Source organism: Neltuma alba, unplaced genomic scaffold (assembly GCF_004799145.2).
Source record: "Neltuma alba isolate B1F8T4 unplaced genomic scaffold, ASM479914v2 tig00002735_pilon, whole genome shotgun sequence".
Lineage (NCBI taxonomy): Eukaryota > Viridiplantae > Streptophyta > Magnoliopsida > Fabales > Fabaceae > Neltuma > Neltuma alba.
Window position 1 is genome coordinate 1 of NW_021632992.1, and position 61,597 is coordinate 61,597.

Here is a 61,597-nt window from a genome sequence, read left to right on the forward strand (position 1 = left end):
TGATTAGCTCACGCAGTGTTATCAAAGCATGGCTAATCAGGATGCCATTCAGTTCTACAACCATACCTTTCATGGGAGGCACCTGGATAGAGAGAGAGATTAAGGTCAAGGTGCAACACGACTAATTACATTATTATATAGGATTACTTTAAAAAATTGATAACGTATGCCAATCGAACCTTAATTACACTATGAATTAAAGACCTGAGAGTTTCCTGTGCTGAACTATAACTTGCAAGTGAATCCCCAGGAATAAAGCTTGCAGTGATCTACAAAGCCCATTCATTACACAACAGTTACAGAAAATATTCATGGTAACGGGGAAAAAAAATGAAAATATGAAACGAGTGGAACCTTTATTGGATGGATTTCAAAATGATCAAAGTAAAATCGCTGACTCTCTGAGTCACTGAGAGATCTTCTCCAAAATGAAGCAAGTTTCATTAATGTCTCCTCATCAAGGTTCAAATCAATTGGCTGCATGAACCAAGGTGTTCATTCATATATGACTCCTACAAATTCTAATATGCATCTTTAGCAGTTAACAGGCTTATCATTTTTAATGGCTTTTTACAAGCTAACGTAGTTTGGTAGAAGAAAGAAAGCAGAAAAAAGAACCAAAAAATTCAAAAGAGAATTAAAAAAATGCCCTCTTCGACTTTACCTGAAGAAAAATAGATGAATATCTAAATTGCTTAATCTTCGAACTGGAGGTAAGTTGGACAAAAACAACCTTCAGTACACTATCATTTGAATCATTGTAATCAGATTGATGCCTGCGAAGCATTGATGCAAAAGGAGCCCCATTCCACTTAAGTTCCAAATTCAAGTACTGGATCAATAACAAAGGATAAAAATCAAGAAACTCAACTGGAACAAATAATTGAGAATCTAGAAGATTTATTCTTAAACATAAAAGAATAATGACCTGTAGAAGTCAGACATGCAACAGAATTAAGCATACTTAATTGAAGTACCTGCATACTGAACAGATTATATTTCTGATGATTATTAGAAACAGTACTCAAGTTGAGATTCCCAAACTTTGCCACCGCATTGGTGAAAAATCTGTGGATCATTGTCATCCACCTCCTTGACAAAATAGTAACATCAAAGAATATTAGTAGCAAGTATGCAAATCCCCCGCCCCCCCCCCCCCAAAAAAAAAAAAAAAACAAGAAGAAGGAGAAGAACAACAATCACACATAAGTATAAAACTAAAAAATGTCATTACCACACCTGCTATGCTTTCAATGTGATGTATTGAGTAATCTAACATGATCAAGTGGACTGGAAGAAGTCCTCTCGCTTTCTAATGGGTCATAAATTTCATAACTATAAATGCATAAATTTCATAACAGCAGCATTTGGAATTCAATCAGTGACGTTTTAACCCATGTGAGATCCTGAATTAGAAATTTATATGAAATGTTTTTCTCAAGTTCTACATTGCATTTTTAGGACAGACACATAAGAACCAGGTACACACTGATACACACTGAGCGATACAAACTATATTCCAAAGACGTAGAAGGAATACACATTTATGTCCCAAGTCCAATTATTTTAAGTAAAATTAACATATGCACATATCTGGAAGCCTCAACCACAATCATAGAAAAGGCTAGAAGAGGCAAGCTCAAAGAAAACTTAGTATCAACTGATGGACTCAAGCACTCAACAAAAATGTAAATACCTGTTTTGCAGGTTCAAGTAGATGGATAGCAAACAGAGAAATTCTCAATTGCATTTTTGCGCACAAATCAAGAACTCTATCTCCCTTGAAACAATCAGAGATCTCGCAAATCCGCAGAACACGGGTGGGTCCCTCTGCATATATTTCATACCCCACTTTTTCTATCTCTATGCCATTAAGCCCATTGAAAGTTGCTCTCTGATCCCTTGATCTTTTGTCTAAAAGCAAATGTGGAGCCAATACTCTTTGTTGCCCAACTTTGTAAAATGGTTTCCATGGCCGCACCTTATCCAACTTAATTTCTCGTAACTGCAGGCGATCTGCAAGAGAAATCATTACCATTATTAGATGTAAGACTAAAAATTTCTTTAGTTCCACCAACGCAGCAAAATACAACGAAAGGGATTTACAAAAACATCAGAATAATGACTAAGTTATGTATCAAAAGGTCAAGCCTGTATCCCAAATCATATGACCACAAGGAAAGCACATGTAATGGAGTAGGGTAATTAAAGGGCTTTAAATTCAACTGTATCATATCCAGTTTATATATTAGTGAATTTGAAAAAGAGATATTGGCTTTTTAACTTAAAAAAAGAAGTAGATATTGGCTTTAAGTAGCATCTCTACTACACTGAGTATGGAAAATAAATAATACCACTCAAGCATTTCTGAGAATAAACTAAAGGAAAAAAGATGAATTGTTCTGAGCAAGTACCATTAATACGGACAACTAGTTTATGAGGAAGAGTTAAATCATCCCACACATAATCAGCACTGGTAGTAGATCCAAGAACCTCGGGCTCTGACGAAGCCTGCAAAGTTCTCAATTGATATAAGGGGAAGAAAAATTCAAAGTTAAAAAAATAAGAAAATATCAGAAAATATGAAACAAATATAAAAATGGTACAACCTTTTGATAGTAAGTTATGGATAAATCGTGCAAACAATTCTCAATTCGATATGGAAGACTCAGATTTGGGGGTTTGTAGAAATGTAAGACAAGAGTAGAGCCTTCTTCCACCACATGAATAGCAGCAAACTGTGTCATGTTACTGTCTGGTACTGTGAAATTGTTAGTTATCTTTCTAAATTTCAGGAAAAAACGTCCTAGGGAAGCTATGCATACAGGCCCCGACCATCCAAATCCTGGATCATTTGTTTTAATCTGAACATACAGCAAAGATTTGTCACTGGAGCTTCTGTGCTTCCTAATAAAATGATCAAATAAACTGAACTCTCTCTCCCTGCCAAATCCTTCCTTTAGCCGCAGTGTTGTTCGCTGTTTACTGTCAATGGAGGTAATGCCTGCCAAGTCATCCTTCACAAAGAGAAAAATTAATCACATGTATCTTAAAGAAAAAATAAACATTCTGTTAGAAGCTAGGTAGAAAAAGATAGAGTAAGTAGAGGAAAGAATAGGATTGTAGGAGGGACGTGAGGGTCCTCAAGAATTAGAATCTAATCCTAGAAGTAGGAAAATCTGGAAAATAGAAGTAGAAATAGGGGAAAGGGGAAGAAAGAGAAGAGAAAGGGGTAAAGAAGGAGAGAAAATCTAGAAACAGAATCTGTAATCCTAGAGAAAAGGAAATGATTCACTTAATAATACTTATTCTTCCTTTTGGCTGAATATATGTATGACATTTATAGCCTGGTAAATAAACTGAAAATAACATCTTATCCATATAAAATGACAATAATGTAACCAACACTGACACTTGTAGCAGCTAACGCAAGAAATATGTTAAAACATAAAAACATATAAACATAATAATTCACTGAACAATAAACTAGTAAAGGCCACCAGTTCCTATCGCATTCAAATTATTATTTATAAAATCAAACCTGCAAGTAACATTGACGGACACTGATCTGTTCTTCTGATTCATTACAAATGACATATCGCGGTACCAAAGTCACCATTTGAAATGGCACAACAATTTCCCCTGAAGAAGGGCCAGTAGACACCCCAAGCTTTATTATAGATCTCATCTCAGATCCTTCCTCTTTATAGAAGCTTATTTCTGTGAGGCCTGATATAGCATCCAAGTCTAACAATGCCTCAGATTGATAGTCCTCCAGCAATCTAAGTTGCAGTTTTTTGGATCTGGAAGCAGAGTAGGATAAGTTACCATAAAAACCATGCAGGTTTAGATAATCTTACAGGAAAGCATTAATCAGGCACATTAAATCCATCGGTGATGGAAGATAAAATCTTACTTCAAGAACCATGATCTGGTAGACTTAGGAGGCAAGCACAAACCATACTCCAAAAGACTGCCGGAATTTAAATTGTCCAATTCAATCCTGCACATAGGTTTACATTCAATGGATCAAGAATGATAAAAAAGGGTTTAATTTTACTATTAACTCAATGAAAGAAAAGGAGTCACCTGGGCACATGCCTCTTTTTAGTTGCAAGAACGTAGATTGGAAAGTCTGTCTCATTCTTCATTGCATATGACGTAAAAACAACAGCCTGCAATGAGCACAACAAATTGACATTATTGTAAACTTATTGAGTCCTCAATAAAGCAATATAAGATATGCTCTCTCCAAAACCGGAAATAAGATTTTGGTCAATTTTAATGTAAACAACTGCTAGCTCAACAACCTCTAGCATGCCCCTGCTTCCACGGTACAATCTTAATGTTGCAAAAAAATTTCCACTTTCAAAGTCCAAGATTATATCCAGATATCGCGCATCACCATTTTGCTTTAGTAACCTCTTCACACAATCGCCACTGTTCACTGGCTTGGAACTCAAATTATAAGCACTTAAAGCAACAGTGAAATATATAACTGCAGGATTGGCATAAAAGTCAACTGAGGACCCGCATGATATCTTTGCCTGCTTTCCAATATTGTCATTCCCATAAAGTTTGGGCTGATCTACATCACAGGAAAAAAAAAAAAAAAAAGAACACGTTAAATCTGCTAATAGAAAGTTAATCTGCAAAAAAAATCATTATCTCACCTGTTTCACTTAGAAGGACTTCTATCTCGCACTGCAATAAATTGGTCATCCGTACAGTGGGAAGGATATGTATTTCTTTCTGCTCTTGCAGTGAAACTGGTGAATTTTTATTTTTAAACTCAACTGAGGACTTTTCAGGTGGTGCAACAGGGACATCTCTGGCAATTGTCTGAATAAGAAAGTGCATATTGCCAACATTTCCTCCCTCTGAGTTGAGGGCACATTGTGCTGTGCTAAAGGAACATTTAACTGGTTTTACTGATAACACCTTACGGACCCTGTAGTTTAATTTATCAAATATGCCAGAGAGATGGACTGCTTTTCCACCCTTAATACAATCAGACCATCCCACAGAAAGAGAAGTTTCAGAATTTGTCATGTCCTTTGTCATTTCAGGTCTTAATGAAAATAAGAAGTTACCTGACATTTAATCATTAGGCCAAATCAGTCACAAGAATCAAGACACAAGATCATGATAAGACTTAATTGATGCCTCAGAAAAGAAGATAATAAAGATATATGACCAAAACATTTTATGTGAGAAAAGAAAAGTAACTAAAGAAGAAAATATTAAACATTCATCTTCATCACTTCTTTTTCACTTGTTACCTGATAGAATAGTGTGGGTGTGACAGGTGGGTTAACTTAGCATTTGATTATTAAAGAGCTGGGTTATACTAGTTGAATCATTGCTGTGATGAGGCCTATGGAATCCCTACTTCCATCACTGTTGTGATTCAAGGTTCTCAACCCCACTAGCACACTAAGCTTTACTCAGACTGTCACCACCTATGCCATCGACTGATGAGGAAGAGAGTGACGAGGCCTAATGCAAAGCCTTATTCCTGTACTTTTTTTAAATTTCTTATAATGGGTATCAGCATAACCTGAATCATTCTTTTCTTTTCCTTGCATTTTATCTTCAAACATTTTAATTCTCTTACCACACCAATCATACAAATTGATTCCATGGAAGGCCAACTTTCTTATTCCCATTCCTGTTGCCGTTGCCATTCCCATTCCATTATTCAAGGGAAATGCTACCAAATCGGACAACATTTTGAAAAATAGTAAATTGAAGACATTAGCACTAGGGTTTTGTTTTGTTGGATTCCCACGTGTGCAACCCAAGCATTAAAGACTTGTTGGGAGAAGTTTGAAAAGTAGATCAAAGACTTTCAGAAATGTGTCAACATACCTGGAAAGAGTGCCTCGAACAATGTTGAAAGAGCCACTCATGGGAAGCAGGTCAAAGAATATTAGAGTTTCTTGTCTACCTAGGACATCATTAGAGGAAGGGTTGGTTGTTGAAGTTCTTCAATTGCAGTTGGGTGACCATAAGAGTCATTGTACCTTATCTAGGGTTTTAATCTGTGTGTGTATATATATATTCCAATTTTGATTGGCTCTTGTTTATAACAACTTGAAGCTTGACTAATTTTCACTTTGAGGGACAATGATAAAATAACAAGTGTGTGACAAAGCTAAAATATGAGTGCTAATTACTAGCGGACTGGACTTGCACTAGTTGTACTGCCCTTGTACTTGATCAAATCAATGATTATAAATACAAATAGAAAAATGGCTAGTTAAGGAAGTATTCTCATTCAAATTCCTCCATCTTTCTTATTCTTTGTGAAAATTATCATTTTTCCCCTAGTGAAGCTCCTGATGTGATTCCAATGTTCTGAACTTGTCTTTTCCCAACCTTTACACCCAACTTTTCTTTTCTTTCTTGCTTTGATGACAGACTTGCATACCGCAGCCAACCCCTTATATCGTTTTAATGAAGGGCTAGAAGCAGGAAGTTAATGCTAGACCTTATCCTGGATTCTTGAAATTGTATCCCAAAACCAAACATAAATGAAAAATGTCTTAAAATCAGGCCCCTGATAAAAGGCTAGAAACTTTGATGGGGTAAAAAAATATATAAAGGGAATTCATGTGTCTTCATCTTTCAGGTAGTAAAACAATGTATTATGGTACTGAAAAAATGATAGTATTTCAGAAGAATGTCAGGATTTCTAGTGTCTGTATGCACATTTTGTGCTACATGCATGAATAGAAGAGAAATATTAGCAAGGATAGAAGCTGTGAGAAAAGCAATCTTAGTTGATAAAAGCAAAAGTTGACAATGCATACCAACAGTTAAAGACATCAAAGCCCTCTTTCTACTCCAGAAAACTTCATAGCATCAAAAGTTGCCATGGAATCATCAATAGAATCCCCTGGTTTTAACGACACAGATGCAAATTCATCTTCCTTTGGTTGGGGCCGCTGGAATCGTAGTTCCATCGGAAGTCCAGTTTCATTACGTATGGTAACCAATGGGAGAAACCGCAACCAACAAACCATCCTTAAAAGATAAGCATAAAATCATTGGCCTTAACAGATAATCTATAGTCTCCATGAATAGTCAAAAAAATGGAATGAAAGTTACAGTATAAAAGGACATGTGAAGATACTCTAATTTTCTTGAAATGTTAACCACAAGAAATGGCCCAGGATATGTTCTTGAACCTATGGCAAAAAGGATAAGTTTTCCCTTGTCAGAAGTTACAAGATCTTAAAGTGTAAAGAGTTAAAATGATGAATGAAAATGAAGACTGAAAGTTTTGAGGTTGTGGTACTTTAAGACCATACAACTCTGTTTATATTGCATGTAAATAATTACACCAAAAATAAGATCACACTTTTATCCCTTTTTCCTTTTTTTCTAAATCAAAAGTTGTCGCGTGAGAAATATTTTACAATACTAGACGGGCTAGAACACAGAGAGGAGGAAAAAAGAAAGCACGATTGTAACTTATTGACAAGAAGCCTTCATAACAGGACAATGTCTAATCAGTACCATTAGCGTGCAAGTTTGGCAGGCCCAATTCCACAGTTCAGCTGATAGAGAATTATTTAATGATGTTTCATTTAAATGTACAAGAAAGTGGTTGAATGAGACCTTCCATTGACATGATACGTGTTCTCCAAGCAAGGGATGATTGTGAAAGTGAAAGATGAATGGAAGTCGTCGCCAAGGATCCAAAATCAGCAAGTTGGATTGAAACAGAGGCTGCACTATCTAAATCTTGAGCCGTGAAATCAGAGAGCCGCCTGTCACATGAAAGTCATGATTTATCAATCAACTAATCAAATTAGAATGCAACTCTAATCATTAAAATTCGAAGATGTCCCATTGATACACAGTGGTTCAAGAAGAATCTGATAACTCTTGTGTAGACAATCAATCTTTCATCATTCAAAACTTCTTTCTAACATTTTTTTTCAATTTTATACAATAAGAGAAAATTGACATTTATTACAATAGGTGACAGATATTAGCTACCTTCCCTAACAAACTCAACTGGCATTAAAAATTCTCTCCAGTCCCAGCACCAAATACAATCCTATTTATAGTTTAACTGTTACTAACCAATCTTTAACATTCATAACATAAATATGAGTAAGAATTAAGTTACACGGCCTGAATGAATGACCAGCGGGGAAAAAAAGAGACACAGAATAAGGAAAGGTGACAATGGTCCTTGGAAACCTTTTCATATCATTAGATAACCATAAACCTACACTCCAGTGTTTATCAAGACCTATCACTCAAACAATATCAGCCATGAAAAAAAATAAAGGCTACGATCAAATAACGAGATCCCAAACCACAGTAGCTGTGAAATATTCACTGAAAAATAATTAATCAGAAGACATGTGCGGGAAAATGACAATCAAATTAATGTCAAAACAGAAATTCTCTTTCAGTAACCTACACTCTCCAATATAAACAGCAAATAAACAGTTTTATGTATCATTGTGTCATACATGAAAACATCAAGGGCAGTTTTCCATGTAGCTACCTTAGTAGAATGGAAGTAGACTGTTTTCTGGCTACAGTAACCCTTTGCTGATTGAAATGCAATAGAAGATTTAAGCCTGACTGATTCTCCACCTGCCAAGGCAGATAAGAGAAAAGCACAGTTACAAAAATTATGAGATTAAGTAGGGACACAGAATTACTGGGAAAAAAAAAATCAGTTGAATCCTTTGGACATGCTGTTAAGAACCATAAATATGCACTGGATGTAAACCTTGCAGTAGTTAGCCAGAATCATGGAGCTTCGCAGTGAATAAGGACCAGACAGATTAGTTTTCCAATCATGAAGAGAAGTACGTCCAATGATAGCTCACAAAGGCATATGTTAAGCTGTAAATATGATGAGAAATGTTAGAAGATGGTAAAATGATGCCCAAATGAAAGTAAAGAAACAAGAAATCAGAGATAGCTTTAACAACCTCTTTAGTTCTGCAATAAAAATTAACGGGAACTGCATGAGATGCATATTCTGATTGCTGGCTTTGAAATTTAGCTCGGTAAAAAAGACATATTTCAACAGGACGGAGAAGTTCTCCCCTGGAATATAAAAAAGTCAAGGAAATATTGTTCATGAAAAGTATTACAATTAAAAGTATTGCACATAAAACAAAAGCTTTACAGTTAGAAAGGACATGTAACTAACCATATATCTCTTTGAGCATCAAAATATGTGCCACAACACTTGATGTGCTTATAATCCGGGATTTTGTCGCAAACCTCTGTTGTATTATAAGTTGGGCATTGTTGATGCACGCGGAGAAGAGGGAAGAAATCTTCTGTGCCTGGAAGTTCATGAACAAAATTCACTGAAATTTTGCCCATTTTAATATCAATTTGAGGAAGTTTCCCATACAGCCATGCTAAACTTTCTTCATTTATGTGCGGACTGCTCAGAGAGGCCATTCTTGGGTAGTTATCTGCTCCTATGCCATGAAGAGCAAGAGAAAGATCATGAAAAACTTTGAACTTGATTGGGTTCCCAGGTTTCTGCACATACTCTGGAACACCATCAAGAAAAGCCACACCAGAATCATTTTTTTTGTTGACAAGGTAAAAGGTTCTGTTCACCAGTTGATTACAACCCTCCCAGTCAGTAACTCCTTCAGAACCATCATCCTGAAAAGGATGAGCTTGCCAAAGCGCACATCCTCCATCATTAGTACAGCAGATGTCAACAAAGCATGATCCTGGATTAATTCAATCTCAGTGGCACACCCATGTCGTTCTTAGCGTACAATGATATCAAGGAAAACCACAAAACTGTAGACTTCCATCTCCTTTCAATGCAATATTTGACCTGCAGAAAATTTAGCCAACAGATATGATCCATAAGAATGATGACATTCCAACTAAGAGCACCGCCGATATGTCCAGCCAGAGAAGAAATGAGGTAATGTGAAACTTTATCTCAGAACCAGGCTCAGAAAGACAAAGGACAATTATATTGTAATCCTCAAGCAAATTTGGTCATTTGCAGACAAAAATTCCAACCAAGCCCAAGAAGAATTGTGATTCCTGGTTCTAAATCATACCATGAACATGTCGCTAATGAAAACATTCTAACAACAGTCTGACAGACTTACAAACCCCAACGCAATGTTATAAACCACAAGTTACCTCATGTTTATCCTTTCCAATTCAGGAATTCTCAGCAAATGCATTTATGGTTTAGGGACAAGAAACAAGACCAGGAGTGAAACAAAAGCATAGAGTGGTTAATGAGTTATTAATGGGCCTGGTGTGCTGGTTAAGCATGTATATAAAAGGTCCAAACCCAAAATGCCTCTTGCCAAGAAAAGAAGAATACCCCAGTGAAGCTACTCAGGTCACACCCAATAGGTGAAGTGACTGTTTCCTAGAGTTGCATGCAGCCTGAGAGAGGGCAAGAAATAGACTGGCTTCTTGGAAGGAAAGCCCCTGACCTCTCAAAAGTCAGAGAACCCATTTCCATTTTCGGTTTCTTTTCCATTTGTCTATGTTCAGATTTTGTCTTATCTTTTCCTATACCATTCATTAAAAGAGAAAAGCTATAACTAATCTTTGCTAGAAATAACAACTAGGAGTACCAAGTTATATCAGTTTAGGATATATTAATTTAATTAACCACCGGTCTAACTAATTTTTCCCAGTCTAGAAATATAGATACTTAGAGTTCCTAAACCAAAGGTATTCCTTTCATTTATAAAACAGATAATAAAAAAATTGAAAATCCTCAAAAATTGTCTAACAAAGGGGAAAAGAATAGCGAAATTTGCACTAGTCCTCAGATAGAACCATTAATGAATGAAAATTTTGCAGTAATATAAACGTATAGAGCTCACAAGCCAGTTACCTAAGGTATGTTAATTCAACATAAATTTCATACCCTGAAAAGAGCCCTTTCCCCTTCGAGAGAATAATGGATTGCACCACCAATACTCAAATTCCTTTCTTCACCTTTAACCGTAAAATACATATGTTGGGCAACATCTTGAATTGCAACAATTGCTCCTACACAAGCTCACAACTAATTACTACTGTAATTTTCCAATAAATAATAAACAAAACTATAAATTTAATTCTGAATACCATCAGGAACTATTGCTTCCAAATTATTGTTAAATTCCTGCCTAGCAGTGCCATTATTTCTGTTAAATTCCCTGGATGTCTTCTGACTAGAGGCACCATAAAACGAAGATGTCATTGACAAAATTGTCTGGCGTAATGAAAACAGAGTTAGACAAAGGGCACTGTATTTTGAAGGGGGAAAACACTTGGACAACTTCCAACAACTTTAAATAGCAGAAGAAATTATCACCTGTACTTCAGATAAAGAAAGTGTAACATCAAAGCCTGGAAGAGAACAACTGCCAAACCAACTGTGAGACAAGTGTAAAGAACCACTCTCTGGACTCTCTAGTTCCATAAATGCTCTCAATCTTTCAAAATAGGCTTCTGATGAATAGAATGAAGGAACTCAGATTTCAAGGGAACAGAGTCTCTTGAGCTGCTTGCAACACTAACAGAGTTAAGTTCATCTAAATTCTGAGATCCTGCAAGAAAATCTCCAGATGCATGGTGAGATGACAATACTTTTGGTGTCACTGAAGCAAAATGAGGGATTTCTATTTCATCATCCTCACTTGTATGAAGAACTTGAGAGAGTATTGACAAATGAGAAAGGTCAAATTTCAATTTCCTCCTAGTAGTTGCTGATTCGAGTTTGAGATGGATGTCAGCCTCAACTAAAATCTCTCGGATTTCACCTGTGTTAACAGATTAAACATTTAATTAAGTTTTCCTACACTATGATGCAGTGTCACATCTAAAGACGAAATTAATTTACCAGATTCATTTTCATGCACAAAGACAAGAGCAAAGTGAGACAAAGATAAAGCAAATGTATTTGGTAATCCACTTTCAGCTTGATAAGACGGGCAAGGAGTCCCTTGAGCATCCTCCGCAGGAAGATTATAGCGTGCTTCACTATGCTCTGTCATTGTGCATCTATTATGTTGTCGAGAAGCAGAGGCAAGACTTAAAATACTATGAAGATATGAAGAATAGCAACCATTGACCACTGCTAAAGATGCCGTTTCAAGAATCATTCCACCCTGCCCCATAAAATTTATAGCTCAGCTGAATGAAATGAAATATTGTAAATATTGAGATGACAGCATTTATAGATAATAGCTTGAAAGTGAAACAAACCAGAAAGCTGCATAGTCATCTTTTTATGAACTTCAATTTGTTAAAAATAAAAAAATAAAAAAAAATTCAGAGTATGATGTTCTCGCTCATTCTCCTCAAGATGGAACAAGTGCAAATACATATATGTAACTGTAGCCAACAGACCCGCCTATCAGATCCCAAAAGAGAAATTAACAATAAAACATAACCAAATATCCTATCCTGGGAAACACGAGTGGAGAAAGGAATAGAACATTAACCAAAGAGACATAAATGAAGACAATGATCACATGAAATTTCAAAACTTCGTCTCAGTAAAAGGCTTCAAGCAAAGATGCAGTTAAAAGCGCGAGAGAGAGAGAGAGAGCATTTCTTCCCTCTAAATCACACACATTACCTGAATTTTCATGGATATCAACTCAAATTCTCCACCAATAGAAACCAAAGACAGAAACTTATTCATTTGATGTGCTGGAACAAGATCATTCTTCATTTGACACCTTCCTATGAAAACATTACCTACTGCAACACTTATAAGTAACCAGCAACTTCCTGAAGCTGGAGTTCGAATATTTGTAGCAGACCCCCTTTCCTTGACAAAGTGGAGAGATTGATTATTGGATCTCTCAGAGCAGATTGCTTGATCAATATCCCGTCCCAAAGATATATTACCACCAGGTTTTTTGCTCTCGTTGTCTAAAGAAGCATTCTGAGGGGCACTCAAGTATAAAGTAAATTTGCAGTCAGAAAGAGATATTTCATGTAAGCAATTAACAGATTGCAAAACCAACTTTTCAAGGAGAACGTGATCATCATTGTTTCCAATAGAGTTCCCGTATTCAAAGACAAGAAGCATAATTCCTGATGAATCAGAGACAATATCTGCCTTTCCTTCTTCACAAGATATTGTAACAGAGGTATTCTGAATAGAAACCAAAATTCCATAATCAGCCAACTTTTTCTCAGCTAAAATGTTGCCAGTTACCAAGCTAAAAGTTCTCATCCAACTATCCACATTGTCTTTTGTCCTGGAATTATGAAGAATTACATCCACTGACTTAAATCTGCAGTTCCCGTTAATTAAAAACAGGCAACTATAATTTGTGAACAGGGTTCCTCCAATAGGTCCCTCTTGCCTCTCAGGTTCTGCAAATAATGCTTCTTCTTTCATGATTTTGGTATGTACAGTATCAACTGCTTCAAGACTGCTAAAAAGACAGGACACCACAACATACAAACTGGAAACTGCCTGTAAAAGAGAAAAGAGATCCTTTATCAACAATAATAAAAATTATGAAGTCAGTTCCTTACAATCTAGCAACAGTATATCAGGTCCCCATAATTTCATTCCACCTTAAGCTCATTCCCTATAATTTTTCTTTGAAATCAGGTCCTTACAATTTAAAATCCTTTGAACTAACTTTCCCCCATCAACCAGTATTATTGACCCCACTAAATTTTGGTCCTTGTAATTTGTAATTAGACCATGCCACCAATATGGGAAAAAAAATGTAAAAAATACTGAAGCCATCAAATGCAGAAATCATTTAGGGAAATAGCCAAGCGCACAAGGATCTCTATCTAGCTAAAGCACAATGGAATTAATGATATTTCATGAAATCATAAGGAAACCATGCATCCTAGTAACCATCTGAAGACCTAAAGACTTGAAACATGTGATTGATATAGGGATGGTAACTGTATTTTTATTAATTAGAAACTCTATTAGAAAAATATAAGCACCTCACCCAGAAGTTCCAGTAGTTTTAGGAGAATCTCCCAAATACAAGAAACAAAGTGATTATTCTAGCCACCCAACAATGTACAGCTATTTATAGCACTAGTAATTAACAATTAAATAAATTACAACAAGAAGCCATATACTAATGTCCTAATAAGTGACGTCAGCGATATGGATGGCATGACATCTTTGAGCTCTATCAACTACCAACTCTTTAGACATATCATTTACCAGAATATCCCATTCAATGTATTCCTTGAGGGTCCTTCTAGGCCTCTCTCTACACCACTTATAGGGATGAAGATCATCTAATTGACCCTTCTCACTAGTGCACCTAATGGCCTTTGTTGCACATGTTCAAACCACTTTGAAGGATTTTCTACCATTTTTTCTCAATTATTGCCACACCAACTTCATGTGCAATCACATATGCAAAGCGGCACATGGTGGTGCATTATGGGTGCCTAAAGTGCTATCATCATTGTCTGTTCTCCAAGTGAAATGGTAATCACCGCATCCCCACTATCCCCACTACTTCTCCCATATCCAGCAACTGCGCAACTCCCCTAATTCACACCCTTATGACTCTCACCTGCCCATCTTCTTGCCTACATATGTTTCTTTAAGTGTAAGTGAGAATGGGTCAGCATCCTTAAAAGAAAGCACTTGAATACTTGATTTGCAACAAAATAAGCTTTATATCACTTGAATACTTGATTTGCAACAAAATAAGCTTTATATCACTTGAATACTTGATTTGCAACAAAATAAGCTTTATATCCTAGAATGCATGCTAACTCAAGGGGCCAATGAAAGAAGGTAAAAGCTAACAACAGATCTATAAGGAAGGCACCTTGTTGCTACGTGACATGCAATAATTTAAATATCTTCAATGGCCAAAATCACAGAATTTTACCCCAACAAATGCACTAACCAATACCTCCAATGATGATTATGATGTAAGTGATCTTCGCCAAGTTCAACTTGATTGGTTGGGCTGAATTTAAGAGTTCAAAAGGTATAACAAGGCTGAAGAGAAAAGAAAACTCTGATGCCAACTCTAACCTCCTAACATTCTGAATTGTGATTAGGTTGAGTGAGGAAAAAGTTGAGTGAATCTTATGATGGTATTAAGCTGCCATTTCTGAGTTTCCAACTTCAGGACAAGGTGAATCTTCTGGGGGGAGTGTTAGGAGGACCCAACGTACTGCTGCCACCAAAACATACAGAAGGAGACATGAGGGAGTAGGAACGAGGGCAGAAAAGGGGAGCCACTGGTTCAGAAGACAGCACCAAGGTAAAGAAGAAAAAAGACACAAAAAGCAGAGGAGCAAATGGTAGAGATAAGAGGGACCAGTTAAAGAGTAGCTGGTAAGATATAAAAAGTGAAAAGCTGAAAAAAAGGGGAACAAGAACTTTGGGTCAGAATTTAGCAGCCATCCTCTCGAAAGTTGGCACCTGTATTCTCATCTTGAAGGGTTTTGTGTTGTATTAGTTGTGTTTCTAGTGGGCATCTGTGTATTAGCTATGTTTCCGAGGGGTGTCAGGTGGGTGTCCATTGAATAAGTTGTGTTTCTAGGTGGCCGTGTGGTATGGTGCATGGAGTTCCTCTTTCTTCATTTTCTGTGCTAGTGTTCTGCATTGCTCCATATATGTACCCTCAACTTCATTTACACATTATATGTTGGTTTAGATTAGCGTCATGTAGCAACTTTGCATCATTCTGTGTTTTGTTTCCGTTCACTTGTATTTTGGGTGCAACAGAGATGTCGGGTTGGATCTTGTCAGATGATTTGGGCCAGAATAGCAAGACCCAAGTTCCCCATTTCGTTTGATCTTCCGTTTATATTATACTAAGTTTTAGTTAGAAAACTTCACTGGTTCCTAACAGGTTCACTAAATGATCGACTTAAAACCTTGACATGATATACTTACAGCATATTTTACAATAGGTCCTAACAGCATTACTTGGTCTTCTTTCATGTTCTCAGTCACTAGAAAGTGGTTCAAAATGCATAAAGGTGCCTAGTACTTAAGGGGCAATAAATTTAATCAGGCATACAATGTAAAACTTATCATTTGACTTAAACAGGATGGGAAAAAAACTACCTGATAGATCATATACAACTCATCCAAAAATGACAGAACAGTTAATCCTCCAGCCATCATGGTGAAAGCAGCTGAAAAAGCAACTGTTGTTGTGCTTAAAGAGTGCATGTACTCCCTGAAATATCAATTTAACACTCATAAATCACAATCACAAGGAGAAATATGCATATGACAACATATTTTTAAATTATGTAATGGAAGGGCTAGTAATCATAAATCTATCACAAATACAAGGGCCTTAAAAAAAAAAAAAGTAACTTATCATCAAATTTCAACATGAGGTCATGGCCATATCACCTGCGGAAACTTCTCTCTCCAGAAAACACTTCAGATAAGCAGCAAAATGATATAATCATAACTTAAGAGCCCAGTAAGAGAGAAGGAGTGTCTGCAAGTTTCGGTGTTTTCCTTTTGCTTTTTTTTTAAAAAAAAAAAAAATTTGTTGGGTGGGGAAGTCGAAGGTCTTAAAACGAATAACAATTTCTGTTAGAAGTTGGCAATTTTTTTTCCGATTCAAGGGTGATTCCAAACTTCATATTCAGAATTATTTGAATATTCTTTGTATCGTCTTGAATCATACTTGTTTGCTTTATCGTGATCTAGTTTTATTGTGATCTAATTCGGAGAACATACTTTCCATCCAATCATACAATTATTTGCATTCTACTTAGTAAAATTTGTGCATCAAAGTTCAATTATTATTTTCGCCTCAATCAACATCAAATCAATCAGAGATTAAATTCACCAAACTTTTTTCATGACTTTGTTCCTATATTCAACATATATCAACCCCAGTACTGACAAAGCAATACATAATAAGCCTACTCAAAATTATCCAAAAAGGAAAGCTGAGCATAGAGAACACCAAGTCTGCACAGGTGCTGAAACTTCATTTTTTTCCCCTCATTGAACTGAAGAATGGGACTAAGATTCCTAGGCACACAGTGTAAAAGCAACATATTAATGCATTCCCAAGTCAACACCAACTGGCACAATCATGCATTTACATAATATTTTTTTATCCATAAAAGAACACGTGGAGAAAAAAATGAAGTCAATGCTTGAATATCATGGGAAAAAAGAAAGAAAACAGCAAGGAAAGAGAAACAAAGGAAAAAAGAATATCAGCTCAAAGAGACGAGAACAATCTCAAATAAGGTCTTGAGATATTTGCATATACCGGTAACTTATTAAGAAAAAACATTGAAGAACCATGAATCATCAAGTCCCAGTGGAGATTTCACTATAAAGGACATAAATTAAAAATTAAAAATATATTTGAGAAAAAAATTCAAGTATATATGATTGGCTCATAGAAACATCAACTGCTTTTCAGACATTGATTAGAATAATAACCAGTCTGAGAAACAATAAACAAAAGAAAAATAATGTCAAGATACAAGACCCATTGAGGACCATCAAGGAACCAACAATGAAATCAAAGTATCATCCTATAAACATATCACCCCCAAACCAAAAAAATAAAAAAATAAAAAACATCATCCTATAAACAACATCCTACCTAATGGATGAAATCTGTAATGTAATTGGCTTCATTGCAAAAAGTTGAAATTGATGGCTCTCAGCTGGTTTCCTCAAATAAGCATTTAAACCATTTAGACGAAGATAACAACCAAATGAAATCTTTTCCCACGATGCATATTTATCATAATTTGGTTTAGGGATATCGATTGCCTGAGGTTCCAACCTAAGACACTCTTCTTTCACATCATCAAATCCCAGCAAATCTACCAATGGCGCCACCCCACACAGGGAAGGTGAACCAATAGCCACTTCTATCTCATGGAAATCAAAAATCAAGTCAAAAGAATTATGACTAACATCAGCCTTCTTGTGTAAAAATCTCACAGAAGGACCATCAACAAATACTCCAAGCTGAATGTTTTTCTCCGGAAGCACTTCAAACAGGGCCATAACCCATGCTTTGGCATAATACTCAAATTTGTTAACCCAACAAACTTCTGGTTTAGCCATAGAATTCGAAACAAGTGATGTTTTCCCCTTGTCCTCCTTCCAAATAAAATGCTGCATCTGACCAAGAAGTAGAGACACTGACGATACTGAATAATGAGTCAAAACTAGATTTAACTTTCCTAGAATCAAACCACATTCAGGGAAACCAAAATCCGAATTCTTAAGGCCCGGGTATGTGAATGATCTTTCAAACTTACAGAGAAGAGATGGATTTTCAGAATACTCCATTCTGTTTTCAATAAAACTATCACAAATTCCTTTCCAGCTCGAGCAAATTTTCCCCAAAAGGCTTTCCACACGAAGAGCACATGAACCTTCATCCTGGACCTCATCAGCATCTGAAAGAAAAAATAACTTTGCTGGCTCAACCCATAAAATTGATTCCATATCATCGATTCCTTCCTTCCTATTCTCTTTCTCTGAATCAATAAGAATATTCATTTTACTTGACTTTGATGATGCTCCAAGAGATGCAGGCATAACCCTCATTAGCCCACATGATAAATAAACTCTCTGCTCAAAAATGTCTTCAACAGATACAAATAACAAAGCATCAATACAAAAGCTTATTGAATGGAAATCTGTGTATTCAAACCCATAATGTGACTTTAGCTCAGCATATACAGATGGTTGAATTCTACTGGCTGGGGAAACCGTTATAATCACTTTCCCAATGTCCAGAATGAAACAACGCTTTTGACAAGGAGATTTGTTGGTGCAATCCAAAGTGCCATCAGCATATCGATCTTTCACAACTTCTTCTCTCAAAAATAAGAGATTTACTAAAGATTTGATTATTTTTGAGGTCAATTTCCATATAAACATCAATATCGGGAAAAGAGGGCGAAAGAAATTGAAAGGACTTGTGATAAAATGTTTCTCGCCATCAGATTGAACTTTCAATGTGGCTCTATGACGAGCTACTCGCCTTGCCAAGGCTATGCCTGCAATGGGCAACCTTTCCTCAGTGTCAGATATTACCTTCCAGTGGTGTCTAGCAGAACTCAACTTGGAGTTGTTCCAAGAAATCTTAGAAATGGATCTATTCAACAAGAGGCCAGAAGAATATCCAATCAACAACAAGAGATTCTCATAAGCGTTGACATAATGTATCCATTGACTAACAGTACAAACTAATCTATGCAAGGACAATCTGGGAGCATAGCCCATTCTGCTGGCAGCTAATCTCCATAATTCTCTAGCACTTCTAGCATGATTGTGCTTATAAGATAGCACTTTATCAAGAGCTAGATATATAAAAATGTCATCTGGAGAGAATGAAAAAGTCAGTTCTGGAAAATAGATAGTGCAATCGGCCAGCTGAAGATCATGCAATTTGATGTGTGTACACAGATCACATGAAAATACAAGACGGTCTATGCAATCTTTCTCATTAAATCCAATCTTCAACCCCATGCCATTTAATATGTAAGAGCTCTCGTTCACTGGAAGAAAAATTGCACCAAGAAGACCTCTGGTAAGACATTTACCATCCAGAAACTTAGACCTTGCATTAAACTCCTCTAATTCCGCAAAACACATCAACACATTGTTTAAGATAGGGAATTGAACCTCCACACGGATGTGATGTGCCTCTAGATGACAGTGTTTGAGAATAAGATTCACAAGTGATGCTGAAAAATTCTTTCTTGAAGGTGCAGTAAACAAGATTCTCTCCAAGAGGTGATGCAAAGCACAACCCTGAAATCCATACAAAATGTCACTGTGATGGCCATAATGATACTCCCTCTGTCCCTTTTTATAAGCAACATTGGAACTCATCACGTAGAACAAAATATTAGTTAAAATAAGTTAAAGATAATAAATGTGTAGAAATTAGAAGTTCTTTTTCTAAAATGCCCTTATTTATGGGGGAGAGAGAGTATAAGAGAAAGAATAAGAAAATTATTATAATAAAGAGAATTATGGAAGAGAGAGAATGTGTGATGGAAAGATGATAGTTTGGAAAATGAAATAATAAATATATTAAATATTAAAATAAGTAATTAATAATGGCAAAATAGGAATTTTGCTACAAAAATTTAAGACAACTTGCAAATGTTGCTTATATTTAGGGACAAGAGGAAGATGGTAGTTGTTGCTTATAAAATGGGACAGAGAGAGTATCATCTTAATAAAAAATTTTCCTTGGAGATGCTTGATATAAAAAATTATAAGCCCAATTGTATCAAACTCTTTGGATCAATAGACTAGATAACAATGCATAGAGTTCATCCCAAATGATCTTTCGCCATTTTTAGTGCATCTACAACATAGACAGCCAATGGACGTTCATTTTCAAGTTGAATTCCCATCCTTTAACGATTTTGCAAGAAATTAGAAAGTGAAAAGAAGCAGCCAACCAAATCAGTATTTCCATTTGTTTTCAAGTACCTCGTTCAGTGACAGTTCAAGGCAGAGAATCTTTTAACAGAACAAAATGATGAAATGAACACGATTTGAAGCATAGCAATCGAACAAACATGGACAGCAACATAAGAACGAAGAAAATTTTATGCGATGAATTCGATTTTTGCTACGCATTTTACATTGGGAAAATCTGTCAAGAGAATAATAATGTAGACGACGGTTCAGTGTTGGCTGAAAGCAGCTTTGATAGAGAACTTCGCCGGGTAGCAAAAGTTAAGTAATAGGAAAAGAAACAGCAGTTGCAACAAATAGGACGGCGACTTATATAAAATTTCTCAGAGCATTACCTCTGGATCAAGTGCCGAAAGCTTCTTCCTCACATTTTCCAAGTCATTATGCTTTGATGTCCGCAAGCGCCCCAAGCATCCCTCCTGCTCTGGCTTCCTTATATATCATACACAAAATGACAGCTTTAGGAGATATTGACTAAGGTACAAATTACAAAGGCAGCGAGAACAGGACATAGAAGGACACACAAAACAACACAAAAGCCCATAAGTAGGGACTTACTCAAATGATAGTACAACGTGGACTCCATGAACTTCGATTGAGAAGGCTGGTGCGGACCAGTTCGATAATCGAACGCTTAGATGTTCAACTGTGATGTCCTTGAAAAACAACAGAGCAGGCGCGTCCAAGAGCTCGTTAAGAACGGAAACATCAATGCGAAGATTATCCGCAACCGCAAAAGACTGGATGAACCCTAATTTAAGATGGAACTCAGGTTCCCCCAGCAGCCATGGCTGAAGCAGAGACAGTAGTCTCCGCCGGATGATGCGTTTAAAGGGCATGGTGGCATTAATTAGGATTTGGATTGGATAACACTGAATTTTTATCGAAGTTCTACTGGTAAAGCTGAATTCGAAGTGGCTCCGAAAGCAAAAGTAGCTTCAGCATGAAATCGATGTGCATCCGCCTCTGCCAGTGAATCGGCGGGAACTTAACGAACCATACCAGTATCCGATTGAAGTCCTTTTGTCACGTCAGCCGAAAAAAGAAGTCCTTTTGTCCTGCCAAACAACATTTTTTTTTACCAAAAAAAAAACGTCGTTCTGTCACAGTAAAGTGTAAAAACCATGTGACAAAAAATCATGAAGCCCAGTTTACTAGTTCTCTTTTTGGGTCAGGAAGCCCAGTTTACTAGTTCAGAAACAATAAAAGTATGAATTTTTTATATTTCTATAAGAATGATTTTATTTTTTAATGTGTATAGAATTTTCAATTTTGATTTTAATACTAAAAAATAAATATTTTTATGTCATTTTTTCATGTGATATCCTATAGCCATTAATTTTCTTAAATAAATACTAACTTCAATTCTTAATATAAGAACTAGATAACTAATTTGTAAATATTAAAAAAAATTAATTAAATTAGTTATTTATAATAAATAAATATTTTCTTCTCTGAAATATTCTCATAAATCATGTGCATTAAAATAAAAATCCTTTAACATGTATAATCATCATAGAAACTATTTTGAAAAGACAAATTAATAAATATAGGAAACAAAGCAAAGTGAATTGAGTATTATATTTAGGACCAAATAGAATCCCTAGTTAGTTTTTATACTTTTCTAATCCTAAATATAAAATATATTTTATCAAAGGTATTGTACTACCTCCGGTCCTTATTATAAGACCCCATTTGACTTTTTGTTTGGTCCTAATTATAAGACCCCAATCCATTTTGTCTCTCATATTTATGTATTTTTTTCCAAGATAATCCTTCTAATAATGATAGTTCTAGCCAATATACTTAATTAGTAAGGATATTTTAGGAATGACAACACTTATTTATTACAAATAACTAACTTAACTTACTTCCTTAATCTCTTCAAATAAGTCAACTGGGTCTTATAATTAGGACCAAAGGTAGTATCAAATATATGAAACGATTTGGAAGGCCGAAGGTTTGAAGCAGCAAGCTGACATCTTCATAGGACATATATAAGAATACATGGAGAATACCGTTTACTCTTAATTTTAGTCAATTGACCAAATCAAACCTCATTACGAAGAATGCCGTTTGTTTGATTAAAAAAAAAAAAAGTCGGATTTGTCTGTTTCTAAGGAAAAAGGACATCTCTTTTTTTTTTTTTTTAACCATGATATGATATGACTAAGCTAGACATCTAATCAATTAATTAAAATATGCCAAACGAATCCATGGCATGCTATTTGTAGGCTAAAAATGGACGCCCTTCAATACAATCACACCAACAGTTTTTGCGGTTTTCTAACGGATTATTATCATATCGTCCTTTCCTCTAAAACAGTGATTCACCTTCCTCTCTGTTGAATGAACAAAACAAAAAGAAAAGGCCTTTTCCCTGCCTTTGCCCGTGACTTCATTGTCAGTTTTGTTTCTGTTTAATCTAATCATATTCATTCTACGAAAAATTTTCTGTCGCTTTTTGTTCATGCATGCAAAGGAGGGATATAATGATGACAGGCTCAACAAGAAAAGGTCGTGTGCTCTCCGAAGAGAGTAATACATATGGCCGCCAAAAGTTTGACAACTTAGGAAGAAGCGATAATAATAAGGACGAGTATAACAATGATCATAACTGCAATCATTGTCCAAGAGAAAGCAATGTTGTAGATCTTCTTGGTCCATATCATGCAATGGCGGCTGATCTATACGAGCAATCTTCGTCTCCTCTCTCCAAATCTCCATGGTCATCTCACGTAGACGCCCCTCCTTCTTCTGCACCCGCCATGGAAGATAGCTCATCGTCCAGTATTTTGTTGGGGTCGTTAATCCGTGAAGAAGGCCATATATACTCGCTTGCGGCATGCAAAGATTTGTTGTATACAGGATCCGACAGCAAGAACATTCGAGTATGGAAGGACCACAAGGAATTTTCCGGGTTCAAATCGAATAGTGGTCTGGTTAAAGCAATTGTGATTGCAGGAGAAAGAATCCTGACGGGTCATCAAGATGGAAAGATCCGGGTCTGGAAAGTCTCCGCCAAGGATGAAACTCTGTACAAGCGAATGACCACCATGCCAACTCTAAGAAACTACATCAAATGCGCAACGAAACCCAGCAATTACGTGGAAAGTCAGGACAAACGACATCGCAGCAAGCTCTGGATCAAGCACTACGACGCCATCTCCTGCCTCGGCCTTACAGAAGATTGCTCCCTCATTTACTCTGCCTCTTGGGATAAAACGTTCAAAGTGTGGCGAGCAGCAAACTACAAATGCCTAGAATCCGTAACCGCTCACGACGACGCCGTCAACGCTTTGGTTCTGGGATTCGACGGATTGGTGTTCACAGGTTCCGCCGACGGCACCGTGAAGGCATGGCGGAGGGAGGTACAAGGAAAAGGAACAAAGCATTCTTTTTCAAGTGTATTGATGAAGCAAGAGTGTGCGATAACAGCATTGGCAATAAACCCAGAAGGGACCGTTCTGTATTGTGGTTCGTCCGATGGGTTGGTGAATTTCTGGGAGTGGGACAGGAGTCTATCTCACGGTGGAGTTTTGAGGGGCCATAAATTGGCGGTTCTGTGCTTAGCGACGGCACAGAATCTCTTGTTCAGTGGGTCTGCTGATATGTCGGTTTGTGTGTGGAAAAGGTCGTTGAACGGAGAGCATCACTGTATGTCGATTCTGAATAGCCACACCGGTCCGGTGAAGTGTCTGGCGGTGGAGAAAGATCACGAGGCTATGTGCAACGAGCGAAGGTGGATTCTGTACAGTGGGAGTTTGGACAAGTCAGTGAAGATGTGGCGAGTTTCGGAGCAACCATATGGTCAACAGCATCAATCGCATCGTAATAGCACTGAAGTTTTCCCCAGATCTTCGTCTCTGCGAAAATTGGGATCAAGAAGATATTGACAGCAGAATTGTGCGAACGTGGCATTGTGCAAATGTAAATATTTATGTGGTTTTGCATCTTTTGAATTGCGATTGGTAATTCCATTCACTTTTTTGCCAGTGGAAGGTGAGATCAGAATGGACGGTTAAGGCTTCATCCAAGTGTGAAATTGATGGGAAAAGAAGAGTTGTGATCAAAACGAGAGGATGAAAAAAAAAAAAAAAAGGATATTAGGTCCGGGCCATGCTAAGATATGACCTTGTATATATATAGAATGAATGATAATTTTTAAAAACTATCAGCTCATTATTCTGCCCTGTTCTTAACTTTTAATCCTCGAATTGCCTATATTCTACATATTAGCAAGTGATTTAGTGGATTAAAATCATGTTTGGTACCAAGTATGGACACTGCTAAAAAAAAATATTTAACGACAGTTAAAATGAGTTTTTCATAGCGGTTTTAAGAGCCATGTATATGCTATCAACGTAAAATATAAAGAATTTCATGGCGGTTAAAGAACCGCCGTGGTATGTGACTTTTCACAGAAATAATCACTGTAAAATTTTTTTTTTTAAGCTCACTTTCATCCCATTGATTAGGATGAAACGAAAGAATAAGGCTCTAAAGAAAGGGGTTTGAGAATCAATTAACCAATAACTTCTTACTAGTTAAAAGCATTCTGATGAAACAAACGTAGATTCTTTTCCGCCATAATAATGCCATTTTGCTTCGCCTTCTACCACTAGATCAAAACTATTAAGATTTAATAAAAGTAAAATCAAAAACTCAGATCTGATAAAATTTACGAATTTCAGGCTGTCAAACCACAAAAACTATAAAACCCATGAAAAGAATGGAGAAAAAAGAGTGAAAAACTCACAAATAAGAATGAAAATGATAATGCAACGGGAACAGCGACAGCAATGACAATAACAACAGCAACGATGATAGAAGAATATGGCAAAGATGGTAGAAGTAAAGGATAAAGGCCAGCAACAGTAGAAGAAGGGAGAAAATCGAGTGAGGAGGTAATAGGAGACTATGAGCTCTGACTCTGAAAAGTGAAAATTATCATGGGATGGATAGGGTTTTAAAATTCTAATAGACTTTTTAAAGCGGATATTTAAAAAACCATCTTGAAAAGTAAAATTTACTTCCCTATATTTATAAAAATACCACCGTTATTTTTTTTACAATGTTTTTTCTAATGACCATCGTAAATTAGTGTCGTGAAAGCTTTTTTTTTTGTAGTAGCGTGAGAACAAGGATTAAAGATTAGAATTAGGATTTGAGAAAAACCATTAAAGAGTGTTTAGTATGAATAATTTCTTATTATATAGGATTAGGCAGTCCCATATAAATAGAATAGGGGGATACCACCTCATCTCATGGTATTCCCCAATCCACATAATATAGATTTGTTAAGTCATAAGTAACAACCAATCACTCATACTAAATATTCTTTTAACATATTTTTTTTTTTCAATTTTTATCCCTCATTTTCAATGTGTGGTATCAAATGGGATCTAAGTGTTCTTTTCTTTTTGGTGGAAGAGGAGTGAATATATACAATTAGTATTCTATATTTGCAAAAGCAGAACCATCGATTGATAAGAATATCCATTTCTCTGCGCGTGATAAAATTTAGTTTTACCCTGATGTTCACCGGGAAAGAAGAAAATTAGTGTGGCCCTCAGTTGAAGTCTGACATGGATTTGGGCAGGTTGATGTCAAAACTAGGTTGTCCTGTCTTCCAAATGGCAGTGGCAAGCAAATGTGCATATTTGTTTCTTTCTTTTTTTTTTTGGGTTAAAGTATTTAAGAAAAATATCCCAATTCAAGATTTGATTAAAAAATTAATGTTAAATAAAAAAGAAGTTGAAAAAAATATAAAATTCGGGTAGTAAAACCTGGAAGATTAAATAGGAATCAGGTTATTGTTTGACATTAATCATCTAGTCAAGTCTTCATTTGTTATTCTCCCTTCACCAGTAGGAAAAGTTTACATAACTCGCATCAATAAACGTCGGAAAATGATAGTACAAAATCAAACATCTCTGAGCCACTAGTCGCATGTTTATCATGCAGATACTGATGCATGCACGACAACCCAACAAGAACAATCATGCCTAAAACGGTACAAACAAAAGGAAAAAAAAAGCTAGGCTTCACGTAGCTCCACTCACTTAAAAAAAGTTACAGTAGCGAAATACATCCATGGAGTTAAAATTTAAGGCGAGGAAGAAGAAGAACCTCAAGTGGGGTTGCCTTTACATTTGTCAAACCAGTGCTCATAGTCATGTCCACGGGTTCCTTAGAGGGAGTAGACATTTCAAAACTCTGCAAAAGTGTAGCCAATGTAAGATGCATCATCTGTAGTGCTAATGACATGCCAGGGCATGATCTCCTTCCTGAGCCAAATGGAAGAATCTCATAGTTTTGGCCCCTCACATCAATATCCTTATGACTAGATAAGAATCTTTCGGGTTTGAAGCTATGAGGATCTGGCCAAACATGCTCGTCACGGTGTATTTTCCATATGTTCACCATCAACTGTGTGCCTGCAGGAACGTGATGACCAGAGGACAGCGTGCAATCCTCTATTGCCTCAAGAAAATTAATGAGTGTACTGGCAGGATAGAGACGTAAGCATTCTTTTACAGTGGCTTGTAGATAGGGTAAATTCTTAATGTCAGATTCTTTCACTAGGATTTCTCTCCCTATTTGGATGTCTAGTTCATCTTGAGCCTTCTTCATCACTCTTGGATTGTTAAGTATCAGACATAAAGCCCATGTTATTGCCACCATTATGGAGTCAGCTCCTGCTATCATATTCTGCAGCAGAAGAACTAGTCATAAATTAACTCGTTTTTATAACATGAAAGAGAAACAACTCTCTTATTTTTCTCTCCGGCAATAGGCATTGTTCACACAAGAACTTATAGGCCCTCCAAGAACATAGATTCCTTGTGCAGCGCATTAAATCAATAATAAAAGTTATCTGCGGCCCACTAAATCAATAATCAGAAGAACAAAAACACACAAAATAGGGGGAAATCAATTCAAGAAACTCACCAAGCTAGTAGCCTTGATAATAGTATCAGAGTCAAAAAAAGGAATTGGGTTTTCCTGTAGGATCCTCAGCATCACATCCATGAAGTCTTGTTCTTCCCGTGCCTGCTCGCCTAATAGTCTTCTCTGTTTGTGTTCCTCCAACCACCCGCCAATGAGTTGGTCCAATGCCTTAGCCGTCTTCTTCATTTTCTTTTTAACACCATTCATATCCCACCACTTGAGCAATGGGACTGCATCAGATACCACAGGATCCCCAAATAGATGTATTAAATCCCTAATCACTTTCTGGCAGTACTGTGCCTCACCATCCTCAGAGTTTGCTCCAAAGTATCTCTTACCTGCCACCATTCTTAGAAGAACATTTAAACACAAATTTCCAAACCATTGCTTCATATCCACGAAAACCCCATTTTCAGGGCATCCTTTGCTTGACCATAAGTTGTACAACTCTTTTACTGCAATCTCCACCTCAGTAGTTCTCATATGTTTTAATTTCTCAAGCCTATGGTTTGATAGAAGCTCAATTGTTGCTATCTTTCTCAACTCACGCCAGTAAGGGCCGTAAGGTGCAAATCCAAACATCGCACAGTCATAGCCTAGAAGCTTTGAAGCAGTAACGATAGGTCTGCCGGAAAATACTCTGTCATGTACAGTGAAACACTCTTTGGCCATTTCCCAACTGCTCAATATGAGGACCTTGCATGAACCCATCTTTATGGTAAAAGCAGGTCCATACTTGTCAGCCATGGCAGCTAGTGTTTCATGAAACAGTTGATCCCTGCCAAAAAGATGAAGATGGCCAACAATAGGCAATGCCCCGCTTGCTTGAGGAGCACTAGAGGCCCTAGAGTCATCTGTAAGCCATCTCCTGAAGTAGTAAATAAAGATGCAGACTAGAGCGACAAGCAAGCTGATGATCAATGTTAGTGAGAATGGGAGGGAATCCTCCATTACATATGATAGACTGAAGATAGAGAAGTACAAGGAACAATTGATGAGATCCTTTTCTGTGTTTTATTATGTAATGGATCCCCATCCTGCTTTCCCATTTCTTTATTTTGTAATTTCGAAAATTATACTGTCTTTTTCTCTACTGTGGTGGGCAGGCTTTGACTTTCTGCAATGCAATATCTGACTGCCATTGGCGGCTTCCACTATGAAAGTAACTAAATGATATAATACAGATTCGGATAATGTCGTGTGTGGTAAAAAAATTCTGAGTTATCAGCAATTATTTGACTTGGTGAGAAGTGTGAAGATTTTGGTTTGGTCCAGACAGCTCATAGAAAAAAATTATACTCAGTATTAAAGGATTAATATAACTCATAAGCGCTTGCATAGATTCATTTCGAACAAGAGCAGGGAGAAGAGAGGTTTTTCTTTTCTTATGGGAAAAAATGTGAGTGAGTTTAGCTTTAGGAGTCAAGACAGATAGATCTCATGATATAAAAAGTACTCATAAACATTACTTACAATGCACTCATCAACGTACAGCTTTTCATTTTGACAAAGGCATTCTTGCCCACACTCTTCTAATATGTAAGCAAGAGAAAAAGAATCTCATAACAAATACTACCTCCAGTCCTATTTATAAGAGCTAGTTGACTAATTTGAGGAGATTAAGAAAAAAAGTTAAGTTAGTAGTTTATAATAAATATGTATTGTCTTTCCTAAAATATCCTTAATAATCAAGTGTATTGGCTAGAACTATTATTGTTAAAAGGACTATCTTGAAAAAAAATATATAAATATGACAGACAAAGTGGATTGAGGTTTTTTATTTAAAACCAAAATAAAAGTCAAACAAAGTCTTATATTAAAGATCAAAAGCAGTACTACATACAGTCCTTAATATAAGATGTACTAGATCTTATATCAAATATTCGAAATAGTATGAAGGAAAAAGAGGATGTTTTAACAAATTTGTAGTTCTCTTTTTGGGCAAGTACAAATTTCTGATTGAGAAACTCTGTGATTCCAAAAAGTGAGATGAATTATTTCTAGGAACATAAAATGATGAACGGGTCTTTTGTAAACGTTGACTTTGATGCGAAGCAAATGCTAAAGTATCATGTTGGTGATTGTGCATGTACCTTGTTTAGTTCTATTTCTTCATCATGTCTCAATCTCAACGAATTTATTTTATATCAAAATATTAAAAAAAAATGAATTTGCTTTAGAGCAAGAGGTGGGCATGACATGTTAGCCTCAACTAAAAAATATGATAAGGGTAAGGAAAAGTAAATTATAATAAAATGTTATTATTCAATTATTGATTAATAATATAAAACATGGTTGATTATAATATCAACGGGATAAGGTGGAGTGAAAGAATGGAACTTTAATATTCATATGAGATAACAGTGAATTTAAAAAAATTAAAAATAAAATTCTTTTTAAATGATCGAATGTGACCCTTGTTTCTTTAAATTTTTGTTGATGTTATCAAAAAATTTTGCTACTCAGAACTAGTCAACGGACTTGTTGGGCGTCTAATGGCAGCTCATGAGCATTATATGAAAGGGTGAATAGGACCATCGAGAGTTGGACTGGGAGACTGGGTATTTTTTATTGGTCAAAAGCAGAAATTCGTTCACTTATCAGCAAGAAAGTTCTTTACAGGCTTTTTTACTCAGATATGATGAACAGTAAAAAATTTACTCAGATATGATAAGATCAAAACTATTTACTAAGATACTACACCTGAAATCGTTCAGACCGTGAATAACTTTAAATTTGTACAGAACTCGTTCTTGGTCTGAACAACTTCTGTGGGGCCTACATTATAAAATAAAAGTTGTTCTTGGCCCGACCAATTTCAATGGGACCCACAATCCATATTTGTCTTATGCTCCATGTGAAATTGCTTCCTTCCATGCCTTTTCAATTTTCATTTGACTAGACCATACTTTTGTTTTTTCCTGCCACACGCAAAGTCATTCAAGAAGTAGTCTTTCATTGTTTGAAGCTCAACTCACACGTAAGAATTCATTCCCTACATATTCCCATCAGTATAGGACTCAGAGAATGGTCATTCATTGTCTTCAGCTTTGTTTTGGCATGTGAGTGCATAGTGTAAAATTTTGGTCTATATAATGGTATTCGACATCCCCACTCTATCTACCTTCTCATCACTTCTCAAATTGTTCTTAAACTTGGCCGATTCCTTCCATTCTTCTTTCTCCTTCCACACTTTTCGTGTGAAGTAGGTGGTGTGTACGGTCTTGCAATTGTATACATTTTATCTCAACTTGAAGCTTAATTTTTCTTCTGAATAAGGTACATTCTTTTGATTGAATGTTTTAAAAAAAATTTTGGTATGTATTTTGCTAAATGATGGGTAAAAATTTTATATTTAGTCATTTTTACATGTTGAGTTTGTTTTGATTAAAAAATATAGACATATAATTAATTGTCATGTAAAATAAATTGTAGTTTACTTTTTTATAATCTGATTAAATATATAACTATTTCTTTAGTAGATAGTGTTTGAGTAAATATGTAGTCAGATTAAATATGTATCTGGTTAGATAATATTTGGTTGTGAGCTTAGTCTGGTCTTATATTTGGTGAAAACTAGCACTAAATAGTATCCAAATTTTCCTGATAAAAAGAGTACTGATGGTGGGATTAATAATAATGAAAGAGAGGAGTTTTTTCATTTAATATTTGGGGAAAATTAGAGAGGAGGACTTAGGAAAAACAATATTTATTAAAGATAATCATAAAAATTATAATTATTTAGGGAGACCAAATAATAAAATATAAATCTAAAAAAATTACTCAACAGTAATGGCTAATTGTTTTGTCATATTAAGTAATTACAGTTTTTAAATAACTAGTGTGAAATAGTTATTAACATTTATTTTTGTTTTCAATCATAAGGATGCTTTTTTAAGTCACTTAAATGGTACCTAATGTAAAATTACACAAGTGCATTTATTATAAGCTTATCATTATTCAACGTAGATGTACCTTTATGTGCTAGTCAAAGAATAATTATATTCCTTTTAGCCTTTAATTTCTAAAATGTATACAATTGCAAAACTGCACACACCACCTACTTCACACAAAAGTATGGAAAGAGAAAGAAAAATGGAGGGAATCGGCCAAGTTTAAGAACAATTTGAGAAGTGATGAGAAAGCAGATAGAGTGGGAATGTTGTATGCCATTATATAGACCAAAATTATACTATGCACTCACATGCCAAAACAAAGCTGAAGACAATGAATGACCACTCTTTGAGTCCTATACTGATGGGAATATGTAGGAAAGGAATCCTTACGCGTGAGTTGAGCTTCAAACAATGAAAGACTACTCCCTGAATGACTTCGCATGTGGCAAGGAAAAACAAAAGTATGGTCTGGTCAAATGAAAATTGAAAAGGCATGGAAGGAAGCCATTTCACATGGAACATAAAACAAATATGGATTGTGGATCCTACTGAAATTTTTCAGACCAAGAACGACTTTTATTTTCTGATGTGGGCCCCACAGAGGTTGGTTAGACCAAGAACGAGTTCTGTACAAATTTAAAGTTGTTCACGGTCTGAACGATTTCAGGTATAGTATCTTAGTGAATAGTTTTGATCTTATTGTATCTGAGTAAATTTTTTTACTGTTCATCGTATCTGAGTAAAAAAGCCGGTCTTTACATCAGTTAACCAACACCTGATCTATCCTATGAACTACCAAGAGCATCAGACTGCAAAATCTTAAAAAGAGGGGTTGGGGGGAAAAAGGACCATCCACCACTAAACAACCCCTTTAAAGCTTCCCTGGCAAGCCAATTTGCTGCCATATTACCAGAACGAGGGATGTAGACCAAAGAGAGCTCCTGACATCTCTCAAAAACAGCTGCAAGTTCTTCAACCAAAATTCCAGCACACCAGTAGGTTGGGAGAATGAGTTAGTCCCTTACAACATGTGTTAAAAACCAAAGTTTGAATTCTCATCGAGAAATATGTCTGCATTTAATGCCCAACAATAGTAGCCAAAAAAAGGTCAATAGGAAGGGAAAAATTTAGATAGTTTTTTTTTTCCTCACTTTGATATGCACGTATTAGTCGAAGTATTCGTTAGTTTTTTTTTTCCTCACTTTGATATGCACGTATTAGTCGAAGTATTCGTTATATTACAATGTCATATTATCCTTTTTTGAAAATATAATAATAAGCACCCAAAACACTATACCCTTCATAATTGGGGATAAAGTTTGTTTAGTAAGACTTGGAATATAATTATATTAAAAGATTAATTTTGTGCCACAGGATCCTCCTATCAGAGATAATTTTGTTTGAGACATTGTCAAACACTAAATATCAACATATCTCCTAGTAGAAATTCAAACTTTAATTTATTATGTTGTGAGTGATTAGCCCATTTTGTTATATCCAATCCATTGTTAATTTTGTGCCATATTTAAAAGGGAAAATTTCATTCAAGGACCGCTGAAGGCAATTAACTTCTAAAAGCCCCCAAAACAATCTGAAAAGCCACTACAGGACCGTGGGGGCAAATTGAAATTAATTTCAAAACCAAAAAGACAGTGTTGCCCCTCAAACTATTACTCTGAAATTTGAAGTCTTTTCTCTCTCTCTCAACTCCCGATATCTGAAGCCCCTCTCCCTCACTCTAAAAATTTCAGTTTATGCGGCGAAGGAGATCGCTCCCCTCACCTCGCTACTGTTAAATATTTATTTGTGCAGTATTTGTGATCCATGCTACTAGTATTCCGTCAGCCAAAACAAACAATGTGATCCTGTGAACAGTCAGTAATATATGTGTTTTATCTTTTTCCCTGTTTGTTTGTTATGCTGCTGCTTGTTGTCACGCACTTGAAGCACTTTGTACTCATGGAGCTTGGAACAATACGGATTTTCTTAGTTAAATAAAATCATTATTTTGAGTTTTCATTGACGCACCGGTGTCAATCTATTGACGGTACTTATTGCTGTATCACAGGAATAATACACTTCACTAAAGTTTGAGTTGTGGTGGCTCATTACTCATAAAAGAAATACGCAATCAGCTGCTATTACAAACTATTTTAATAGATAAAGACAACAAAAAACAAAGCAATGACATAGCAATTATTATATTTTTATTTCAAATGTAATTTAAGCTATTTTAGAATGTGTTAAAATTTATGTATGGAGAATTTGCACAATTTCTGTTTTAGAGAATATACAATGAGTAGGTTACATGTCAATTAATTACAATTTGCTGTCTTTCCCCACTAACTTGCAAGTATGTGATGTACTATTGACAACTCGAATTAGAAAATTTGCAATAAGGATACGTTGATTAACACTTTGATGTCATGGGTATTTGGTTGTCATATTGGCAATTAGAATTAGAAAATTTACAATAAAGATACATTGATTCACAAGAGAAACTCGTCCATTTACAAATAGGCTAATATAACTAAAAAAGTCATATATGATTATTCACAAGTCTGGGAGGAATCATTTACAACTGAAATTAGAAAATTTGCAAATAGGATATGTATATTAATAAGAATAACACATCCATTTGTAAGTGAGCTAGTTCAATTAAAAAAGTTTATCACAAGTCTGAGAGCGAGGGTTCACAAGTGAAATTAGAAAATTTGCAACACGGATATACTCGTTAATAATAGAAATATGTCATTTTGCAAGTAGATTGATTTCATTCAAAAAATTAAACACATCAATTCACAGGTCTGGAAGTGATTGTTCACAAGTGGAATTAGGAACTTTGCAATAAGGATACATACATTAACAATAAAAATACGTTCATTTGCAAGTCGATTAATTTGTTCATACATTTATATAGTCGCTGGCTAGTTTAAGTTCAGTACTTAGGGCAGTTTACCTCCAAGTACCATCATGAAATTCTCCATCTATTCATAGCACTATACAAAATAAATTGCTTATAATCCAGAGCATCGGCTTATTGTGCACAGATTCAACACGCATTTCCATCAGAAATTTTTCTTTGAATAAGTTTAGATCTTTTGGATTAACAACTGATTATAAATTATTTTAAAAATATTATTTTTATTTAACTAAGAAAACCCGTATTGTTCCAAGCTCCATGAGTACAAAGTGCTTCAAGTGCATGACAACAAGCAGCAGCATAACAAACAAACAGGGAAAAAGATAAAACACATATATTACTGACTGTGCACACGATCGCATTGTTTATTTTGGCCGACGGAATACTAGTAGCAATGGATCACAAATACTGCACAAATAAATATTTAACAGTAGCGAGGTGAGGGGAGCGATCTCCTTCGCCGCATAAACTGAAATTTTTAGAGTGAGGGAGAGGGGCTTCAGATATCAGGAGTTGAGAGAGAGAGAGAAAAGACTTTAAATTTCAGAGTAATAGTTTGAAGGGCAACACTGTCTTTTTGGTTTTGAAGTTAATTTCAATTTGCTCCCACGGTCCTGCAGTGGCTTTTCATATTGTTTTGGGGGCTCTTGGAAGTTAATTGCCTTCAGCAGTCCTTGAATGAAATTTTCCCTATTTAAAAAGCCTCTGTTTTCTCTTATTTTTACGGGTCTCAGCATCTGATTCTATTCCCACTGCATACTTCTTTCTTTTTTTGGTACAAAGTTCTTTTTTGTTTGTTTCTCTTGGGAGTGTTCCTTAGGAAAATGTAGTGCATGTGTCAGCCGACCCAATACAACTTCCTAGGCTCCAAACCGACCCACACAGAACCTAAAATCCAACCCACTTACTCCTTTGAAATGAATAGCTTGTTTGTTGAGTTTAGATGGACTGTGATTTTCAGACGAAATACCATTATATGCATCCGATGACCGATATAGATAACATAAATAGCAAGTTGGCGTTGCTTTTAATTTATACTCTCAGTCTATCACCAAACAATGCACCTAATAAGTCCGCTTTTACATTCTTCCTCAATGGCAGCTCAGCCCTCAAGTGCAGGACAAGGCATAGCTCATTGTTAACATCGGCAAAGTCTATGTAACAGCTAGTTGAGAAATCTGCAGATATTGATGAACCACTCTGGAAATTTTGCGAAACCAAACTGGTCACTCACTTGTTTAAGTAGACAAAAATGGTCAAACCAAATAAGCTTGTTAATTAATAAAAGCAAGCTCCTTATAAGCTTCATCATTGGCTTTTGGCTCTTGCAACGGTTGCTTCAGAAGTGGAAGGCCATGGCTATGCAGTATTACAACACTTTGGCCCTGCTATTTTCTCTTCTATATCATTGTGTGGCTGCTGAGCAAGATGGGTTGGGAGCGTCTTTTATATTTGGAGATTCTTTGGTAGATGCAGGGAACAATAATTATCTTTCAACTCTGTCAAAGGCAAACATTCCACCTAATGGTATAGATTTTAAGGCCACTGGAGGAAATCCCACTGGTCGATACACTAATGGAAGAACCATTGGTGATATTGTTGGTAATTTTTCTTCCCCATTTAATCTTTTGAACAAAATGATTAACCCATTTTACTACTTTATATCTGATCTCACTTTTGTTTTTATAAAAAGGAGAGGAGCTCGGACAACCAAATTATGCAGTGCCATTTTTGGCTCCAAACGCAACTGGCAAAGCTTTACTGTATGGGGTAAACTACGCTTCAGGGGGAGGAGGGATTCTAAACGCAACTGGAAGAATATTTGTCAGTACTTTTAAGTTTTAATAACTTGATGGGTCAATATATATGCATATTAGAAACAGAAAAATTAAATCTGATTATGTGACGTGTTTGTTGAATATACATGAATTCATCAGGTTAATAGGATTGGAATGGATGTTCAGATAGATTACTTCAGCATAACAAGAAAGGAGATTGATAAATTGCTAGGCAAAGCAAAAGCGAGGGAGCATATTATGAAGAAATCCATATTCTCAATCACAGTAGGAGCAAATGATTTCCTCAACAACTATCTTCTCCCGGTACTCTCCGTCGGAGCTAGAATCTCTCAAAGCCCAGACGCCTTCATCGACGATATGATCACTCACTTCAGATCCCAGCTTACTGTACGTACATTAAACATGAACATCTGTATCAATCATTTCATACATAATCTTAAAAACTGAGTTATATATCTTCACATATATGTTGGAAATGAACGGCAGAGACTGTACCAACTGGATGCTCGGAAATTTGTGATCGGTAACGTTGGTCCTATAGGATGCATTCCCTACCAGAAAACAATAAACCAGTTGAACGAAGACGAGTGTGTGGATTTGGCTAACAAGCTCGCACGACAATATAACGCACGACTGAAGGATTTGCTTGCTGAGCTGACAGACAACCTTCCTGGAGCCACCTTCGTGCACGCAAATGTCTATGACTCGGTGGCAGAACTCATCAAAAACTACAAAAACCATGGTACTAATTCAGACAAATTAAACAACAGCACAATACACATGTGGGATTTAATTTGCTAATAATAATCTCTAATTAATCCTTGTGGTGTGTACGAACGTGATCGAATATGCAGGGTTTGTAACAGCAAGCAAAGCGTGCTGTGGAAATGGGGGGCAGTTTGCAGGAATAATTCCGTGTGGACCAACATCAAGCATGTGTTCAGATAGGGACAAGCATGTGTTCTGGGATCCTTATCACCCAAGTGAAGCAGCAAACCTAATACTCGCCAAACAGCTTCTGGACGGAGACAAGAGATACATATCTCCTATGAATCTTAGGCAACTTCGAGACCTTTGATTAATGTTTTTTCCCATTCCGTACCTCTCTGTCTCTCTGTGTAATGCATCCTGCCTCTAATGAATTCAACTATAAATAAAATAAATAAATATTATGTGTTTCTGAGTATTTTACATCCAGTTGGCTACTTCGTTCATCCCTTGGGGGGTAGTTTCCACTTTCAAGTAGATATGGGTGTGATTTTTGATTTGTCGCTTAGTGTGGTTTTGATGGTGACTCTTTTCCAACTCCGTGATGGACCTGGAGAAGGAGGAAGTATGTTGTTGTTGAACGACTTGCCCGCCTTGGCGCTTTCAAAAATCCAACTACCTTCTATGACTTTACATCAATCTGCTCTTCTTTTTTCCTCCCCCTTCTTCGCAACATTCATTCGTGAGAGAGATCAGAGATGAAATGATATGACGAGTCACTTTTAATTGGACCGTAATTTCCCAATTTGGTGGTTTCACCAGATTTTTCTCTCTCCGAGGAATTAAGGATTTTTATGATGTCCATTCAATCACTTTTTTTTTTTGTCAAAAAATATCAATTGTCCTTGGACCAAAAAGAAAAAAACAAATAGAGCACACCAAATATGCAGTTGACAACCCACGGCTTTTTGGAGAAAAACCCAAAAAAAGATTTTTTAAAAATATTTTCACACAAATAAAAAAATACTTTTTATATATTTATTTTATATATCCTAAAATTATTTTTAAAATTATGGTTTTGGTTTCTCTAAACTAGTGTGTGTATATAAATTCGGTTCTTCAATTGAATTATTTTTTGGGCAGAAAATATAATATAGTCTGCAACTTGTGCGCGTGCACACACAATGATGAAAGAACATAAGCCAAAAATGAAAATAAGAAAGGGAAGGCAATGATAAGAGATCATCCCATACTCTTTCACTCGGGTGGTAATTATTCTGGGTGAATATTCAAGCCCGTGAGTATCGGGTAAAATTGTCTATTATTTCCACATGACACCATCCACTTTCTTATTGACGAATTTGACGCCTGATTGATAGCACTACATGTCACAGCCTTGATTGTTTTTTTTAAAAAAAAATTCAAAAGAAAATCCTAAGTTGAACATTATTTTTTTTTTATAAAAAAAAGTCACAAATTAATCTGGGGGAAACCTGTCATGCATGGAAAGCTATGCTTATGAATAGCATTTCAACTTGACATATTTGATTTGCATTGCGCATAATGGAATGAAAAGGGTACAAAAATTATGACTATATCTTATACATAAAAAGAAGTTAAAATAGAAATGATAGGAAGAAGAACAGAAAAACTGAAGACATGATGATGCGTGGGAGGAGAGTCCGGGAGTGGAGGGCGAGGGAAAAGTGGAGGGGTGAAGAATGATGAGTAATAATAGGAAGAGGGAATGGTAATTCCATGAGATAATGATGGAATTAGGAGGGTGGGGGAATCACAGAGATGCAGAAAAGGCCAAAAAGAGAGAGAGAGAGAGAGAGGGATATGACTCTGAAAGGACTCTGGGAAGGTCAGTGATTATGGGCGACCCATTTGCACACTTGGAGACTCCTCATCCTCGTTCATCCTCCCTTCGCCCCCACACACACACTCGTACCCCTTTTATTCTAAATTTTTAACTCACTCTAATATCCTGTTCATAATTTTAATCAGATTATAATTCAATTTTTGAATTTTAAAACTCCCGAGTTGTCAATTTTATGAGGCATAAATATAAAATATTCTCCTATTTTCTATTTTCATTGTTGTTCTTAGGATTCAAGAAAATAGAAGATTATTGTGTTGGATTATTATTATTATTATTTTTTTTGGATTGGGCTGGGACAGCGACGCATGATTGTTTGGGTGGGACAGGCCGGGGGCGAGCGTGCCACTCTTCACCGACAACACTCTCTTGCCATCTCTGGGTCTGACACCTGTCGCGGCATCAGGCCCTTCATTTGCCATCGACCCGCCCAGGCCTATGCTGTTTGTCGGCTACTGGGTACATGGAAGCGGGAAATCCGGTCCGGGAGAAGGGTACGGAGGCGGAGTAGGAGGAGGGGGGAGGAGGAATCTGATGCGGACACGACGCGTCCGAAATCAGAGGGGAGACCCAATTATTGCTCCCCACGCTAACCCGACACTCATGATTCTGTCGCCAACTCCCCCTGCCCCACCTACTCAGTTACTTCCACTATTCAGCCCGCCCAGCCACCTTCGAATCTCCCCCCACACCCCCCTTCCGTTTCTTTCCCTTATTCCTCCCATTGGGCCCCACCCCTTCCTCTCTATTCAAATCTAGGTACTAGTAGCTCTCTCTCTCTGTCTCCTCGCCGTGGAAAGTTTACAACACAATAATATCATTATGTTTAAGGTTTTTATTCTTTTCTGGCCATAAGTTGTTTATCGAATGCTAAAATATTCATTTCAAACTTTTAAAATAATCTTTATTCGGGAATACATTTATTAAATTACTCAGACCAGAACATATATTTCATTTGATGATTTAATAAAAGGAATCACGTGTTTAACATATCTAACAAGTTCCTCATTAACTGAATGAATGGTTTCATAAACTATCTTTTTTATATTGATATACAGATATTTGAAAGTGTTGGCAAAAAAAAGAAAGATATTTGAAAATATACAAGAAACATATTTCTTCCGAACTCATCAAGATTTTTTCCCTAAAACAAAATTTTTTTTTTCATTATATGCCTTTTTGTCCATATGTTTATTTGAAACATGGTTAAATTGTCTATCCCCTTTATTGTTAGCTGGGCAAAATATTTATTGATTTGGATGATCACAGCAACTTTCTTAACGAGAAAACTGCAAAAACCAAGTATAGGAGTAGCACCAAGGCACAAGGAAAAAAAAAAACATTCATTCCATTGTAGTACTTGCCGTATGGTTTACTCTCAAGGAAACAGTCCTAGGAGTATTAGAATCAAGGTTTGATTATAATAATGATGATGATTAACGACTTATTAAATATTATTAAGTCTCCCTCCATGACATGATAGGGAGAAAATAATGAGGGAGACCAAGTCGAGAATCCAATTGACTAGTTATCGGAATGGCGGATCCCGGGCACAATTCTTGAAATGTGTTGCCTTGTCAGAAGAAAATAATGTGAGCTACGGCCTATAAGGACTACTTACAATATGGTAGAACCCTTCCTCATAGCATAGGCATACTGTTATGGTATTGACTAGGGAAGGAAGATCAGATTTCGATGCTGAGCCTGAGACCATATATAATAATAATAGAAAAGAAGGCCCGTAGGTGAGTGGGGATTGGATAAAGCCAAGACCAGAGACTTCATTTGTGCATATAAAATTAGCAACGTGCTTGACTTATTTGAATGGCCTCCTCCCCTGATTATCATTCCTGGTCTCTCTAAGTGGGAGCTAACACAATCTCATCTTATTATTTAAAATATGTATGGATTGATTTGGATTTCACTGGATACTAGATTTCATTATTTGCACTTATATTGGTCATCACCCAAATGCATGCATCTGACTCACAACTACCTACCATACACCACTAGAATTCTAAGTGCCTCCCACACTATATATGACCTTTCTGCACCCTCGTCTTATTCTAGGATCCAAATGCAACAAAACCCATAAAAAATATAAATGATTAAATTTATTGAATTTGTATCAGGATTAAGGATTGAGCCTGCTTAGCCGGCCCAAGCAGAGGTTCTTCTGGAGCCGACTGAAATGCCGTGCTTAACAGAACACTGTACTAAAGCTGATCCACTCTGTCTCATATAAGCCTCAGAACTTGTCTCTGTTTGAACCACAGATATTCTCTCCACATCTTCTCTCTCTCCTAATCCCCATAAAAGCCCTCTCCCTCCTCCCACCAACAACCAAACCTTTCGCCTCATTTTCTTCCTCAAGCAAAAAGACAACTTCTTCCTCCTCCATCCTCATTGAGTGAACTTTGCTTATCCCACGTAAAGCTAATATTTTTCCTGCTTGATTCGTGTCCCAATGCCGTCAAACTCCGGCGACAATCCCCGACCATCCAAGTCTCAGGCTCCGCCACCGGAACAAGAGCATCTCCCATGTCCTCGCTGTGACTCCACCAACACCAAGTTCTGCTACTACAACAACTATAACTTCTCCCAGCCGCGCCATTTCTGCAAGGCTTGCCGACGCTACTGGACTCACGGTGGCACCCTCCGTGACATCCCCGTCGGTGGTGGCAGTCGTAAAAACGCGAAACGCTCTCGCACCGCCTCTACGGCTTCTTCCTCCGTCACGGCGACTTCTTCAGTTTCTACTCAGGACCACCCGCTTCCTACAACCCCTGTTTTTGTACCCATGTCGGCTGGCCAAGGGGGGTCCATGCCGTTTGGGGGCAACGGTGGAGTTGAGAGTGATTTGAAATCTAGTATGGGAATGTGTGGAAGCTTCACTTCTTTGCTTAACAACACCACCCAAGGGCCTGGATTTCTGGCTCTAGGCGGGTTCGGGCTCGGACTTGGCCACGGGTTTGAAGATATGGGTTTTGGAAATGGAAGAGGGGGTTGGGCTTTTCCTGGAGTGGTGGATGGCGCCAGCATTAACGGTGGAGTTGGGGCTTCTGGCGTCGGGAATTCATGGCAGCTAGAAGGCGGCGAAGGTGGTTTTGTTGGTGGTGCAGACTGCTTCTCTTGGCCAGGACTTGCAATTTCAACACCTGGAAATGGTCTGAAATGAACTTGTTCATCTTTTTTCTTTTTTTGACTTTTATTTTGACTCCCTTCGTGCAAGGGAAGGTTCTCTGATGGTTTAGAATCTGGGTTTAGAGTTTAGCTTACTGCGTGTTTGGGGGTATATTTATTAGAGACATTAGAAAAAACACTAAGACCTTTTTCTTGTTTCCTTTGTTCCATCAACTATCTCGTTCTGTGTACGCTACTGGTGTCTACTTGTCCAGTGTTAAGCTGTGTGAAATTTCTGCAATATCTGTATCTGATATAATTTCAAACTTCAAAATCGTCTGCCTAACCAACCTCAAATTCTGATTCAGCCATTGCCTTGCAGTGGTAGTTAAAAACAGGGATTTAAAAAAAAAACTAGCAATTACTGACTCCAGGAATGTGCATTTGTTGTGGAGTTCGCATATTGGACAAGAAATTAGAGATAAATAAAGTATTATTGTTGATCAATAGTGGGGTTAGGAAGCTGGTGAGTGTTGTCGCCTGGTTATTAAAAAAATCGAAAAATTGTCGTGGTCGAGTTGTTTATTACTCTCTTTCTCATCAATCCACATGCCAGTGATGATGTCTGTGTTCGTATCATAATGAGGCATACATGTTCCCAGTGAATCACGTTTTCCTTGGAGGATATGCCCTTCGTCTTCATTTGTTTTGTTCTTTTGTTACTTGCGGATACACTTTTGTTGTTTTCGAAGTTATAGCAAGTTTGTTTTAGAATTATTAGCAACCGTTCAGTTTTGTTGGACAGTTAGGTAATTTACTGTACAGGGAGCGGGTGGTTGGTATTGGCATTAACTGATTGCCTTTCAAACTCATCAAATTGCCATAATCTGCGCTACACAAACCTGGAAATTAGTTGTATTCATGATGTTTCTAATAGATATCCCTCTGGGGAGTTATCCATTAAGGCCAATCCAAGTGAATTTCATGTTCTGGAAGATATTCTCCTCGTCGTCGTCGTCGTCTTCTGTCTGTTCTTTTGTTAATACGCATGCGCCATTATTGTTCTCTATTTGAGCACGTGTGTTTCGGCATTACGAGTAACCTTTCACTTTGGCTTCACTGGTTAGCAAATGCGAAGGGGATGACAGGTTGGGAGAGAAGTGGCAAAAACAAACTTGCCTTTTTGAGTTTTGACACATTAATTATATACTACTATTTTTTTGAAAAAATGAAACTTTTGATTGAATTTGCGCCAACGTTCGAATTCTCATTTTTAGCGATGTAATCTTGTTTCGTTTTAGTCAGATTTAAGCAGTTTTTCTTGGACCAAAGAGAAAGAAGAAAGACTTGAGCAGGTTTTCGTAGTTGAATTTGGTTCAAGAGGTGTTCAAATTGGATTAGAATGGGGGATGTAGTAGGAGGATGGGTCCCAACCGTTTGCTATCTCTTCTCTCTCCTGTCCTTCTATTGAAAATGGAGAGAATTACAGTCAAATCCCTTATAAGAGAAATAATTATTAAAAATTTTTAATAACAATCTTAACAGTCCATAATAATAAGTTTTGGAATGAGAATGATAATTTTTGAGATTTGTTTTTTAATCGTTTTTCTTACTTTGGATCTCATTATAATTCTTCTTTGAAAATATACCCGATAATCATATAATTAACTTCTCTTGAGCGGCTTTGGAGGTATTTGGTACCATAAAAAGTACTCTTAAAAAAAATTTAATTGAGATAAACTTCTTTGTATATTTATTTTGTATATTATAAAATTACTTTTAAGATTTTGATTCCATCCAAATGTTTTTTAAAAAACTAATCATGTTCTGGCAAAAACAAAAAAATCTTGCTAAATTTTATAGAGAAATGCGTAAACCTTACTTTTACTGAGATTACTTGGATCAAAATATATCGAACTTCCATAAAATTCGGGTTGAGTATAAATTTTAAGGATACAATGAATGGCATTCTATTTTTTATAAATTAAACTTTTTTGTATTTATAGCTCTCACTTTTAATACAAAAGTATATTTATTTATATCTAAAACTTGGTTTTAAGCCTGCAGCACCATTATTGTTCTAGCCTAAAACGAAAAAAATGAAATGCTATAGAAGAAAATTATATAAAGCTACTATTAAATGTAAAATAATATATATAGGTAAAACTTAATGATAAAATCAGATACTCCTTTATATAATAATTGTCGACTAATAATTATAATGTAATATATATACTCGTACCATACATTTCGGTTTCTGTGTAATAATGCAGGTTTGGTATATGCCTTGAAGAAATTAGCAATCATGTGAACCACTTTTATGATAAACACCGCGTGGATAATTCAGGAAAAAAAACAAATTGACTATCCATTCTACAAAGATGGGCCCCGCTCTTTCAAGAGTGAAGTGCTAGGACTGAATTGTACTTATTCTACGCAGTTGGGCTCTTTTTCTACCAACATCCACCCATTTTTTTTGAACATCAATCAATTAAATTTTAAATACTACCAATCCTAATTATAAAAATTAATTGACTAATTTAAAAAAATTAAATTAATTATTTGTAATAAATAAGTATTATTTTTTCTAAAATATTTTTTTTAATCAAATGTGTATTGGCTAAAATTATCATTATTAGAAGAACTACTTTAAAAAATGCATAAATATAAGAAATAAAGTTAATTGAGATTTTATATTCAGAACCAAAATAAAAGTCAAATAAAATTTTATATTAAGAACCGGAAGTGGTATAACAAAAAATATGTATATCAAGTGATTCTCACAAGAATGCCCATGACAGGCACTTATACAAAAAACGCGAGCTCTGATTTAAAAGGATTAATTAGTTGGCTCCATAATAACTCATTTTAAAAAAATAATTCTGGTTTCATTCTGTCGACGTTGAATTATGATTCATTTCTAGAAGGGGCAATTGTCAATCCCATCATATTCATATAATCATATGTACGGCCTTAACTAATATGGCTACGATTTTCAATCAGGTGAATGATTTATATATATATATATAAACATATTCGTTACCATTTAATCATTTTAACGGTTTATTTTTTAGAATAATTAAACATCTAAAAAATAATTTATGTTTTTGAAATAATTTTTTTATTTATTTTCATTCCAAAGTGGTCCTCAACGCAAAACCAAAGAGTTATCGAGAGCATCCGCTCATCATAACGTTCTCATTTCAAGCACTTAACTTGGGAGGATAAAGGCGGGTGTTTTGGCCCCGATTTTTGCTCTTTAGTGTTTAAAGAGGGGTTCTTTTGGATTCTCTTGTCAAGTCCTAAAGAAGGATCATAGTTTGTCACCAGAAGAATTTCTGATAGAAAATAAAAAAAATGTTATTTTCGGTCTTTTCGACCCCACAGCTGCAGCCATTGTTTCTACTACGACAACAGCAGCAGCAACAGCAGCTTCTTCTGTTCACAAAGGATGCAACTCCCGCTACTTACGATACCAAGTGGGAGGATCTCCATCCTCATTCTCAGCAGATTCTTCTTCAGATTGAGTACGCTTCTTTGTGCTTCTTTCTTTTAATTTCTGTATCGCAAGTTTCTGCAAAAATGTGGATAAAAAAGAGAGGAACAATTCATGGTTTGTGCCCGTCTCCTATCTTGTTGTTCAGAAATCACACAACATGACTTCTGATGAATGATTAACTGATTTTTTTTGCCCTTGTCTTTTTGTTGAAGAATTTTCGGTTATACGATCTTTTCATAATTTCTTGTCCGTCTGCACTATCAAATCGTATCTTCATAGCTGCTTGTAATTGGTACTAGAATGGAAGTCATTTGAAACTTAAAACATGCATTCAGTTTGAAACCGGTATTTGGTGTCGGTTTATTGTATTGATTATTATTGTTAGACTCTAATACACCTTGTAGGCTTTCACACAGACTAGTGACAAAAATATATTAAAAGTTGGCGACCAACCTTACAAACTGCACAAGAAGGTTGCATGTCGATATATAGGGCCACTTGTTGTGCCTGCCTCAACTGCCATGTGGCATATTTTATAAAATTCGTGTTTGTTCTTTGTATTTTTAATTGTTCTCTGTTAGACATTAGAGTATAGGGATGAGAGCCAGAGATTAGATCAAAGCAGTCGTCTCTATAAATATTTAGTTCCAAATGATGACTTTAAGTCTGATGCCAGCCATATTGTTCAGGTTCTCCATTTGCCCTCATGTTTCTTTGATAGTCTTTCTAAAACCACATGATGTATTCGTCCCCATGGTGGTCAATTATCTGTTTCATTATTGTTATAACATAGACAAATGCTTTTTATGCTTTAAGTTGGTTATGATTCTGTCGGTTATTAAAGTTGTGGAGGGTTTTATAATAGGTAACCTCTGCCTATACAATGGGACATCAAAATTCGGAAGTATCTTCTCGGCTAAAACATGTCTATCTGGAGCCTCAATGCTAATTTATTTGCATTTGAATTTGTTTTAATCTATGAGATGCTAAAGAGTTCTGCTGACAGTTTATATGATCTTTAGATGTGACGGGGGTTTAGCATGTAACGAACCAAGGGTCACATCATCGCTTGGGATTAATTAACCCGACAGCACCTTATGTTGGCTGTTTTCGTTATTGCTGGTCAACTGAAAATATGGCCATTTTTAGCTGAAGTCAAAATATAATTTCAATTTTCCGTGTGGTTGTTTTTGCTTATTTGAAACTTGAAAGAATTGTAGTTGAAAATTTAGTTGACAATAAAAGACTTAATTTTTATCACAAAAAAATAGAAGACTTGATTTTATGTGGTGAGACAGATCTCTGTTAATCTGTAAAAGGAAGTTCGTAGTCCATTTATGTTTTATTTCTCCTCTTGATGTGACAACTTTTTCTTTCATTTCTTCATTTCTGTTCTATTTTCGTGACTTGCTATGCTATTTGTTTGTATGTTTATTAGAAAAAATAAGAAAAGTTAATAATTAATTTTGACTGGATTAGTTCCTCTGTCTCTTGTGATTTTGTTCTTCATCTGGTGAACTTCAATAGTTATGTATAGATTGTACAATAGCTATCTTCTTCTGTTTGATAGGTACTCGGTAGCATCAGTGCTGCCATGGAATGACCAAGAAACTTGCAGCAGGAACTGACGTCTGCTGTAAAAAATATATTACGCAACACAGAGATGACGGTTCGTTCTTCAAGGTTCCTTCATCCCAATAAGGTGAATGCCTTGAGCACCACTGCTCCGTCACAGACTGCTGTAGTGACTATTACGCCTACATTGAGTAGTCGACCACCAGCTACATTAATGCCTGTGCCTGATTTTTACCATGGGCTTCCGAACAAACCATCATCCTTCTTATGTCAAACATTTTCAAGATTTGAGAAATATTTTGGTGAATGCTACCATCGGCTTGAAGAGTTGGAGCTGCTTCTTGACAACTTCCGAGAAAAACACTTCCAATAATGGATCCTTCTCATTGCAGTCTATTCCTAAAGCCATGGCAAATGTGCATGACATTTTTATTCATGTGGCTGCGAAGGCACATATGAGCATTTTGCAGTTTCAGTTGACGTTCCCGGTAAAGCTTTGAGCATATTGCGTCATTACGAAGTTATATATATGTCTATATAATATATCTTTTCTTAAGAAATGTTCAAAGTATATGGACATTTTTCATGCTGCTACTCTCAATACTCTTAGCTCTGTAAATTGTATTTATTCCACCCCTCTATTTTTGGTTTTCTTTTATCCTTTTGTACTCATCATGTTTGCTGGGGTTGCAAACTATGAGCTCAGTTTGTTTAAGAGAATCTGTTACTTGTTCATATCCATACTTCTGAACATTTCTCCTTTATATTTTAACTTATATTAATAATTTAAATAGTCACAGATTGAAGTACGTAATTTGCGTACTGCTAATATGAACTGGGAGTACTTGCCATATTAGTCATGTACTATATCACACTTGTTTTGATGAACCAGGCACAAAACTTGGTGCATTAGAGATGATACTTCTGATGTTCATCCTTTGCACAAAATAAGTTAATATCTGCTCATAAAGGGAATGCGTGCTTTCTCTTTTCTCCTTTTACAGTGATAACAGTTTGGAAAATGCTTACCTAGGTGGAGAGCAGCATTCATCCGTACATGAATTACATGAAATCAATATACCTAGTTAAGCGTCGCCACTGGCAAGAGGAGAGTGATCCATCTCAAGCGGCTGACCAGTGTGAAACAGCAAGAAAAGAAGTTTCCTCAAAAAGAGTTCGTCTAACATTGCATTTACCTGAAGATTCACAACCATCAACAAAAATTGCCGGGTTATTATCAATTTATGGAACAGTAGGGGCATCAACTGCCCCACAAACATCTCCAGTAACTTCAAATTCTTCAGGAAGGGGGCTCTCAGTTTTCAGCATGCCTTCTTCAATTCCATCTTTGTCCATGACCCCAGCAACTTCTGCTCCACTATCTCCTTTTTTCTGGATCGTCAAGTGCTACACCCCAAACCTCACTTTCAAATTGTTCAGGAAGTGGGCTCTGAGTTTTTAGCACGCCTTCTTTAGGTCCATCTTCATCTGTGCCATCTTTGTCTATGACCCCAACAACTTATGCTCCAGGATCTCCTTTGTCTGAATCGTCAAATGCTACGCCCCAAACCTCACTTTCAAATTCTTCGTCAAGTTCCTTGTTTGGTTCCGCTCCTTCTTAGTTTGGTAGTACTGCTCCATGGTGCGTTACAACTTCTGGAGGATCAACCTCTTCAACTTCATTTTCCATAGGTATTTTAACGAGTACAGTTTTGCTGAGTGTCCTGGTTTAAGTTCCAGTGAACCACATATTGTTTTGCACATAAAGTTGACTCAGAAAACAAATTATGTCCTTTAGTGCATTGCTAATGTCTTTATCGCGGGCTTCACTAATCACACATGACTCAACCACATTTTCTGGTCTTCGGCTAATATTTGCCTGTCCTACAAAACACAAGCTGCAAATCTTTGATAAGCAATTTTGCGCATTCGCAAGTTTGACACAAGATGATCACCACAATTCTGGGCCCTGGTCATCGGTAAAGAAACTAGATGGGAATACACGTGGCCATCCATAAGGAGTTTAATAGCCCAGTATAATTTACCTTCTCTACTGTTCCTGATTATTCATGAGATGCTATTGGTTAGTCCCTTTTAGATGTTGTCACAGGTTTAAGGCAACCATTATAACATCACAACACATCCTCTATATATTTAGTCGGGGCAACACAGGTGTCGGCAAGCATATTTTCGTTTGCAATTTGCTACCGGAACTCGAATCCATAGAAGTTAATAGGCTTGACTGCCATACAATTTGGAAATATGAAAAATACGAGGGGGTCGCCTGGAGGATGGATTTGATTATTACTGTTGTTGTTGGTATGTTTAAATCCTGACTTCATAGTACATCAGCAATCATCATTTCTGCTTTCCCCTTCTTCCTCAGTTTCTGCAACAGGATCAGGGGCAAGATCTAAATCAGCGAGTATCCCTTTTAGCTTCTGACTTTATTTTCAGGGAATTCAGCTAATAGTAACAATTGATTAATATTACCTAGTGTATAGTATAACCTTGCATGCTTTGATGGAGATCAGCATTTTAGTCCTCTGCATTACTTCACCAGATCGATCCGTAAGTGCACAGAGTCGTTCATAGTGTAATAAAAGAGCCCAAAGGGTTTTAGGGGTCGAACTCGCAGGAAGGCTACGTGTGCTATATCAAACATATGACAATAATGGAGATGGATAAAACTAAAATTGCAAATAGAGAGAAGCAACGTAATACTACATTTGCCCTTGTGCTAAAGAGTTTGTTTGACTTTTATTTTAATCTTAAATATAAAATTTTAATACTCATCCGGTTCTTATTATAAGACCTCATTTGACTTTTTATTTGGTCCTAATTATAAGACCCCAATCCATTTTGTCTCTTATATTTATGCATTTTTTTCCAAGATAATCCTTCTAATAATGATAGTTTTAGCCAATATACTTAATTAGCAAGGATATTTTAGGAATGACAACACTTATTTATTATAAATAACCAACTTAACTTACTTCCTTAATCTCCTCAAATAAGTCAATTGGGTCTTATAATTAGGACCGGAGGAGTATATTTTATCTCTTATATTTATTTATTTTTTTTAAAATTAGTTTTTATAATAATAGTAGTTCTAGGCTTCTAACCAATATACTTAATTAGCTAGGATATTTTAGAAAAGATCATATCTATTTATTGTAAATAATTAACTTAACTAGTTTTTTTAATCTATTTACATTAATCAACTAACTGTTGTACTAAGTGTCGGTAATTTCTTCCCATCACATTGGTGGGAGGATGGTCTTCGCGTTTTGCGGGTCGGCCAACGGCCTCCGACAGGAAGCACGGCTTCTCCAAGAGCTTCTTATCCGTGGCCGGAGCCCGGAAGTGATCCTCATAGATATATCCCTATAATCCGCCCTTGGATGTGCTGTTGGGCTCCATTTTTTAAAAAGTTTTTTGGGCTTGTGTGGGGGCTAGAGTCGTACAGATCTTATACCTGGGCCGGGATTTTCCCTTTCACCTCTCGTGCTTGGTAAAGTCATAATACATTCATCTTGTGAAAGTATGCTAATTCCAAGGCAAATTAGGCTATAATTACTAGGAATTGGGCAAGAAAATAGTCATATAATTAAGTAAATATTGGGCTTATCAGCTTGTAAGAATGCAGCAATTTAACCTCTGTTTCTTTTATATTCTTGCGGAAATCAAACCGGCCAAAATCTAGAACTCCTCGAATCTGACAGAAGTCACCTGAGATTACAAGGCTGGTGGTAGCTTCTCTGCCGCCAAAGCAAAATGGACGTTCCTCGTAAAATATTGATCCGTCCTTCTGATTTGTTCTTGCTTCTTAGACTCTCTTTTTTTCCCCTGATGAATCTTCAGAGGTAGAAACGAAATCGTGGTTAATATTGGATGCCAATTATTATATGTCCTGCAAAATCTATTAATGTCTAACGTGTTGATTGATCTAGGTCATGGTTTTGGGTAATAAAATTTGACGGAGAGGTTTTTTTTTTTTTTTGGGAGGAAAAATTGTATTCGTATCATTCAATACAAGCACCAAGAAATTACAACCCAACAAAAGAAGGCAGTACCGAAGCCAACAAAACTATCAACGACAAAACACCAAACAAAGTAAATGAAAGCTAAAAGAAAAATTTGACGGAGAGTTATAACATAGTTTGTTGGCAGAATTTGTCAGGGGAAAGGTTTACTTCTCCACTCCTGTATCTTTATATTTTTACTATTAGATGAAACTTGGATACTTGATATTTAATATTTCACAAATTTTTTCTTACTTCTTTTACTATAAATTCTAAACTGTTTAATAATAGTTCTATGAAATACCAAATCCATGGTTTGATGTTGAGCTCACGTAAGAGATGGGAACATTTCAGTTCTTTAAAAACAGAGCTATTCCTGCAGCTTATCTCTCTTCATCATGTAAAATTGTCCTTTAGCCAATGAAGGTCACCGACGGCAAGGAGGAAATTCAACGCACTAACAATCAGTCGCATAAGACATAGGTACATGACAGGGTTCATATGTAAATTTATTCTTTAAACGATAAAGACCACCGAAAGAAACTATTATTCAAGGCATTTAAACAACTCTGATATAACATCATATGTTTTTCTGAGCTATCTGGATGAGAGACTGGCAAACTTCTTGAGGTCTAGAAAGCATAGCCATATGATCCGAGTCCTTGATTTCCAGGACATGGTCAATTCCAGCATTTTCAATCATCCAACTTTGATATTCCAATGGAATTATTGCGTCCTCCCCACAGACAATATAAGCCTTTGGAACCGAACCGTACCCTTCTTCTGAGAAATTCTTTGCCTTCTGTAATTCTTCAACGAATAGATATCCTGGCCTTATCAACATCTTGGCTAACTCAAGATCCTGCATCGACAACCCAGTTAGCATCCCTCTTCCAATCTAAAACCTCTTGGTTTCTTCGTTTAAAAATTATAGTATAGAACTAAAAATCTATGCATTCAAGGCAATTGAACACGGTAGGTATAGCCATGATCAGTACCTCAATGGGACAGAGTTGATAAAGTTTGGTGGACAAACACTTGGACCCAAAAATCATTGATGCAGATCCAGATGATGAAATCTCCATGTTGTACACTTCATTCAGTTCTGCTCTATCCTTAGGCTTGTAATGTATATAAATTTAAAAGTTAAGAACTTTTAACGCACACGCACGCCAAGCTCATATTTTACAAATAAGATTTGCATTTATTTGATAAACGAGAAATAGGTGTGGTTCAGAAACCAAAAGCATGTATACCTGTTGTTCTATGACATAAGAGGGTGGGTGTTTCGTATCAGGAACAAAAGCTGTTAAGAAGACAGCAAGTTCTATCTTATGAGGGAACCTGTCCATGGCAAGAGCTAAACTCAACCCTCCAAAGCTGTGTCCAACAAGAACAACCTTTTCACTTGGAGGAAGAGATTCTAGCAACTCCAAGAGGGGCCCAGAATACTCAGAAAAACTACGAATATCTTCGATTCTCTTGGGGTTGATGCCTGAGGCTGCAAGATCCAGTACTGTGACCTTGTTGCCGGAAGACTGAAGCCGAGGCTTGAGCTTGTACCAGCACCAAGCTCCATGGCAAACTCCGTGCACCAAAACATAATGCTTTCCTTCCATTGTTTTCACTCCTTACTTCAGAAGTTACAAATGTTTGGGGATTATTATATAGATGGCGCTTATCTCTATTGAAGCTTAATGCTACAAGTAAATGTTATTTAAAACAGGCATTCAATGTTTTGGGTCAATGTGGTCACAAGCATTAAGTTGGCTTTATGACAAAATGTGTTTTGGTAGTCCTTAAATGATTATTATAATGTGGCACTGCCATTAAGATTATGCTTTAAAATAATGCCCCAACCACACCAATTGAGGGTCCGTTTGGAATAGTGATTGGAAAAGTAGCTTATTGTGAGTTTGGCTTATGGAAAAGTGAAGTTGGGTAAAAGCTGAATTGGATAAGTTGAATTGTGTTTAGATTATAATTTAGAAAAGTTAGTTTGTAAAAGTGAGATTGATAAAAGGTTGTTTGGATTATGGTTAGGTAAAAGTAAGTTTGGTTGTAAGATGACTAAAATGAGTATGAGTTTTAATAAATAATAAAACATGATTAAAAAATAATTTTACATAATACAATAAATTTAAATTAATTTATAATATGAATAGGAGGGGGTAATACATATGTTCACATATGTGTGTGTATATTACATTTACATATGGTAAAATATTAAAAAAAACCGTTAATAAAAAAGGTTATTTATCATATGATAACTTTTTAGAAAATTGTGTTATATTAAAAAATTTGAAAATGCACAAAATCAACGTATGAGGGAGAAGAGCCAGAAGACAGATTTGGTATAAATTTGCAATAAATGTTTCCAGGACCTTTTACTAAAGCAAACGCACGATTCCATAAGTTATAAGCTTCTCTTCCCAGCTTATGCTTTTCACCAGCTTTTGACTTATAAGCTAAATAAACTAAAAGCTTATCCAAACAGGAACAAATTACAGATCGAGCTTATGACGCCAATAAGTTCCTTTTAAGCTCTACAAATGCCCTGCCAAACAGGTATTGATTGTGAGTTAATTAGTGATCGGTTTTGTTTGACTACTTGCCCAAGAAAAAAAATCTCATTAATGATATTTTTTAATTTTACCTCAATTTAATTTCTCTTGGAAAGAGACAAAGAAGAGAAAGAATTGATAATTGATAATGATTTGTAAATGTAGGAAGAAAAAAATTTTAATAGAAACAAATTTAAAAACTTTTATCAATTTAAGATATATTCAATAATTTAATTATTATTCTTTGATGCATGAGAATAAGTTACAACTTATAAGTCACTTATAATAGGCACGGAGTTTTTTTTTTTTTTTACCAATAAGATAATTCCCAGCACTATAAAGAGTGGGTTGAATTCAGGTGCTAAGACCACAATTTCTTCGGTAGATTATCTAGAAACAATTTTATTAATACTCTTTAATCTGTGAATACTAGCTTGCCTTCATGAGTTCTCATAATCCAAATTATTTAAAATTTCGTGTGTATAAAGCATACGTTTCCAAATCTTAATTTTTTAGGACAAATTTTTGTTTATTTTTTCTGTATATTTATTACAATAACTAACAAAAATATAATATTTATTACCATTATTATTATTTAATCTAATAACAAGTGTTATTTTTTATTCCAGTTTAACCAAAATAAATTTGTTTGAGTCTTAATTTCAACTCTGCGGTAACCAATTCATTTCTTGAGTTGAATGATGAGTTGTACATGTTGCCTCTAAAAGTCTAATTAAACAGAAATTTGCCCAAATCCGCCCATCTCTTAACAACACAATAGTACACCATTAAATTAATCCAACGAGTTTGCATCCCTCAATACACACCATTAAGAGTGCCTAATGAAATGCTAATGAGTTGTTCGTCAAGAGACTAGAGTTTGAAAAATACAAATCATGATATTGTCCTCTTTATTTAGGAATTATAGCATCGATCATGAGGACACAGATATATGATTGCATCACTTCTGCTAGGAGCTATTGATGCAGCACGACATTTGGATTGGAATACTACTTAACATAATCAATACATATGGGTAAGCTAGAGGAAGCCATAATGTTCATTAATCATCAGGTAAAGTTATTGGCAATGTGGAGGAGAGCCAAGCAAAGTTGATGTGGCTTGGAAAGCATGGCCATATGATCAGCTTCCTTGATTTCAGTGACCTCATGAACACAAGCATTTTGGATCATCCATTTCTGAAACTCCATTGGAATCGCCAAGTCCTCATCGCACACAATATAACCTACTGGAACCGACCCATATCCCTCTTTGCTGAAGTTCTTGGCCTCCCTCAGTTCTTCAAGAAAAAGCGAACCTGGCCTTACCAAAGTCTTGGCCATTTCAAGATCCTGCAAAGCCAATAAAAGGTCAATTCCATATGTTGAATTGGCTTGAAAGCAGGAAGCCATACGTACGTACCTCAGAGGAGCCCAGTTGATAGAGCTTCTCGCATAAGAAATTGGGTCCGAATGTGATGCTTCCGCGGGGCGATAACTCAGTGTCTAACCATCCACTCCCATTAGGATGGTTTCTTTCTACGTACTAGTCATGTTTCAAGTTTATTTCATATAAAAGGGTCTGTTAGTATAATATATACTCTATATAATCATTAAGGGTACCCTATATAATCATTAACTTACTTTAAGTTAAAAATTGCAATTACATATGTTACACTTTGATGATCCAAGTTTGACTTGGCTTTCGATGTAATTTTATGAATTAACATTTTGTAACTAAATAGTCCGTATAGTTTCGCATGTCTAATTTTTTTAAATCTTTCACTTTTATATGTTAAAATAACCGACTTCAACCAGTTCGCATAGATTGTATTAAATGAATTATCAAAAAATCATATGACTGGTGGAGTCATATGTAACCTTTAAATCTTTGGGTTACATAAATATCTTTGATTATTCATTTATCTCGTATATGCATGTATATATTCAGGTTTAATGTTATGTCATAAAACTTGAAGAAGTTATTTATGCATAATTGAAAGTTTAAGGGGATTATGTATAAAAACTACAAATTTAGGAGTTCGATTTGGCATTAACTAGCTGCATCATCATATCAATAACAAAAACGAATTATTAGTACAAGTTGGATTTAACAGAATGAGCTAGTTTCTTATGTTGTGATGAATTAAGATTCAAATCTCCTATAAAAGTTAAACAGAATTGCCTTTAATAAAGAGATACTTGTACCTAACAAACAAAAAAAAAAAGGAATTGTAGGCTCATCACTATGGCGAACCATACCTGGTCCAAGACATATGAAGGCGGGTGTTGGGTATCAGGAACAAAAGCTGCTAAGAAAATGGCAAGTTCTATCTTATGAGGGAACTTGTCCATGGCAAGGGCTAAACTCAACCCTCCAAAGCTGTGTCCGACAAGAACCACCTTTTCACTTGGAGGCAGTGATTCTAACAGCTCTAAGAGAGGCTCACAATACTCAGCAAAACTATGAACATGTTCCATTCTCTTAGGGTTGATGCCTGAGGCTGCAAGGTCCAGTACCGTGACCTTGTTGCCCGCAGACTGAAGCTGTGGCTTGAGCTTAAACCAGCACCAAGCTCCATGGCAAGCTCCATGCACCAGGACATAATGCCTTTGTTCTTATTTTCTGTAGTCATTTTAGATCGGATTTGAGAGATTCCCCACTTCATGAAAGCCAGTAACTAACTTGGCAAGTAAGTGTGTGTGTGTGTGTGTGTGTGTGTAGAGAGAGAGAGAATCAATCATGCGAATTAGTGACTACCCCATCAGGGGATTTGAGAGACCTTTGAGTAACTGGGTATTTATGAAGAGATGGGGCCGGGAGGCGGGAATATATCTCTACCGAGCAATCCCTTGGACTCATATTATAGAGGCATCAACTCATGGTTCTCTTTACAAGTAGGGTTGAAAACAGGCTAGGCCTGTAGTGAAGCTTGTTAGCTTGAGTTTGGCTGACGGCTTATGAAAAGCTTTTTGTTTAGCCTGAGCCTAACCTGTAATTAAGTCTGGCCTGACCTGTGGCCTGTTAAGAAACTTATTTTTTTTAATAAATTTTAAACACACATAAACCAATTCAAAATTATAATAACTCACCCAAATTATCTAAATATAAACAAAATTATCAAATTATCAAATTAACACAATTTGTTCTTGCTAGTTACTACAATTACAATAAATCATCAAACCACAAAGCATTAAATCTTCAACACAATTTTTTCTTCTTTTCAAAACACCTAAGAAGAAAAAATCAAATATGTATTAGATCATAACAAAATTTAATAACTAATAAACATAAGAAATGGTATTATTTTTAGAATTCAAAATTTGTACTTTTGATTTAAGGCAAGTTCTTACGGTGTTCATTAAATTTAAGGTAAGTTCCAAGTATCCAAATTCTCAAGAGCTTCAAATCTGGTGTGTTTATAAAGAGAAACTAGTGATTCGGTGCGAAAAATAAAGCTAAGTATTTTATTTTTTGAGCCCCTGTCAGTTTATATATTTAACCTCAAAAAAAAATAACAGCCCCAAACCATCTGACAAGCCTAATAGGCTTATTATCAAGCCTAAATCTGATCTAATAAGGTAAACAGGCGTTTTTACAAGTCTGAGCCTGTTCTTATATTTAAATAGACTAGGTCAGGCCAGACCACAGGCTTCTGACAGGCCCTCTAGCCTATTTCTACCCCTATCTACAGCTACAGAAAACAAATTAGGCAAGACCACATGATTCACAATTAATTATTTTGTAAGTGTGACAGTGGGAAATATTCGCAAATCTAGTTGTATGTCCTTGCCTGACGTTATACAAAGCGAATGGAAATCCGTACTCAAAAAGATAGGTAGAGTCTGTAAGCAAGTTAGAACAATAAGGTGCTTGTGGGACTCATCTTCCTCATATGAGGAAAGGTGTTTGTTGGCGCTTGCGTTGGTGATATGGATTACCCGTTTTGGACAAATTTATATGTGGAAATGGAAAAGCCGGGTGAATAAAACGAGTCTGTATTTCAACATGCACACGATATCAATAGCTTCATATGTAGAGAAACCGACAGAAACCCGATGTTGCTGAAGTTAGCTGGAGTTACCATTAAAGTTAATAACGTAATTGATTGAGGGACTCGGCTTCGAGAGTTGTTGCCAACACGAATGCTCATTACTCTCTGATTATGATGACTGTCTACCCCTCACCCACAAATTTGAATTCGGAATGTTCACAAAGCCACGACTCCACCCAATTCACTTCAAGGCATGTTTCGTAGTTAAGCGAAATATTGTTGTTGTTATTGTTATTATTATTGTCACCTCAAAAATAAAAATATATCTAACACCTTAATTTTAGTAGGTACATTTTGCATCCTGACTTTTTTTTACTGTGAATTCAGTATTATGATTTTATTTTTGGGTGTATTTAGTATTTTAAAAATTAGAGCGTTCAATGTAATTAAAAAATAATTTGACATAACTAATGTTCCAAAAAATAGGATCAAGATGCTGAATGCAACTTCAACCTGGTTTAATAACATTTCTTTTATTTTAATGTCATATTTAAAAGCAAAAACATTGAGAAGTTCTTTTTATCAATTATTTAATCTTATTTTGAATGACTACTTATATATGGAATAAGTGGGGTTTGGTTGTTGAGTTTATATTCACGTATTTTAGTTTAATAACATCTATCATCTTTTTTTTTCCCAATTTTGTAAAGATAAAAACATTGAGAAGCTTTTTAATTTCAATTTTTATATTTTATTTTTTATGCTTATTGAAGCGCCCGAGTCTGCACGGATCTTGATAAATTTGAAAGAAGCAAGCATGATTAAATTTATTCCAGACACATACACACAGACACACGCACAAAAATGTGCCCGCCCGCGGTGTTTTTTGTATTTTTAATTTCCATTTGAGACTGGATAGGAGCCATCCCAGCCCAGCCCATATGCTGGCCTGATCAAGCATATTAAGCTTTTTAAAAAACCAAAAAACTACCCGTGTTCGGCACGGCCCGACTTGGCCAGACAACAACAGGACAATCAGGCTCCCTAACTGGATGAACATCCCAGCTTAAATCACCCTTTTTCTCAATTAAGGAGAAACTATTTTGGAAGCACTTATACCTTTTTTTTTTAATTTTCAATTTGACACTTATGCATTTTTTTTTCTTATTTAAATCTTTAATTTTGCTCTATTAACATTGTCAACCCTTGTATAGAGACTAAAAATGCTAATAAAACAAAGTTACAAGAACTAACGTTGCTAAAAAAGTAAAATTAAATGATTTAATTAAGAGAAAAAACATATAAGTACCAAATTAAAAATTGAAAAAAAAAAATATAGGCACCTCTGATATGATTTTTCCTTTAATTAATAACTATAAATCTAATGAGGCCGGAGCCACTTCTTCAAATTCCCTGACCAAAGCGGAGATCAAGCAATTTTCACAAGCATGATAAATAAGGCGGCTGATATGCAAGAAGACTCGCCAAGTCACGAACATTTGAAAATATATACAAGACCATAAATAGTAAACGCAGAACAAACATACTTCCAAGAGAGAAATAGAAAAGAAGGAGAAAAAGAAAGGCTACTCAAAAGCAAATATTTACAAGGGCAAGTAAACTAAACCTTGCTTCATTTAGCTTTATTCAGCTCTCTATATCCAGCACATGATTATGCACAATAAGAATCCACGGAACCACATGCGCCCTGTCAGAACTGACAATCAACTTAGCATGGTTGGATGCCCAGACTGGAGCATCCTCTTTATCATGTCCATCCCGAAAGCAGAATCTGATGAACTGGTCAATGGCACCTTAATATTAACTCAGCAGTCTAATTTATGAGCTCCACATCAATTAAGAGGAGCAGAAAGAACTGCAACTCATGAAAAGAAACAAGAGCAAGACCACTAGAGAGCAGTGGAAATCTGGGATTTTGACGGTTACCAACATAGTACCAAGATGATGAAAATCAGCTGGAAGTGAAAAAGAGCAGTCCACTAAAGACAAAAAGGACTCTAAATTCAAACAAAGAAATTGCCAGACCATCATGGACATATCAGCTACAGACTCACAAGGGTCACCCAACGGGCTAGATATTATGAAGAGTTAATCTAGAAAGACCCATCAACACCTAGCTTCTTGATATGACGAAAAGTAATGCAATAGTTATATAAACTCAAGCAGAATTGCCCTTGCAATTCTCATAATCCCCACTAGTGTTGAGAAAAGAAATGACCGCCAATTGCCACCTTGCATCAGCCCAAACAGACATCTCACATCCTGATACGCCAGCAACTTCAGTGTAACAAATAGCAGCAAGAGACTACTTATAGCAGAACTAGTCAAAAAATCAAGGAAAACATTGCAAGCGTAACTGTTTCAATATGTGCTCTTTAAACTATAAACTGCTTTGGTTTCTTAAAACTTGATTGTGCACAAAATCATTTCCCAGGAAAGCTTTAGTGACACGCAATTAGCGTTCTCAACAAGGTCTCTCCCTCTCTTCTAAGAAACTTCATAAGACACCGCTCATCAATCCACAACAGAATTAAAAAAATGTCGTGGCCCTTCACAAATACTCCCAGAATAAAACACTTTCAGATATATAAAGAACGGACTTACACACAAGTGCCGGAAAATTAAGCTAAAAATACATTACTTTAGAAACAACTACACAACACTGGTAGAAGAACATCACACAAAACAAAAGAGAAAAAAATACAACCCACCCACAAATCACTGAAACACTAGACAAGAACACACTGGGTTGCCAATCTTTCAAGAGGATTGGCTCCGTCCACTCCAATGCCTAACCCTGATTCAAATTCTTCTCTCCTCCCTTGCTCAGCCAAAAGGGAATATTTATAGACCCAAAAATGACTTTCACAGCCCCCAATTCATAGACTTTGACTATAGCAGTCCTATAGCTACTCTGCTCTCTACTTCTTTCTTCAAAATAGCAAATCAAACTTCTGCCCATCGAGAAGTTTTTTTTTTTTTCCTTCCTTCCTTCCCTTTCATGTATCTTCCTAGGTCTCTAAAAGTGGTCCTAGAAAAAACCCATCCAAATTTGGATCGAAATAACCTCATCACAAAGAAGTATCCTGAAGCATCATAAAATTCTAGTAAAGAAAACTAATGAGAAATATTATAGCAATATTGAAAGCCATAGTTAGAATCTGGGTAGCCAGAGCAAAGATAACTGACCTGGGTATAGTAATTTCAAAGGGGAATGAAATGACACCCTCAAGATTTGGTATGGGAGGAACATGGTCCTTCTTTTCGTTAACAAATTTAATAATTTGAAACAAAACTTCTCGAAGTGATGATTCAAGTGCTGCGCTTCTTGCATTTCTATCTTCAAGTGCTCCCTCTAAACATAAGCAGAATGGGAAACAGGTAAGGAAGGGAAAAAGACATTAGATGGAGTGAAGCAGTTCTCTACGTAGTGGTAAGGCAAGGAGGATAAATTTAATCACCTCCTGGATCAGCAACTTTAGAATGATGAGATTTGCTAGAGTGAACCTTTGGATGCTGGGCTACATTCAGATTAATATACCATTGCTCCCAATACAAGCGCTCACTCTTACTGAACCAAGATGCATGTTTGTTTTTTTCTTCATAGAAAGATAAGCATACCTGCATCATCAGAATTCAGAAGCCTGTTATAAAGAATAAGCATAAATATTAATTAAATAAAAAAAATCAATGCCCAGAGAATAGAGATAGCACTTATAGCAATAAACTTTGATTGTGATATATAATATAAGTCACTTGTAACAGTCTCACATGCCAAGAAAAGCATTAAATTGTCAAAATTTACCAATTTTAACCCTATTAAAAGTTTCCTCTCTCTACATTTAAAAATCATTCTCATATCTCTCCCTTGTTTCTCTTTCCAATGAGAATTAGATAAGGGTAAAATTGGAAAACAAGCATTAAATATACTACAAGGGACTTAAATTTTGGACCAAAACTTCTCCCTACAACTACAAGTGACCTACATTTGGAACGAGAGTGGTCGAGCAAAGAGAATATATATGATACATTAAGACTGTGCTACGCATTTTGCATAATTTGCATTCAGTTAATATCTTTAAATCCCAAAAAAATAGAACCACTAACAGAAATCTACTCGTTTCGTTAAGAAAGTTGTTGAATTACAAAATATAATTGCTCGTAGAATATCCAGTGTTGTCTCCTTTCTAC

General features: G+C 36.0%; 9 protein-coding genes, 2 long non-coding RNA genes and 1 pseudogene across 11 annotated transcripts; 4 read left to right on the forward strand and 8 right to left on the reverse strand.

Annotated features, from left to right (window-relative positions):
* Positions 1–204: 204 nt before the first annotated feature.
* On the reverse strand, positions 205–8,812 carry LOC114736421 (uncharacterized; the record flags this gene model as incomplete). The annotated part of the gene is made up of 18 exons (XM_028924238.1): positions 8,762–8,812; positions 8,531–8,622; positions 7,627–7,778; positions 7,114–7,193; positions 6,999–7,029; positions 6,816–6,857; positions 4,674–5,093; positions 4,311–4,588; positions 4,090–4,175; positions 3,917–4,003; positions 3,542–3,803; positions 2,610–3,017; positions 2,415–2,511; positions 1,697–2,016; positions 1,045–1,092; positions 665–832; positions 355–477; positions 205–269 (listed from the first exon to the last, which is right to left on the reverse strand). Coding segments are annotated over exons 1-18 (2,783 nt in total), but the record flags the coding sequence as incomplete, so codon positions are not given.
* A 7-nt stretch (positions 8,813–8,819) lies between these two features.
* On the reverse strand, positions 8,820–9,215 carry LOC114736416 (uncharacterized). Its single transcript, XR_003739342.1, has 3 exons — positions 9,191–9,215; positions 8,967–9,084; positions 8,820–8,877 (listed from the first exon to the last, which is right to left on the reverse strand). It is a non-coding gene; the product is annotated as an uncharacterized LOC114736416 (long non-coding RNA).
* A 518-nt stretch (positions 9,216–9,733) lies between these two features.
* Positions 9,734–11,452, reverse strand: LOC114736428 (uncharacterized). Its single transcript, XM_028924248.1, has 4 exons — positions 11,345–11,452; positions 11,116–11,242; positions 10,913–11,037; positions 9,734–9,844 (listed from the first exon to the last, which is right to left on the reverse strand). Exons 1-4 carry the CDS (start codon positions 11,450–11,452, stop codon positions 9,740–9,742), a joined length of 465 nt encoding a protein of 154 aa, XP_028780081.1. The 3' UTR covers positions 9,734–9,739.
* An 8-nt stretch (positions 11,453–11,460) lies between these two features.
* LOC114736464 (uncharacterized) lies at positions 11,461–21,402 on the reverse strand. Its single transcript, XM_028924305.1, has 7 exons — positions 21,002–21,402; positions 20,779–20,875; positions 17,589–19,762; positions 16,067–16,181; positions 12,614–13,465; positions 11,873–12,140; positions 11,461–11,792 (listed from the first exon to the last, which is right to left on the reverse strand). The coding sequence occupies exons 1-7, from the start codon at positions 21,280–21,282 to the stop codon at positions 11,461–11,463; spliced, it is 4,119 nt and encodes a 1,372-aa protein (XP_028780138.1). The 5' UTR covers positions 21,283–21,402.
* A 1,716-nt stretch (positions 21,403–23,118) lies between these two features.
* On the forward strand, positions 23,119–24,339 carry LOC114736436 (protein JINGUBANG-like). Its single transcript, XM_028924261.1, has one exon. It carries the CDS (start codon positions 23,119–23,121, stop codon positions 24,337–24,339), a length of 1,221 nt encoding a protein of 406 aa, XP_028780094.1.
* Positions 24,340–26,463: 2,124 nt separating this feature from the next.
* Positions 26,464–28,348, reverse strand: LOC114736472 (cytochrome P450 CYP82D47-like). The gene is made up of 2 exons (XM_028924316.1): positions 27,398–28,348; positions 26,464–27,157 (listed from the first exon to the last, which is right to left on the reverse strand). The coding sequence occupies exons 1-2, from the start codon at positions 28,346–28,348 to the stop codon at positions 26,546–26,548; spliced, it is 1,563 nt and encodes a 520-aa protein (XP_028780149.1). The 3' UTR covers positions 26,464–26,545.
* A 7,200-nt stretch (positions 28,349–35,548) lies between these two features.
* On the forward strand, positions 35,549–37,201 carry LOC114736445 (GDSL esterase/lipase At2g23540-like). The gene is made up of 5 exons (XM_028924273.1): positions 35,549–35,818; positions 35,910–36,040; positions 36,154–36,402; positions 36,502–36,757; positions 36,870–37,201. Exons 1-5 carry the CDS (start codon positions 35,572–35,574, stop codon positions 37,091–37,093), a joined length of 1,107 nt encoding a protein of 368 aa, XP_028780106.1. The 5' UTR covers positions 35,549–35,571; the 3' UTR covers positions 37,094–37,201.
* Positions 37,202–40,712: 3,511 nt separating this feature from the next.
* On the forward strand, positions 40,713–42,029 carry LOC114736449 (dof zinc finger protein DOF3.4). The gene has a single exon (XM_028924287.1). The coding sequence runs from the start codon at positions 41,073–41,075 to the stop codon at positions 41,781–41,783; it is 711 nt and encodes a 236-aa protein (XP_028780120.1). The 5' UTR covers positions 40,713–41,072; the 3' UTR covers positions 41,784–42,029.
* A 2,889-nt stretch (positions 42,030–44,918) lies between these two features.
* Positions 44,919–47,601, forward strand: LOC114736458 (uncharacterized). Its single transcript, XR_003739348.1, has 2 exons — positions 44,919–45,255; positions 45,809–47,601. It is a non-coding gene; the product is annotated as an uncharacterized LOC114736458 (long non-coding RNA).
* Positions 47,602–51,407: 3,806 nt separating this feature from the next.
* On the reverse strand, positions 51,408–52,446 carry LOC114736480 (polyneuridine-aldehyde esterase-like). Its single transcript, XM_028924326.1, has 3 exons — positions 52,084–52,446; positions 51,826–51,942; positions 51,408–51,689 (listed from the first exon to the last, which is right to left on the reverse strand). Exons 1-3 carry the CDS (start codon positions 52,444–52,446, stop codon positions 51,408–51,410), a joined length of 762 nt encoding a protein of 253 aa, XP_028780159.1.
* Positions 52,447–54,461: 2,015 nt separating this feature from the next.
* LOC114736490 (salicylic acid-binding protein 2-like) lies at positions 54,462–56,253 on the reverse strand (annotated as a pseudogene).
* Positions 56,254–58,872: 2,619 nt separating this feature from the next.
* Positions 58,873–61,027, reverse strand: LOC114736498 (autophagy-related protein 101; the record flags this gene model as incomplete). Its single annotated transcript, XM_028924347.1, has 3 exons — positions 58,873–59,185; positions 60,596–60,761; positions 60,868–61,027. Coding segments are annotated over 3 exons (402 nt in total), but the record flags the coding sequence as incomplete, so codon positions are not given.
* Positions 61,028–61,597: the final 570 nt, after the last annotated feature.

Bases quoted from the DNA above. Each gene is read 5' to 3' on its own strand.
- LOC114736428 (XM_028924248.1), bottom strand. From the start codon at position 11,452: ATGGAACTAGAGAGTCCAGAGAGTGGTTCTTTACACTTGTCTCACAGT. The intron at 11,038-11,115 runs GTATTCAGAATT...GAGCTTGTGTAG, and splicing joins GGAAGCAATAGTTCCTGATG to GAGCAATTGTTGCAATTCAA. The intron at 9,845-10,912 runs GTATGAAATTTA...AATTTTCTGCAG, and splicing joins GGGAAAGGGCTCTTTTCAGG to GTCAAATATTGCATTGAAAG.
- LOC114736464 (XM_028924305.1), bottom strand. From the start codon at position 21,282: ATGCCCTTTAAACGCATCATCCGGCGGAGACTACTGTCTCTGCTTCAG. The intron at 16,182-17,588 runs GTAGGATGTTGT...TTGATATTTCAG, and splicing joins TTACAGATTTCATCCATTAG to GGAGTACATGCACTCTTTAA. The intron at 11,793-11,872 runs GTAAATTAATTT...CTGTTAACACAG, and splicing joins TGTGCATGAAAATGAATCTG to GTGAAATCCGAGAGATTTTA.
- LOC114736436 (XM_028924261.1), top strand. From the start codon at position 23,119: ATGGCGGCTGATCTATACGAGCAATCTTCGTCTCCTCTCTCCAAATCT.
- LOC114736472 (XM_028924316.1), bottom strand. From the start codon at position 28,348: ATGGAGGATTCCCTCCCATTCTCACTAACATTGATCATCAGCTTGCTT. The intron at 27,158-27,397 runs GTGAGTTTCTTG...CTTCTGCTGCAG, and splicing joins TTATCAAGGCTACTAGCTTG to AATATGATAGCAGGAGCTGA.
- LOC114736445 (XM_028924273.1), top strand. From the start codon at position 35,572: ATGGCTATGCAGTATTACAACACTTTGGCCCTGCTATTTTCTCTTCTA. The intron at 36,403-36,501 runs GTACGTACATTA...AATGAACGGCAG, and splicing joins ACTTCAGATCCCAGCTTACT to AGACTGTACCAACTGGATGC. The intron at 36,758-36,869 runs GTACTAATTCAG...TCGAATATGCAG, and splicing joins CAAAAACTACAAAAACCATG to GGTTTGTAACAGCAAGCAAA.
- LOC114736449 (XM_028924287.1), top strand. From the start codon at position 41,073: ATGCCGTCAAACTCCGGCGACAATCCCCGACCATCCAAGTCTCAGGCT.
- LOC114736480 (XM_028924326.1), bottom strand. From the start codon at position 52,446: ATGGAAGGAAAGCATTATGTTTTGGTGCACGGAGTTTGCCATGGAGCT. The intron at 51,943-52,083 runs GTATACATGCTT...TACAAGCCTAAG, and splicing joins CTTATGTCATAGAACAACAG to GATAGAGCAGAACTGAATGA. The intron at 51,690-51,825 runs GTACTGATCATG...TTGTCGATGCAG, and splicing joins ATCAACTCTGTCCCATTGAG to GATCTTGAGTTAGCCAAGAT.